Genomic DNA, 60948 nt, shown 5'->3' with positions numbered 1-60948 from the left:
CAGTGCTCTTGTCATCCCTATCAAAACAATATCGTGTGCACAGCTACAATACTTCCTATTGTATTTGATAATCAAAGCAGCAATCCCTACTAGTGGCAAGAGGATGTAATTACAATGTGACGTGTTTCCATGATAACAGTCGTTGCAAGAATGCATATGATAAGGAAAAGGTGGTAACACTAAAAAATAACAAATTTGAGCCAAGAACGTTGCATCAAAATAAAGAAGTTTAATATTTAAATATCTACAGATCATCCTGAACATTTTAATCAACGGTGTAACTAAATGCAATATTGTTCATAACCCAAATACTTCTAACAATCTAACACAGCATGAAAATGGTGCCGTATCAAGAAAGCACATTCTGATCTGGATACAAAGTTAAGCGACTCACATTTTTGTTCATTACTATTCAACCATGTTGGCTGCACACAGTGAGACAATGGGCGCGATTCTCCCCAAACATTTAGAAGTTAATTTGTGGCGGGGTTATCAGAGAGTTTACCGTTGGCTCTGTCGGTGAGTTCCCCACCGCTATTCAATGACACTTAGTCACTTTTTTGGGCCCTAGGGAATTTCTCACCTGTTTAGCCCTCACTTCGAATAAATTTGGCTTTGGGGAGCTGACCTCAAAGATCGGGCCGCCATTTTGAAAGGGTGCCCCGATCTCTAAGTGAGCTAGTGGGTCCCCCACACTCCCCACCCATGAACAATGTCAGCCCCCACACACATGGACACTACACCACATCCTCCAAGTGAGGACACTCCGCTCAGTCCCCCCAATCCCCCTTATAGCACCTCCTGCCTTCTGGGACCCCCACCCAACACCCAACCAACCTACCAGAGACCCCTACCTACCCTGCACCTCCCCACTGTTCAAACCCCCCTCCACCCTCATTTCATGGGAATGTTCTCCCTCACCCCTGGCCTTTGGCAGTGCCACCCTGGCACTCGGACATCCTTGCACTGCCACCCTGGCACCCAGGCAGTACTCCTGCTGACTTGACAGTGCCACCTGGGCACCTTGGCAGTGTCAGGATGGCATTGCCAAGGTGTCAACTGAGCAGTGCCAAGATGCCTTCGTTCCAGGGGGAGGGCCAGGGGGCCACCCTGCACTTACCCTGACCGCCCGGGTGCGGTTCCTCCTGGTCCATGTTTGTGTGGACCAGCACTGATCGGCACCTGGCTGCAGTCTCGCAGGGGAGGCCGAAGAATCGAAGGAGGCTGCTGGATCCCGCGCATGTTGGTCTTAAGTACGTTTAAGACCTACTTCCGCGAGCTTAATTTTGTCCCGCCCATTTGGGGAGGGGTTCTGACTCCGACATCTCGTGTGATTGCAGAGAATCCCGGGAGGCACAGAGCACATTGCGAGGCTCGCTGGAGGCCTTTCTTGCCATTCTCCGGTCGGGTTGCGCTCAAGCGAGAGCCCAACGCAGCCGGAGAATCGCGCCCAATATCTTGGTTATGATGTGTCCACCCAGCAGGACTGGGGAGCACCAGGGATCAGGAATAGTTTCAGCTTGCTGAAAAGGAGAAGGAGAATCTCTGGTTCCAGGTTCCTCTCCGTACATTAAGAAGCAGCATGCCAATGTTTCATTGCCCTCTGTCTGCTGATGATACTCTGCTTGTAAATCGCTGTTTATGCTGATAGAAACAATAAGCTTTTCAGAAATAGAGGGAATGAGTTTTAAAAAAAGCAAATTTATGCTGAACATTTCTAAAGTTCTGGTTAGGTCACAGCTTGAGTATGTGTCCAGTTCTGGGCATTATACTTGAGGAAGATGTGAGGGTCGTGAAAGGATATAGAAGGTGATTTACCAGAGTGGTTGCAAAGATGGCCGCACAGTGGTTAGCACTGCTGCCTCTCAGCGCCAAGGACCCGGGCTCCATTCCAACCTCGGGTGAGTATCGGGAGCTTGGGTGTCTGTGTGGGTTTCCTCCGCACGCTCAGCTTTCTTCCCACAGTCCAAATGTGTGCAGGTTAGTTGCATTGGCCATGCTAAATTGCCCCTGAGTCTCCAAAGGTTGGGGATAAGACAGGGGAGTAAGTCTAGGTGGGGTGCTCTTTCAGAGCATCGGTGCAGACTCGATGGGCAAAATGGCCTCCTTCTGCACTGTAGGAAAGCTATGATTCTATGGGGGATTTTAGCTCCAAGGTTCAGGTTGGAGAAGCTGGGGGCGGTTGGTTTCCTTGGAGTAAAGGAGATTGAGGGGAGATTTGATCAAGGTGGACAAGATGGTGACAGGTTTAGACAAAGCAGACTCAGAAAACCTGTTGTAAGTAGGTGATGGTACAGGAATCGGGGGTGTGGGGGGCACAGATTTAGAATGTTTGGTGAGAGAGGGGATGTGAGGAAGATTGGTTTTACCCAGCGAGTGGTAATGATGTGGAACTCACTGCTCCAAGGGGGTGGAAGCGGAGACAATGAATGATTTCAAAAGGAAATTGGGTGGAGACTTGAGGGAATATGGGGATAGAGCAAAGGGAATAGGACTGACTGGATCGCTCTATAGAGAGATAGCATGGACTCAGTAGGCTGAATGGCCTACCTCTATGCCGGAATGCCTTGGTGACACTAAAATGATTCTAACCAGGACCAGTGACTAGTTTCATTGCAACTTAACCAATATCACACGGTATTTGGCTGCACTGACAGACGAGATTGTTACTGCACAAAGCTTTAAACAGTCTGTCGACTTCCTTTAACTGTTCGTCTCTCGCAGACACAAATCCCAGCGACAGTGATAATGACAACCACAATGAATATCACAGCTCGTATTCCCAGGATCAGGATCACGTCCAGATTCTCTCCTCCACTGACTAGAAAACACACAGAAAGAAATCATCATTGACTCTCTGCTTTCAATCTCTCACTCTGGCTGAACAATCAAATTGAATATCACTGCGACATTTGCTGTAATGTTGATCCATCCACTGGGATTAACTGGATCCTGAATGTTTTCATTGTAAACACTCGAAGAGTGGACAATCTGAACTTTCACCTCAGGGTGGAACATTGGTGAGAATGGATCATTGTCTTATTTGACTCCATGTCCAATGTTTTCCTGCATTGCTGTGCGCAGGATTGTGTATCAGAAAAATCCGGAAACATTTATCGCAGGGTGGAAATCCATCTCGGATGTGTGTGAAAGTTGGGAAGCTTGTGACAGACTGCGCCCCTGTGGACTTACCTGCTCCGTTTAATAAACTGTTCCTATGTTTACCCAGAGAGTTAGGAGAAGGGGTGTGGGGAGAATATGGAACTCACTCCCACAGGGTTTGGGGAAACTATGAGACTCACTACCACAGGAAGTGGGGAGAGTATGAGTCTTGCTCCCACAGGGATTGGGGAGAATGTGGGACTCACTCCAACAGGGAGTGGGGAGGATGTTGGACATCCTTCCACACTGGGAGTGGGGAAACTGTGGAACTCGCTCCCACAGGGAGTGGGGAGAATATGGGACTCACTCCCACGGGAGTGGGGAGAATGTTGGGCTTGCTTCCACACTGGGAGCAGGGAGAATGTGGGACTCACTCCCACAGGGAGTGGGGAGAATGTGGAACTTGCTCCCAAAGAGAACGCGAGAATATGGGACTCATTCCCACAGGGAGTGGGCAGAATGTGGGACGAGCACCCACAGGGAGTGGGGAGAATGTGGATTCACTCCCAGAGGGAGTACGGAGTATGTGGGACTTGCTCCCATGGGGAGTGGGAAGAATGTGTGAGTAATTACCACAGGGAGTGGAGAGAATTTGGGACTCGCTCCCACAGGAAGTGTGGAGAATGTGGGACTCACTCCCATGGGGAGTAGGGAGAATGTGGAACTCGCTCCAACAGAGATTGGGGAGAATGTGGGACTTGCTCCCACAGGGAGTGGTTAAGGTGAATAGTGCTGAAGTATTTAAGGGGAAGCTGGATAAACACATGAGGGAGAGAGGAATAGAAGAATATGGTGTTGGGGGGGGGGGGGGGGGGGGTTGGAAAGGTGCATGGAGGAGGCTCGTGTGGAGCAGAAACACTGGCACAGAGCAGATGGGCTGAATATTCTGTGTCTGTCCTGGAAATACTGTGTAATTCAGGGATAAAATTCCAGAGCCAATAAGAACGAGAAAATGCTCTGGAAATCTTCTCTCCAACACCCTCAGACAATGAAAAACCACTGCAGGAAATCACACAGTCTGTGTATTCCCCATGAATGCATCTCCGTGATGTGACCAAGGGGAGATTTACCAGAAAGATCTCAGGGACTTCAGTTAACATGGAGAGACCGGGAGAAGCTGGGATTGTTCTCCTTCGAGCAGAGAAGGTTAAAGGGGAGATTGAATCAAGGCGTTCAAAATCAGTATGGGTTTGGTTCGAGTAAATGAGAAGAAAGTGTTTCCAGGGCAGGAGGTTTGGTAACCAGAGCGGACACAGATTGATGAGAAATGGTGAAAAAACCTGAGTGGAGGTGAGGAGATTTCTTTTTACACAGCGAGTTGTTGTGATTTTGAAGGTGCTACCTGAAAGGGCAGTGGAAGCAGATTCAACAGGAACTTTCAAAAGGGGCATTGGATAAATACTCAAAGGGGAAATATTTGCAGGACCATGAAGTGTAGCCACCAGGGGCGAAATTCTCCGGAAACGGCGCGATGTCCGCCGACTGGCGACCAAAACGGCGCAAATCAGTCGGGCATCGCGCCGCCCCAAAGGTGCGGAATGCTCCGCATCTTTGGGGGCCGAGCCCCAACCTGAAGGAGCTAGGTCGGCGCCGGACGAGTCTCCGTCCCGCCAGCTGGCGGAAAAGGCCTTTGGTGCCCCGCCAGCTGGCACGGAAATTAAATCTCCGGGCGGCGCATGCGCGGGTGCGTTAGCGGCCGCTGACGGCATTCCCGCACATGCGCAATGGAGGGAGTCTCTTCTGCCTTCGCCATGGTGGAGACCGTGGCGAAGGCGGAAGGGAAAGAGTGCCCCCATGGCACAGGCCCGCCCGCGGATCCGTGGGGGCACCCCCCGGGGCCAGATCGCCCCGCGCACCTCCCAGGACCCCGGAGCCTGCCCACGCCGCCTTGTCCCGCCGGTAAGAGATGTGGTTTAATCTACACCGGCGGGTCAGGCATTTTAGCGGCGGGACTTCGGCCCATCCGGGTCGGAGAATCGTGCGGGGGGGGCCCGCCAACCGTCGCGGCGCGATTCCCGCCCCCGCCGAATATCAAGTGCCGGAGACTTCGGCAACCGCCGGGGACGGGATTCACGCCAGCCCCCGGCGATTCTCCGACCCGGCGGGGGGTCGGAGAAACACGCCCCTGAATTGGCCAACTCCCGATTTAAAATGGCGAACGGCAAAAGCTGAAGGGAAATTCAGCCAACACAGACAGAAACCAGCAGGTGCAGGTTTGCTGTGTATTTAACTCTGCAAAAGCCCTGACAGCATCGATACCAGCGACCGTCAGCATAATAATGTAGCAGCCATCTACATACTAATGAGCAATCCCCGGGAACAACAACAACATTTGGGACACACAAAACTAAGCCAGACTCCCCGGCGCCAGCAGGAGCCAACACAAAAGAGGTTAACGAACACCTCAAGACCGCCCATCGATCAGGGAACCGCTCCAGTATTGGAGAAATCGAACCAAGCGATTGGAACAAAGTCCAATCACCTAGAACCAGGTACAGGGTCCGCCCCGAAAGGCGGAAAGCCCCTGGGGACTATAAAGTTAAGCCCCCAAGTTCAAATCGCCCTCTTCTTCCTGCCCAGGTCACCCAGCAATGCAAACCAACCTTGACCGTGACCGGTGCAGTGACCGCTGAAAGACCGTAAGTCTTAATTCAATGCTCGCTACGAGATAGGCGCTCCTAGCTACCAGTCCGTACCAACTTCGAATCCCGCAGACTCAGAACCCGAACGAAAGGCCATTTGTTTCCCTGACCTGGTGGGCCAGTCCGAAGTTAAGTATAGGCCTGTTAGTTGTAGAAGTAGCTTAGGCGTAGAATTTGTGCATGAGTAGCGATGACGGTGTATAATAAATGTGCTTTGATTTGAATCTTACTAATCGGTGTATTGAGTTATTGATCATGACTTGGACTTAAACCTCGTGGCGGTATCATAAAGATACCTGGCGACTCGAGAGCAAAAGTAATGAAACAGAGCTATTGAACCAACCGAAAAGTAAGCAACATATTATTTGGTGACTCCGCCGGGACCCGAACTAGAAGTGGAAAACCACTCCGACAGAACCCAGAATTTGAATTAGAGATCCAATTGGGAACAGAAAACCACAAGCGTTCAAGCAGTTCTGATCAATGCTCATAATTCGGAAGTGTGTGTATGCATGCGTAACTAACAGAGCTATAAGGTAATACTGATCGATTTTTGTTGCGACAAAACTGTCGGGAGTTTGTATTTCGGAAAGTAGCGAAAGCTATACCCGTATTTACAGCACCGCCTTAATACACCTGTCCCAAATTTGAAGAGCAGCATTCAGATAGGAAAGATGGCAATGCAGGCAATGCAACGCCTGATGAACCCCGAGGAATTTGCGGTCGCAGCGACCAGCAGCAGTAGAGTGGGACAATGTCCCATTTGGGACGAGAAGGTCAGGAAATATCTCAAAGGGAAGGGATGGCCCCTTTGGAGTGAATTCTGTGACAATGCGGAATCAGGCCCCGGGAGTATAGGACATACTTGGTGGGAGACCCTGAGCGAGATCCACAAGAAGAGCTTAGGAAAAGCTCGCAAGCCGATGGCAACCGTGTCCTGCTTGGCACAATTGCGAGGCACAGAGGAGGTCATTAAGACGCTCCGGAAAGAGTTAGAAGGCATACATCGAATGAGTAAGGTCCATGTAAGTGAGGTAGAAAGGGAGAACTTAGAGTTGAGGAGGAAGTTGGCAGCAAAAGACGGAGAGGTGGAGGATGCCAAAAGGGTACACCAGTCTTGTCTGGCGCACTTAAGCAGCTTCCAGTCTCAATACGAAAAGGCCTATCAGGCCACGCAACGTGCAGTCCTGGTACGAGAAGAAACCGAGAAGCAGGTCGAAGCATTGCAGAGGCAGTGTAGTGACCTGAAGGCAGCATTAAGAGCACTCCATGCTGCCACCGCAGAGCAAAGACAAAGCTCACTAGACCACGCAAAATGCCGGAAGCAGATTGCAGAGCTGCAATCGCTGCCTTCAGTCCAAAAAGGATTCCAGGAAACCTTTGGAGCAAAATTAGATAAGGAAGACGGGCCTGATTGGGAAGAATTAAATGAAACAGCGCAGAGATATGTTCAGGGAGCATGTGCGCAGGGAAAGCCACAGAAGAGGATAGCGCCCCAACCCCCCACAGCGCAGGTAGTTCAGGCTCCAAAGAACCCAGTAACCACCCACCGCACAGCCATATTGGAGGATACGGAACTTCTATACTTCACCCCCTTAACAGTGACCCAATTACGGGACGCGTGCGATAAGATCACACCGTTCCTCCCCACCTCAAACCCCCACCATTTCTTTGCCAGAGTAAAGTAGCAGGCAACCATGTACGGCCTGGATGAGCGAGAGCATGTAAAGCTCACAGTTTTGAGTTTGGACCCTTCGGTCGTAGCAGCCCTTCCTGACCCACAGAATGTAGGAGGAGGCACCCTTGCAGAAATGGTCCTAGACGCGATCGGGTATAACCGGGGTGACCCCGTAGATGGCCTCAACAAATGCAGGCAAAAGAAAACCGAGCACCCCACAGCGTTAGCTGGACGCCTGTGGATCCACTTTGCAGCAGGGTTTGGAGATGTAGACCGTGCCCATTTGTCCCCAGACAACATGGCCAAATGGACCCGCACCCTTATCTCCCATGCCACAGAAACAGGACAAAAAGCTTGCGCGAATTATGATCCCTCAGAGGAGGCGCATAATGAAAAATGGGTAGTAAAAAGATTGTCCCGCACCTGGGAGCAATCTGTACTAAACAAACCCGCAGTTAAAAATCCCGAGGAAAAGCAGGCCGCCGCAGAGATACAGGCAGTTACAACACACCAGAACCCCGCATGGTTGAATGAAGGAAAGAACAGCCCCCCACCCAAGTCACAGGAGTGTTACAACTGTGGACAGTTGGGACACTTTGCAAGGGAGTGCAATGCCCCACGAAAGCCACAGAGAGCCCAGCAGACGGGCACCCTGAGTAAGAAGACGACAGAGCCCATTCATAGTGTTAGAGCCTGTTCAAATCAGACGGACCTGACCGGAACGGACTGACAGTGTTCGGGCTCCCCCAGTTGGGTCTGCGACACCCTTTGGGATAGGTCCGGACGACCGGTAGTTGCAGCAAAAATTCGGGGACAGCCCATCGAATTTCTATGGGACACAGGAGGGTCCCGCACCACAATAAATTCCTCCACCCTGTTTCCAAAAGACACGTGGCCCACTACAGCCACCATCTCCCTCAGCGGCTTTACAGGCCACTCACAGCAGGGACACATCACAGCCCCTGCACACATTCAAACCGGCACCATCACCACCAATCACCCCGTGGTTTTAGTTGACCTGCCCCACACAGCAGAACACATTCTAGGAGTAGACTTCATGAGTTCCCACAATCTTTCATTTGATCCAGTCAACAAGTGTGTCTGGAAAATGGCAAGATCCGCAAGAGGCCCCGCAACGCTCAACATAGGTGAATACGTGAACAAAGTTAGCGCAGTAGATGAATTTTGGTTCAACCTGACCACGCTTAGCACGGACAAGCAGGTTAGGGCAGTTCTGCAAAAGAACAGGGCAGCATTCGCGACCCACAAACACGACTGTGGCCGGATGACTGGCTCTGTACAGATCACAGGACCTGACCCTAGACCCCAAAAGCAGTATGGATTTCTCCAAGAGGCAGAGGGAGAAATCGCAAAAGTAATCCAAAGCTTATTAGAGCAGGGTGTACTTAGATCAGTAGCCTCCACTAATAATGCCCCGATTTGGCCAGTGAGGAAGCCCGATGGAGCATGACGACTGATCATCGATGAGATCGAGCAGAAAAGGATTGACTCGATTGCTAAATTGCCCCTTCCCCAGAACGTTTCAGCCCTCCGGTCGTTTTTAGGACTGGTTGGCTACTGCTGAAACCCATTGACGGTTTCGCCAGCAAGGCAGCGCCCCTCTCAGACCTCCTAAAGAAAGGAGCCCCCTGGGAATGGCTTCCGCAGCATACGGATGCTGTGGATGCGTTGAAGCAAGCACTCATAGCAGCCCCCACACTACAAGTTCCAGACCCGCTTTCCCCTTACGCTATAGAGATAGCAACCACAGGGCTCCTCCAGGAACGTCACGAATAGTTAAGGCCCGTGGATTACGCCTCCAGAATTTTAGATGCTGTGGAGTAGGGATTTTCAGCCTGTGAGAGGCACCTGCTCGCAGTATTTTGGGCAGTTCAGTATTTTTCGTACATTACCGGACTAAACCCCATCACAATCTTCACAGAACACACCCCCACCTAACTTTTACTGGACGGACGACTTAAGGACGGTACAGGTTAGTCAGATTAGAGCAGCTAGATGGAACCTTCTCTTGCAGGGACGGGACATCACTGTGAAACGGACAAAGACCCACACTTTTTTAGCCGACAACCTACAGTACCCCGGAACCCCCCATGAATGTGAAATTATCTCTCTACACCACAACACAGGCCCCTTTATTGCTACCCCCCCCCCCCCCCCCACGTTCCCCCCCGCCGAAAGATAGGTAGTTCAACCCAGAGCCCCCAGCAGACAGACAATGCGAACCCATAAAGATAAATGTGGATGGATCTTCCACAATATTGGAAGGGAAGCGCATAACAGATTGCGGTATTTATGTCGAGGATGTGCAGGGACGCGCCCTAGAAGAAATAGCAATAAAACTTCTAGGACACTTAGGCGCGCAGGCAGCAGAACTTGCGGCCATCGCGTATATAGTGGAACACCCAGATTCCTTCCCCAGCCCAGCAGACATATACTCAGACAGCCTCTATGTCTGCAACAGCCTTACGGAATTCCTGCCCCTGTGGAAAGCAAGAGGATTTGTTTCCGCAGACGGACAACCCCTCCCTTCAGCCCCATTGCTCCGTCACATCTTAGAGAGAGCTCAGAACAGGACTTTTGGGATTGTCAAAGTTCAAAGTCACCATCGTTCCTCCCCCCCTGGAAATGTAAAGGCCGACGCACTGGCTAAAGCAGGTTCCAGGCATGGATATTTTTGCACACCCCCCGAAAGCGCGCCAGTGAATGCAGTTCAGGTCTTGCAGGCTAACATCGAGGATCTAGTGTAGGCCCAGAAGCAGGACAGCAATCTCAGGGAGATTGTAAAAGGAAACTATCCAGCACCCTACGAGAGGTTTAAAAATGCTCTGACCACACATGACGGTGTGGTGTTAAAAGACACCCTTTATGTGGTTCCTGAACAGGACAGGAATCAACTGATTTGTTTGTTCCATGACGGTCATGGACATCAGGAAATCAATCCCACTACAGCTCGCCGCAGGCAGCTTTGTTGGTGGCCGAATTTAAAGGACGATGTAAATCACTACATCGAGAATTGTCTTATCTGTGCCCGGAATATTCCGGACAGATATGCCAAAAAGGCTGAGTTTAGCCACACCCGACCCGTTAATGGCCCCTGGACTAACCTCCAGATTGATTTTATAGGACCATTGCCCCTTGCAGGAATGGTTATAAATATGTACTCGTGGTGATAGACACATTTACGAAATGGGTGGAAGCATTCCCATCCAGAACTAACACGGCAAAGACCACAGCCAAGATTTTGACCCACCACATCTTTACAAGATGGGGACTCCCCCGCAGCATTGAATCCGACCAAGGTTCCCATTTTACGGGACGCGTCATGAAGAACGTCCTCACGATATTTGGCATTACCCAAAAATTCCACATTGTATACCACCCACAGTCGAGTGGTATCGTGGAGCGCATGAATCGGACCCTAAAATCCACCCTCAGAAAAATGGTCCAGCAAAACAACACCACTTGGGACTCAGTCCTCCCTTTTGCGCTGATGTTTTTGCGAAATACAGTTTCAACTTCTCCAGGTTACACCCCACACACCCTCATGACCGGACGCCCCATGAAAGGCACAGAATTTTTATTAGGTTTAGATTTGACCAGCTCCGAAGTGACGGCCCTCACACACGAGAACGCAGTCAAACAATTAGTCGAGAATGTTAAAACGGCTCAGCTAGCAGCCGCAGTGAAATTGGGCACAAGAAAGAAACAGAGCAAGGCCTGTTTCGATAAGACAGTGCAAACGACTGAGTTCAGTGTAGGACAGCAAGTCATGCTCTCCGTATACAACCCCAGCACATTCCTGTCACCAAAGTACTCGGGTCCGTACTCCATTGCGGACAAAGTAAGCCCTTCCGTCTACAAAATAAAGTACCCCAATGGAAAGACTGCGTGGTTCCATATCAACCAGCTGAAGGCATATGGAACACAGTCTAGCCACGCACACCACGTCATGCTCGACGCAGCACACCACACCACGCCCACAGCCAACGTAACCCTACCCTCCCCCAACACATCCAGCCCAGCCACGGACTCAACCACGACTCCACCCCCGAAATATACACTCCACCCCGGAACGCCCACAGACCGCAGCAACAGCGACAGCGACGGTGACTCAGACAATAGCCACAACACACCTCCCTACTATCCCCATGCAAAAGGACCCACACCCAGCGAATCTGACCACGATTCGAGTGATCCCTTCATGATCACTTTCCTAAACAAACCCCACCACCGATCACCGACCTACAATGACGACCCCGATTCTGTCCCCACACAACTAGTCACCACCTATTGGCACCGAGATAACTCGTACAGACTCGTCCGGAATGACGAGAGCGATCCGAAATCATACCAAGCAGCCCTATCAGCCCTGATACACTCAAGAGGTTGGCATCCGGGAGACGATGATGACTTTGAGTCTGACTCCCAAAACGAGAACCCCTTTGCGACCCTGTTCGCAACCGATAACTGAGGTGTCCAGATGATGTTTTAAAAGGAACCGCTTGGGAGAAAACGGTGTCCTTTCTGATGGAACCTGCAGCATGTTTGATGTTGTTTGTACTTGCACTGTTAAATGTTGTCTGTCTGAACGGAAAACATTTTTTCCACGGCCCCACGACACCACCCCTCTGACGCCCACTGGCAGTCGAGAAACTAGTTTGTCCCGGACGCTAGTTCAGAGGAACTAGTTTGTCCGCAGAGACTTGTAAATGTACCAGACGCCAGTTCAGCAGAACTCATCTGTCGACAGATACCACCCCCCCATTCATAACTGCCCTTCTGGTTCGAGGGAAGAACCACTACGGCAACCCCCCATGATGACTACATTTCTTGCCCGTTCTTGTTGGTTGCTCAGGCAGTGGAGAAACGGCATTGGGACCCGCCCTGCCTGGGAACCCCCCTCTGGTCATCTACGCTCGGGCAGGGCACACACGGCATTGGTCGCCATCCTACCCGGGGACTCCATCCAACTCTTACCCGTCGCGGTCCACACGCACCTCATTTTGGAAAGTTTTAGTTCAAAAAGTTTTGTTTTGTTTCAGGTAACCATTAGGTTACATCCTCAAACATTTGGATGGTAAATCGCACAGTCTGCGAGACGGCTCGCACTGGTTCATTATTTGTAAGTGTGTCTTGTCGTCAAATTCGGTGTTTGAAAAAAAAATGAGGGAGTCACACATAGTGACCAATTATAAAGGGAATAATTGGCACTAAAGGACAGACAGACTATCGTACGAGATATTAACACAAGATAGTAACAGACACTATGCTTGATCCCACAGAACTCCAGAAGCTCCAGGACCGGAGACGAGAAGAGAAGAGAAGAGAAGTGAAAGAAGAAGAACCATGAGGACACCCCCTGCGTGGTTCATCGTTATAATGGACATTTGGTTGCGCGTGAACGCGAACCCCCTGACCTCAACCCCCCCAGCCGTTAATGATTCACTTCCCCACAGTACCCAGAGCCCAGTCACAAGCGACACCGCACCATCTTGGTGTGACAGGTTTATAACCTGGTACTCCCTGTCCTACTTGATAGAATCCCTATTGGTATTGGCGATACTCTGCTGCATCGTGCAGACTATTCGTCTGAGAAAATGGAGAGGAGAGCCTACCATGCTCGCACCTCGCTTTATAGGATCAGATCCCCTATTTTCGGATACGACCAGACCCCCGACCCCCGCGATCTAAAACAAGAGCATTCGTTTGCGTTTTTGTTGTAAATAAAGAATTGTTCATGAGCAATTGTACGAACCTGAGCTTGACTGCCAAGCCAGGAAAAATATGTATAAACTACTATGATTTTTGTTTGTATGGTTGAGGAAGTTAGAGTGATGAAATGTTTAAGTGAGTGTAGTGTATTTAGGAAAGTTAGAGGTTCCCATTTTCTTGTTTCGTAATGCATGTCCCAGTTTCTCATAGCGGCCCTTACAATTGTTAATTTAAAATTTTTTTTGCACTGTTATGGTCAGTGTAGAGGCCATGAAAGAAGTGCTCACCGGGTCAGGGTATGGAAAGCAATGCAGTTATGTGATCCTTCACGCTTCGCGTTAGGATCACAAGGAGGGCTTGTAGCCACCTGAATTGGCCAACTCCCGATTTAAAATGGCGAACGGCAAAGGCTGAAGGGAAATTCAGCCAACACAGACAGAAACCAGCAGGTGCAGGTTTGCTGTGTATTTAACTCTGCAAAAGCCCAGACAGCATCGATACCAGCGACAATCAGCATAATAATGTAGCAGCTATCTACATACTAATGAGCAATCCCCGGGAACAATAGCAACATTTGGGATACACAAAACTAAGCCAGACTCCCCGGCGCCAGCAGGAGCCAACACAAAAGAGGTTAACGGATACCTCAAGACCGCCCATCGATCAGGGAACCGCTCCAGCATTGGAGAAATCGAACCACGCGATTGGAACAAAGTCCAATCACCTGGAACCAGGTACAGGGTCCGCCCCGAAAGGCGGGAAGGCCCTGGGGACTATAAAGTTAAGCCCCCAAGGTCAAATCGCTCTCTTCTTCCTGCCCGGGTCACCCAGCAACGCGAACCAACCTTGACCGTGACCGGTGCAGTGACAGCCGAAAGACCGGAAGTCTTAATTCAATGCTCGCTACAAGATAGGCGCTCCTAGCTACCAATCCGTATCAACTTCGAATCCCGCAGACTCAGAACCCGAACGAAAGGCCATTTGTTTCCCTGACCTGGTGGGCCAGTCCGAAGTTAAGTATCGGCCTGTTAGTTGTAGATGTAGCTTAGACGTAGAATTTGTGCATGAGTAGCGATTACTGTGTATAATAAATGTGCTTTGATTTGAATCTTACTAATCGGTGTATTGAGTTATTGATCATGACTTGGACTTGAACCTCGTGGCGGTATCATAAAGATACCTGGCGACTCGAGAGCAAAGGTAGTAAAACAGAGCAATTGAACCAACCGAAAGGTTAGCAACATTAGGGATGGAGTCCGTCACAGGGGAACGGAGTTTGGAATGGGGACTGAAAACAATGGCTTCAGTCTTCCCAATATATATTTGGAAGAAATTTATGTTGGGGGAGGCCATGCCGGGGATGGGGTGTCCGTGCCGGGGAGGGGGATGGGGGGTCCGTGCCGGGGAGGAGGTTGGGGTCCGTGCCGGGGAGGAGGTTGGGGTCCGTGCCGGGGAGGAGGATGGGGAGTCCGTGCCGGGGAGGAGGTTGGGGGGGTCCGTGCCGGGGAGGAGGTTGGGGGGAGTCCGTGCCGGGGAGCGGGATGGGGGGTCCGTGCCGGGGAGGAGGTTGGGGGGGGGGTCCGTGCCGGGGAGGGTGATGGGGGGTATGTGCCGGGGAGGAGATTGGGGTCCGTGCCGGGGAGGAGGTTGGGGTCCGTGCCGGGGAGGAGGATGGGGGTTCCGTGCCGGGGAGGAGGATGGGGGGGTCCGTGCCGGGGAGGGGGATGGGTGGTCCGTGCCGGGGAGGAGTTTAGTGGGTCCGTTCCGGAGAGGGGGATGCGAGGGCAAGTGAGTTGGTCCAACTGGCCAGATGCCAGCCTCCAACAGTTGGACCCATGCGGTCCATGCCACCTGGCTGCGGGGAGGAGGGGATATGGGCAATGATGACATGTCGTCGTTCCCCTCCCCCCCACCAGGCCGTCATGTTTTCCGATCATCCAGCGATGTTGGCCGCCGTGGCGGCAGCCGCTAATGTCTATGTTGCCCTGGATGAGGAGGAGGAGGAGGAGGCGGCTACAGACCGCACACCATGGCAACAGCCGACCACCCACACCCCCCACCCATCCACCCACCCAGCACCCTCACCCCCCTCCCCAACCCCACCCACCCCACCCGCATGCACACCACCCCCCCCATTGCCGATCCACCTGCGGCACAACGGGCCGGGCTCACACAGTTGCGGGTGGACGCGTGTCTATTGCAGGCCATGGAGGATGATGACAACCCGCCCTGCGGTGAGGTCCTGGCTCCACATCGTTGGACTATGTCTGACCCATGGCCACAGTACCACCATCCACCCGGACCATCCCTGCATGCGAATGTGACACTGCAGCGCACAGTCCCGTCCTCTGCCCGGGGGGATGTAGATGGCGGCCCAGGGGGAAGGGGGCAGACTCACCTGGGGCTGAGGTAAGACCACCCCTCACACACACACTTGCGCTCAACGTGCATGACACCCCCGCACGCTTTGGACAGAGCACAAAGGCAGCTTCTGGAGGTGTAACATTGACTTTAATAACCAAAGGAGTTCATGCACGTGCCCTAGCCCCTAAAACTCATCTGTGCCCTGCACCCGTGCCAACTTACTCAGTGTCTAATTGTTTGGCCTTACGGGCCCTTTGACTATGTCTACGTGGTTCCCCAGACGGTACAGCAGAACTGGAGGTGGACTCCTGTGATTCCTGCCCTCTGACACTGGATCCCTTTGGCGGCCGTTTCCTGGGGCGTCCTGGCCTAGATGGGTCAGGCTGCGGCCTGGGCGACTGGGATGGCGAGCTGCCAGCCTGTCCTGCCCGTTGCCCACCCGATGCACCTGGGACGGAAGGGGGGGGGAGTCCGAGGTGTCGCGGTGTTCCCGGACCTCCCCTACAGGGGGACCCGGGACGGACCACACCACCTCCTCCTCCCTCGGGGTGCCCGATGGCCCCCAGGCCTCTACATGGGTGGGGGATGCGAACGGACTGGCCATCCGACGCCCCCCGGCATCTGGCGCTGCCAGTCCTGGAGGCCCGTGCTGGTATCGACAGGGGTCTGCAGGTTTGCAGCCATGGAGCCCAGGGGGTTGCAAACCCTGTCTGTGACAGTGCGACACCGGCTCGCACATGGCCACTGGCGCCGATGCCCTCAGCGATGGCCTGCAGAGACTGGGCCATGGCCTGCAGAGACTGGGCCATGGCCTGCTGAGACTGGGCTATGGCCTGCTGAGACTGGGCTATGGTGTTGAGCGCCTCTACCATCTGGCGCTGGCACTGGCTCATGGCCTCCTGTGAGAGGGCAGCCATGTCCTGGGCCTCAGACGCCGCCTGCACGGAAAGCCCCAGGCCTCGCAAACCGTTCCCCATGTCTGACACCGTCGCACCCATTGCCTCCACCGCGGACGCCGCCCGTGCGGTGTCGGCCTGGGTGGCACGTATGACCGGCACCACTTCCAGCTCCTGGACGCGGGTGGACTCCTCCACCTGCGACTGCAGCCGCCGCAAGCCGGCCGTCACCCTCTTCGCTCGTCTCCGGGTCGGTGGTTGCATCGGATCTATGTGTGGGCGTGGTAACTCCAGGAACCTGGGATCCATCTGGGCGGCAGATGTTCGCTTGGGCAGGGCTGCCCTCCGACCGCCCGGCCCCTCTGCTGCTCCTACCTCCACCCGCTGTACCGGGACGGCTGTGTTGTGCGCACCAGTGAGTGTACCAGACGCCTCATCACTAAAGTGCCCAACCGAGGTGAGTGTTTCTGCGATGGTGGAGGGTGTTGGTGACAGCAGTGGCGTTGTGTCGTGCTCTTCGTCCCACTCTGAGTCCATGGCACTTTGGGGTGGGGGTTCGTCTCCACCCATCCACTCTGAGTCACTGTCCGGTATTTTGTCTTTCTGGGTAGTGCTGTTCCGGGTAGGGGTGTCCTGGGCAGTGCTGTCCCGGGTAGTGGTGTCCTGGGTAGTGGTGTCCAGCGTAGTGGTGTCCTGGGTAGTGGTGTCCTGGGTAGTGGTGTCCTGGGTAGTGGTGTCCTGGCTCGGATGTGACGGGGGCCTGTGGCTGCCCCCCTCGTCGCAGGGTGGTCGCTCCCGCGCGTGACGGGAGTGTCGTCTCCCTGTTGCTCCAGGTCTCTCCGTCTCCCGTGGTGTGCGAGGGGCATCCTGCGGGCGTCACATGCTGGAGGGTCCGGGTCTCTCCGTCTCCCGTGGCCTCCGAGGGGCATCCTGCGGGCGTCGCATGCTGGAGGGTCCGGGTCTCTCCGTCTCCCGTGGCCTCCGAGGGGCATCCTGCGGGCGTCGCATGCTGGAGGGTCCGGGTCTCTCCGTCTCCCGTGGCCTCCGAGGGGCATCCTGCGGGCGTCGCATGCTGGAGGGTCCGGGTCTCTCCGTCTCCCGTGGCCTCCGAGGGGCATTGCATGCTGGAGGGTCCGGGTCTCTCCATCTCCCGTGGCCTCCGAGGGGCATCCTGCGGGTGGTCTGCATCTGCGGGGATGGGTGCCTGGACGTTTGGTCCTGCGATACACAATGAAGCATGCATGGTTAGACACGCAGGCAGTGATCAGGTGATATGGGGAGGGGGATATAGGGGAGGGGGGTTATGGGGACGGGCTGTCGGTGGCTCACTTGCTAGTACGCCCCCGACCTCTGCATCAGCAACCTCCCGGTCCTCAGGTTCGCCAGCCAGTTCCAGGGCCTTTTCCTCATGTTCGGTCAGTGGCCTCTCATCAGCGGGGCCTCCTCCAGTCCTCACATGCTCCCTCTTGTTGTGTGCGCGCTTCTCCTGTGGGGGGGGGGTGGGGGGAGGTGGTGGCAGGGGCAAAAGGCAACACTGTTAGGCAGGTATATGAATGCACGCCATCGGTTGCGCGTGCATTGCAGAGGTTAAGGTTAGGGCTGGATTCACTTGGGGATATGGGGGGTATGGGGGAGGGGGGATATGGGGGATATGGGGGAGAGGGGATATGGGGGAGGGGGGATATAGGGGAGGGGGGATATGGGGGAGGGGGGATATGGGGAGGGGGATATGGGGAGGGGGGATATGGGGGAGGGGGGATATGGGGGATATGGGGGAGGGGGGATATGGGGGAGGGGGATATGGGGAGGGGGGATATGGGGGAGGGGGGATATGGGGGAGGGGGATATGGGGGATATGGGGGAGGGGGTATATGGGGGGGATATGGGGGAGGGGGATATGGGGAGGGGGGACATGGGGAGGGGGGATATGGGGGAGGGGGGATATGGGGGAGGGGGATATGGGGGATATGCGGGAGGGGGGATATGGGGAGGGGGATATGGGGAGGGGGATATGGGAGAGGTGGGATAATGGGAGGGGGGATATGGGGAGGGGGATATGGGGGAGCGGGGGATATGGGGGAGGGGGGATATGGGAGATATGGGGGAGGGGGATATGGGGGAGGGGGGATATGGGGGAGGGTGTATATGGGGGAGGGGGGTATGGGGGAGTGGGGATATGGGGGAGGGTGAATATGGGGGATATGGGGGAGGGGGGATATGGGGGAGGGGCGATATGGGGAGGGGGGATATGGGGAAGGGGGGATATGGGGGAGGGGGGATATGGGGGAGGGGGGATATGGGGAGGCTCACCCTGCCTGCTCTGATGAGGTCGTTCACCTTCTTGTGGCACTGGGTGCCTGTCCATGGTGTCAGGGCCGCAGCGGTGACGGCCTCTGCCAGTTCCCTCCACAGACGCCGGCTGTGGCGTGGGGCAACTCTGCGGCTGTGCCCGGGATACAGGGCGTCCCTCCTCTTCTCCACTGCGTCCAGGAGCGCCTCCACATCCCGTGACTCGAACCTCGGGGCTGAGCGGCGGCCAGCCATCCAGTCGGGTGTTCCGGTCGGGTGTTCCGGTCGGGTGGGGAGGAGCAGCGCGTCGTTATGAGCCGTCACGCCGTGCGGCGTGTATGATGCTGTACGGCATCAACCACGTGCGCAAGCGCAGATCCCGTTACGTCGCTGCCAGCCCATTTCGGGCCGGAGACTTTCGACCCATTTTTCCGACCTGACGCAATTCGGATTTGCGCCGTTTTTTGCGCCGATCGGTGGATTTTGCGCCGATAACGGAGAATTTCGCCCCAGATGTGTACAAGTTAAATAACATTAAAGCGCGCAAAGTGGCTCCCATCACGTCCGCTCAAAATGAAGGCCGACACAGGAGCCCCCCCACAGTAGTGGGAGAATAAACATACCAATACGTAGAGGGAAGAGGTCCGGCCGCTGAGTTTAAAAAATACGGCAACCTGGTGGTGACCTATACAGGGGAGGCTGGACTGATTTTGGGAATAACTATAACACCTGTTAGTTACAGGCAGCAGTCTGTCCAACTGCCTTTAATTGTAGTTGAGGGTCAAGAGCCAAGTTTAATGGGATAAGATTGGCTTCAGGGAATAACAAAGGGACATAGATTCAAGATAAATGGCAGAAGGCATGGAAGGGACACGAGGCAGAACTTTTTTACACAGAGGATCGTGGGAGTCTGGAAGTCGGCTTGGAGGCAGAGACCCGAATCTCTTTTAAAAAGTACCTGGATCTAAGGCAGCAATGGTTAGCACTGCTGCCTCACTGCACCGAGGACCCAGGTTTGATCCTGGCTCTGGGTCGCTGTCCGTATGGAGTTTGCATTCTCCCCATGTCTGCGTGGGCCTCACCCCCACAACCCAGAGATGTGCAGGGAAGTTGATTGTCCACTCCAAATTGCCCCTTAATTGGAACAAAAATAATTGTGTTGTCTCATTTTTTTTTAATGCATCTGTGGTCCTGTCCATTCGACTGCATGAAATAGACGTTGTAAATCCCACAGTCTCTTGGAGATACATCTGTTTGCACTGAGAGAGACGTGGCATCTAATACCTTGATGATAAGACCAAAATTACATCCAAGAATGAAATCCCAGTTGGATTAGACATGGCAAGAGGCACGACCACTGACTGAAGTGCAAAAGCATCAGCACAAAGCTGAATAAGGCTCTCGTCCAGTGACTAGTGTGGAGTGTTCCACTCTATCAATGCGGGAGTTGGACAGAGGAGAACAGCTTTTGAAATGTGGGTTTGGAGGAGGATGCTGGGAATCAGATGGATGGACAGAAAGACCCGTGAGTGTCTTAGATCAAAATGAGAAATTCAGGAATTAAAAGGGTTGCTCAGTACAGTCAGAGAGAGAAAGATAGTCAAGTACGAAGGTTTGAAAAGACCCGACAGTCTTGTCCTGACACCAATTGAAGGAGAAACTGAGAGAAAAAACAGAAGAGGAGAAGAAAAATTGGATAGGCGGATAACATTGGGACATGGATTGTGGGAGAATTGAAGAAACAAGACAATGCCAATGGCTCCACTAAGACTGATAATGAATGAATGATTAAGATGATGTGAATGGGTCGCTGGTCATCTGTGTATTTGTCTGTGTATGTATGTGTGTGTGCGATGTTGAGATCTGTGTACACTCACGTTCCACAATGATGGTTATGGACCCCTCCACCACTCCATGTTCATTCTCTGCTGCACACTCATAGTCTCCAGTGTCCCTGGATGTAACATGAGGAATCACCAACCACAGCTCATTGTTGGAACTTGTTCTGTTCATTGTGACATTAAGATGTCGCCACGTCAGGTTAGGAGCTGGGAAGCTCTCGACAGAGCAAATTATCACTGTAGAATTCCCCTCAATTACATTGATCCATGAAGCGTTAATCATATCATGAGAAGACATTGAGAGATTCCGTGGTGAGTCTAAAAACAAAGGAAGAATTTCTCGTGAGCAAGCACTGTCTGATGTCTGTATGTACTTCCATACACCTTTCCTCAATATAGCTTCCTATCTCACATTGAAAATCGACACTGCCTAGGGAAACTGTCATGCTGTAGTTTCAATTTCAACCAGTGGAGATGCTATTCACCTTGAAGTAGCTTCCTTTCATACCCACAGGAGGTCCTTGGGAGTTTGACATCCAATGAATTGTGTTTGAGCAGTGGAGTAATGAGGGGTAAAACTACAATTCTCTGTGCAAGAGGTTTCTTGTCCAATTCAGGTACTTGTTGATCAAAAACACAGAATCAGAGCTTGTGGTGAGCGATTCTCCGCTTCCACGACTAAGTGCCCATGCCGTCGTGAACGCCATTGAGTTCACGACGGCGCGAAACGGCCCCGATCTCGATTAATTCAGGGCCCGAAAATGGGCTAGGATCGGGGCCGTGAGAAACTCGGGGGGCGTGTCGCGAAAGCAACGTTGTCAGCGCGCGCCGGGCATTGGCGCTGCGTAAAAGTGGTGTCGCGTAAATGACACGGCCGGTACCGCATAACTGGCGTACTGGCGTCACCCGCGCATGTGCGGGTTGGCCGGCGCCAGACCCCATTTCAGGCCCCGGCACCCCGCCCCCCCGCCCCCCGGTGAAAGAATCCCCCTCGCCCCCCCCCCCCCAACAGTCCCCCCCCCAGCATTCCCGCGCCGTTCCCGCCGGAAGCAACCAGGTGTGGATGGCGCCGGCGGGAAGCCGTCGTTTTGAGCAGGCCGTTTGGCCCATCCGGGCCGGAGAATAGCAGGTGTAGCGGAGATTCGCCATTTTGGGTGTCCCGGGCGATTCTCTGGCCTGCGCCGCGCAGAACTCGACGGGGCCGTTCTCGCCGCTTGGGTGAATTGCATGAGGGTGTCGGACTGGCGTCGCGGGGAAAAATGACACGCCAGGGGATTCTCCCAACCAGCGCGGGAGCGGAGAATCGCGCCCCATATCAAGACTAAAGTTCATCACTGAGAGAGGATTGGAAATCACGCGTGTGGTTATGTGAGTACGTGTGTTTGTGTGAGCCGTTGAAGTCTGTGTACATTCACAGTGTATTTGTATGTGTGTGTATGTGTGTGTGAGATAAGCATGTGTACACTCACATTCCACAGTGATGGTTATGGACCGCTCCACTGCTCCATGTCCATTCTCTGCCGCACCCTCATAGTCTCCAGTGTCCCTGGATGTAACATGAGGAATCACCAACCACAGCTCATTGTTGGAACTTGTTCTGTTCCTTGGGACATGAAGATGTCTCCACGTCAGGTTAGAAGCTGGGAAGCTCTCGACAGAGCAGATTATCACTGTAGAATTCCCCTCAATTATATTGATCCATAAAACATTAATCATATCAAGAGAAGTCATTAAGAGATTCTGTGGTGAGTCTAAAAACAAAGGAAGAATTTCTTGTGAGCAAGCACTGTTTGCAATAAGACTCTACACTTCACCTCTCTTTATCTGATGTCTGTATGCATTTCCAGACACCGTTCCTCAATATAGGTTCCTATCTCTGCAACATATTTGGGAGGACCAGAAGTAAACCGCAGGCGAACAAGGGATCAGGAGCCAGCCCTGGTTCCATGTATCCCTGGTGCATGCTGAGCACTCATTAATGAGGAAGCGAACAGGCTGGTCATTCAATCATGGGGCGTCATTCTCCGCCGGCGGGAGTCTCCGTTCTGCCGGTGCTCGGGGGTTTCCCGACGGCGTGGGGGTGCCCCACAATGGGAAACCCCATTGACCGGCCGGTGTTACGGAGACTCCCGCCGGCCGGTCGGCGCAGAAATGTGGCGGGGCGGGTAGGAGAATTTCGCCCATGAAAGTGTCCCACCTCTGAAGGGGGCAACAGGATATCAATGAAAGTACAGGACTCGGCTTACACCGTGCACCAAAGAAGCAAAACCCAACCTCTAAGGCTGTCCCTCATAAGAGCCTTCAAAAAGGGACATCCCAAGTCCCATGGGGCAAAAGGATACCAGCCAAAGTACCGGACCTGACCGAGCCCAGCACATCCCGACACATATGAATCAATACCTCAGGACCTCTAGCACACCCCAAAACCTACACCCCAGTCAACCTGCACCTCTTCAACCACATCCTGGGCAGTGCACCGTCCCCACTTACACTAAGTAAAAAGGATGAATACGGCCAGTACCAGCCGAAGTGAGCTAAAGAGATGAAAGATCCTCAAGTCACCCAACAATTAGACACCCTAGGAGGGAAGGCCGATTCCCTCCTCTCCGATACAACCAAGGGAACCTCCCCGAAACCAATGGAACCGACCAGGATAATAAGCAGAACCCTGTTCTCCGAGATGAAGAGAAGTAAAAAAAAACAAAGGGAAACACGCTCGAACTGACCCAAAATAATCAACCACCGCCCAAAATATCCGCCATCACAGATAGGATATAAAAAACAATCCCTCTCTTCAACAGACCAATCACAGATTAACCAACCTCACTTCAGTGTGCGCCATTACTCAAATCCTCTCAGTCTAATAGTTCTAAAGAGAAATAAGAGGCCCCAAGGAAAAGCTACAACCTCAAGCAGAGTCAGAAGGAGCCCAGTCCTCTCCAGAATACACAGTCTGCCTAGGCCATCAAAGGAGAAAGGCACGGATTCTTCAATTTGAAATAACAGAAACATTCAAAATAAAAACTGCATGCGGCGAGCTCTAACTTGGGTTGAGGAGGGAGGAGGGCTATCGTCAATCTCCACTCGGGTTGATTAACACTACCATCCAACTCCACCCCAGCCATCCACCCCACACCGGCCCTGGCTCCACTCATCTTCATTATAAACGAGATAAGGGATGACAAAAAAGCACTCCCCTTCCATAACCACAAGGATTATAACACATTAAGGAAAATGGGGCGCTGTGTTAACAAGGAGTATTTCTAGCCTCCACTCCAGGTATGTGTCAAAGTGCTGAGGGGCCAGTACTTTAGAGTGGGTCAAAATAAAACACCAGGTGAATGGATTCTGGTGGCAGAAGCTTACTCCCAACACTGAGCAGTTGCAACAAATCAGGAGTGGGGCTAAGGGAAGCGAGAGATTCGGCACACAAGCAGCACAAGACATTCACTGCACATGGTTGAATAAGTGAACTCCGTGACTATACTTTGCTTTGTTATTTTCCCCATCTCACTTACTTTCACTGGATTGTTCGAAGGATAGGTATGTATATACATGTACCCGAATCCCCCACACTTCCCTATTTAACAAAGGTGCGGAGTGAGACCCTGAACTCCACAACCCTTCTGACACCCGCTCTCAACCCACATACGGGTCACGACCCGCACTTTGAAAAAGCCTGCACTAGACAAGGAATAGTTCACCCACGTCTGTTTTTCTCAATGACAACGGACAATTTTTGTCTTCAGCACAGTGGTGTTTGTGGGATCTTGCTGAGCACAAACTGGATCATTTCACCTAATGGCGAATGAAGGATGTCTGGACTTACATTGCACAGGTAGTATGAGGGTCCGCTCCGATGAAACAGATGGATATCTCACTCTACAGGTGAGATTTTGTCTGTGATGTTTGGGTGATAGGGTCAGGCTCAGAACAGAAGTATAGGTCAGAGTGACACCATGCTGAGTCACAGTGTTTGAAACTAATCCCGGTATTTCAGTGAGAGTGTCCCAGGTTAAGACAGCTGCTGTTCAGGGCAGCACGGTGGTGCAGTGGTTAGCACTGCTGCCTCACGCCGCCAAGGTCCCAGGTTCAATCACGGCCCTGGGTCACTATCCGTGTGGATTTTGCACATTCTCCCTGTGTTTGCGTGGGTTTCGCCCCCACAACCCAAAGATGTGCAGGTTATGTTGATTGGCCACGCTAAATTTATCCTTAATTGGAAAAAATGAATTGGGTACTCTAAATTTTTTTATAGGGGTGACAAAAGACAGGTGCTGTTCCACTGCACATTGTGTTGAAGGTGCAGCTTATGTCCACACCTTTTCCTGCAATAATTTCAGCAGGGATAATTCCCTGAAATTATCCTGGGTATATCTGTGAAATCTAACACACAGAATAGATCCTTTTAGATAAATATAAAGTGAAGCATCAATTCAAATATAAATCACAGTCCCACAAGAGAAAGCTATTTTAGAAGGGTAATATCAGCATTGAGACATTATTTCCTACGTTCAGACCTGGTGGAGTGTCTGTCAATCAGCTTAATACATTTTCACTCCAATTGACAATCTCGGGTGAGGGAAGAGGAGCTGCTCATAGTTCATGGTGAACTGGCTCATTGTGTTCACAGTCAGTTGACAAATTTTATTTCTATCCTGTCTCCATCTGAACAGAAACAATTTGAAACAATCTGTGAACCAGTACCTAATACCGATTATCAGGCTATTGATCATCTTGCTATTTGTGGGAGCTTGCTGTGCACAAACTGGCTGCTGAAAATGAACATCAAAGCAGGGGCCACATTTCAGAAATTATTTAATTGTCTATGAATCTATTTGGGACATGTTGAGGTGGTGAAAGATGCTATAGAAATGTGAATGTTTATTTTGTTGATATGTAAGAGTTTTAAACAGAGATTGATGGGACTGGATAACCTGATAACATTGATATGCACTGAATACATTTAATCATTGGTATCAAAGTGAGTATTAGAGGTTGTTTTATGTCTCTATTGGAAGCTATTACCAGGTTACTGACACAGTATTATCATAAGCTACGCTTTTTGTTAATATTGTGGAACAAAGTAAAACAATTCTGAATTGAAATCAGGGCAAAGCATTTGGCCATATTCCCCATCATGCTCTGCAATAAACTAAACTGGTCGGAAAAGAGATTCTCTTCCAGAAATGTCAGCCTTTCTGAAATAAACCTGCTGAATTCCCTGAGCTGTGAGACCCAAACAAATGTCATCATTAGAAACAACAAAGACAGCGCAGGCAAGCGAGGAACACTGGTGTTTAAATGTATGACAAAGACGTGGTGCAGTCGAACTTAAATCAGATGGCACAGTGTACCTCCAAAGTGCAAACCTCATTTTTTGGATGGTTGGTTGCAAGGGTCTTCACCTCATGGAAAATTATTGGATAAAGGGAAATAATGATTAGCACGTTTCTGGACAGGTTCAAACTCTATGGGAAAAACAAAGGACTAAAAATGTTATTGGGCACTTTGATTTTAGCATTTTTATATTTATTTCACCAGAGGATGGTCCAGCTTCTCACTATGTTAAAAACCCCCCCTGAAATGTTTAAATGTTTGAATAGAGCGGAAGCCTTTACTTCAAACCCAAGAGACCAGCACTGCTGTCGAAGGAATGGGGAAAATTAACTTGAGTCTCAGAAGTATTAAGCTCCAATCAACAGGAGCTGACCACTTCAGTGATTGAGCGAATGAGGTTCCTGTAACATATTTGATCATTTAAATTCTAGATAATTATTGAGAAATGTACTTTTTTGGAGTAGAGAAACAAAGTAGGTATGTTGTTTTTGTTTTGGATGGTCCCTCTAATCTGTGGATTCTTGGTGAGCGTCTAGGTTTTCGGACAGACTGTCGACATACTCTGGTACTTGCTTAAATCTTATTACAACTGTCTCTACACAGGTTACAGAGTGAGCATGTTGCTCCTGGTAATGTTTCCAACCCCTCTGTCTCGGGAGTCTGACACACGACCGATCGATGCCAGTGATACATCATCATCACCATCATAGATTAGCATGTCCATTCTGTTAACTCTTACACTGCAATTTCCATATTATTATTTTATATTCTCTTCTTTCCCATTCTCAATCAGTAACCATTTTAATTTCCCTGTCATTATTTTAAATCTGTGCTTGCGGTATATCAGTAATCATGTGTACAAATAAATTTATCTTAATCAGCAAACCAGCCTTTTGAATGAGTCATCAATTTGTTCCCTTGTAAATTGTGACTTGGAACAAACTATAAGTTTGAGTTTGAAAACAAGACATGATTACAATTTGTAAACATCACAGTTTGTGTCTTTTTCCCTTGAGTGTTGAATGTGAATTGTTGAGTATTTATAACCCAGCACTTACCAGAAACCTGAAGCCGGGTAACAGGGTGATAACTATGGCTGGGGCCATTGTCAAATTCTATTCTGAAATAATAAGGTCCTGCATCTTCCCGCCTGATATTGTTTATTATCAGGGAACAGTTGCCATCTTTCAGGTCTCCAGATAGCCGGGTCCGATCGCGGAACCGTGACAACGCGTAATTGTCATCCTTGGAGTGAAAGGCGATCGCTGAAGTTCCCGATTCCTCATTAAACCAGACTCCGCCTCTCGATTGGCTTCCCAGACACGATGGATAACTGTAACGACACGGAATCTGTACACACAAACCTGTCTCCGCTGTCACCTGTTGTGGAGTCTCACCTTTCCACTCTTGTGACGGTTCAGCTGGGGAGAGAAATATCAATATTTAACACTGGGTGGTTTGTACATCCGCCAGACTCAAAATTTACAATGGGACTGAATTGTGTGGATAGTCAATACTGAGGAGGGTTGCAAAAAAATCACAGGTGGGAAGAATAGAAAAGCAGAATATTATATAAATGGAGGGAGGGTGCAGGATTTGATACTGAGGGATCTGGGTGTCCTTGAACATGAATCAAAAAAAGTCAGCATGCAGGTACAGCAAATGATTAGGAACACAAATGGAATGTTGACCCATATGGAAAGAGGGATGGAGGGAAGTCTTCCCACAACTGTACAAGGGCATTAGAGAATCACAACAGAGCACTATGTACAGTTCTTGTCTCCTCATTTAAGAAGGGGTATGCTCACATTGGAGGCAGTTCAGAGAGTGTTCACGAAGCTGAATCCTGGGCTGAAAGGTTATCTTATGAGGAAACATTTAGCAGGTTGGCCGTTCGAAGAACGAGAGGTGTTCTCATTGAAACATATATGTTTCTGAGTGAGCGTTACTGGTTGAATACTGTGGTGAATGTATTACTGCTACCATTCACCATTGTATTGCATTACATTATATTGTATTATGTTGATGCCCTTGTGGGCTCCGCCTATGGCTCCGCCCCCTTGTGGAGGTATATAGATCTGCAGCCTGTAGGCGGCACTCAGTACAGAGCAGTCGGAGGCAAGCACAGTTCTAGCTGATTAAAACCACTGTTCACTTCAATTCTTTGTCTCGTGTGAATTGATGGTCGTATCAATTTAATCAGGTACAATATCGCTATGGAAGCAGCCCTCAAACGTGATGAACTGGAACTCGACCCACAGGCAGCTGACGCCAAAGGAATCTTTTTGCACTGGCTCCGCTGTTTTGAGGCCTACCTCGCCGCCTCCTCCTTGCCCGCCATCACTGAGGAACAGAAACTGAGTCTCCTCCATGCCCAGGTGAGCCACCGAAACTCCGTGCTGATCGAGGAAGCGACCACGTACCCAGACGCAATCGCGATCCTGAAAAGACATTATGTGAGGCTGGTGAACGAAGTGTTCGCGTGGCATCTCCTCACCACTCGTCGTCAATGCCCCGGGGAATCGCTGGAGGAATGCCGACGCAACCTGATGGTACTTGCTCGAAACTGCAACTACAAGGACGTCACGGCCTCGCAGCATATGGAACTCGCCATCCGGGTCACCGAAGTGGCTGGAGTACGATCCAACTACGTCAGACAGCGCCTGCTCGAAAAGGGCGCCCTCGACCTAGAAGAGACGGTAAAACTATCCACCTCCTTAGAAGTAGCGTTTCAGAGCCTCAATGCTTACCCCTCCGACCACGCGATCCCCTCGTGGACACCCGACCAGAGGGTGCCTCAGGCCTGTGCCGCGCGGCTGCCCGTCCAACCCGGGGGGCTGCCCTGCTATTTCTGCGGCCAGAACCAGCACCTCAGGCAGCGTTTCCTGGCTCAGAACGCGACCTGTAGCGACTGCGGCAAGAAATTACACTTTGCCAAAGTCTGCCTGGCCAGATCCAAAGCTCCTAATTCGCAGGCCCGATTTACAGACTCACAGGCTCGCAGACCCCGCCGTGTGGTTGCGTGCCTGCCGGTACCGCCTCCTTCGGACGCGTCATCAGCCTCGTGCTATCCGTGGGGGCAGCCATCTTTAACCCTACCCGACACGTGCGACTCATGGGGGCCGCCATATTGGCCGCCATCTTCAACGCCGCCTGATACGTGCGACCGACGGGGGCCGCCATCTTGGGACCACCTCCGACCACGCCGGCTACCCTCGGCGCTGTCACCCTCGACCAGTCACGGCCCAAGCAACTCAGGAACTCGATGATGACTTTCCGGATCAATGGGCACGAAACGCCCTGCCTGTTTGACTCTGGGAGCACGGAGAGCTTCATACATCCAGATACGGTAAGGCGCTGTTCTCTCCAAATTTCCCCCGCATGCCAAACAATCTCCCTTGCTTCCGGATCGCATTCAGTGCAGATCCGGGGGTACTGTGTCGCAAACCTCGCGATACAGGGCGCCGAGTACACCAATTTTAAACTATATGTCTTCCCCCCTCTCTGCGCTCCTCTCCTGTTAGGACTGGACTTCCAGTGCAAACTCAGGAGCCTGACCCTGAAGTTCGGCGGGCCCCTACCCCCTCTCACCGTATGTAGCCTCGCGACCCTTAAGGTCGCCCCTCCCTCACTCTTCGCGAACCTCACCGCCGACTGTAAACCCGTCACCACCAGGAGCAGGCGGTACAGTGCCCAGGACAGGACTTTTATCAAGTCAGAAGTTCAGCGGCTCCTGAAGGGGGGGGTCATCGAGGCCAGTAATAGAACCTGGAGAGCCCAAGTGGTGGTCGTCAGGACCGGGGAAAAGAACCGGATGGTTGTAGACTACAGTCAAACCATAAATCGGTACACGCAACTCGATGCGTGCCCCCTTCCCCGGATAGCGGACATGGTTAATCAGATTGCACACTACCGGGTTTTCTCCATGGTAGGTCTGAAGTCCGCATACCACCAGCTTCCAATCCGCCCGGAAGACCGCCACTACACTGCCTTTGAGGCAGACGGCCGCCTCTTCCACTTCCTCCGGGTCCCCTTCGGCATCACCAATGGGGTCTCGGTCTTCCAAAGAACAATGGACTGAATGATGGGCCAGTACGGGCTGCGGGCCACATTTCCATACTTGGACAACGTTACCATCTGCGGCCATGATCAGCAGGACCACGACGCCAACGTTCAGAAGTTTCTCCAAACCGCCCAAACCCTCAATCTCATCTATAACAAGGAGAAATGCGTTTTCCGCACAACCTGACTGGCCATCCTCGGCTATGTCATGGAAAACGGAGTCCTAGGGCCCGACCCCGACCGCATGCGCCCCCTCCTGCAACTTTCCCTACCCCACTACCCCAAGGCCCTGAAAAGATGCCTCGTGTTCTTTTCATACTGTGCCCAGTGGGTCCCCAACTATGCGGACAAAGCCCGCCCACTTATCAAAGCCACCATCTTATCCCTGACGACTGAGGCCAGCCTGGCCTTCAGCCGCATCAAGGCAGACATCACCAAGGCTGCGATGCACGCGGTGGACGAGTCCATCCCCTTCCAGATGGAGAGCGACGCGTCAGATGTCGCCCTGGCCGCTACCCTTAACCAGGCAGGCAGGCCCGTGGCCTTTTTTTCCCGTACCCTCAACGCCTCTGATATTTGACACTCCTCTGTCGAAAAGGAAGCTCAAGCCATCGTGGAAGCTGTGCGGCACTGGAGGCACTTCCTGGCTGGTAGGAGGTTTACCCTCATCACCGACCAACGGTCGGTAACCTTTATGTTCAACAATACACAGCCGGGCAAGATCAAGAATGATAAAATCCTGAGGTGGAGAATCGAAGTCTCCACCTATAACCACTACATTGTATGTTGTCTGGGGAAGCTCATGAGCCTCCAGATGCCCTGTCCCGCGGCACATGCGCCAGCGCGCAAGATGACCAGCTGCGGGCCATCCACAATGACCTCTGTCACCCAGGGGTCACCGGGCTTCGCCACTTCATCAAGGCCCGCAACCTGCCCTACTCCACCGAGGAGGTCAGGGACATGACCAGGGACTGCCAAGTCTGTGCGGAGTGTAAGCCGCACTTCTATCGAACAGACAAGGCCCACCTGGTGAAGGCATCCCGGCCCTTTGAGCGCCTCAGCATCAATTTCAAAGGGCCCCGCCCCTCCACTGACCACAACGCGTATTTTCTTAACGTTGTTGACGAGTATTCCCGTTTCCCATTTGCCATACCATGCCCCGGCATGACCGCGGCCACTGTAATTAAGGCCCTGAATAGTATCTTCACCCTTTTCGGTTTCCCCACTTACGTCCACAGTGATAGGGGCTCCTCGTTTCTGAGCGACGACCTGAGTCAGTACCTGCTCTGTAAGGACATTGCTTTCAGCAGGACTACCAGCTACAACCCCCGGGGAAACAGACAGATGGAGAGGGAGAACGCGACAGTATGGAAGGCTGTCCTTCTGGCCCTACGGTCTCGGAGTCTCCCAGTTTCCCGCTGGCAGGAGGTCCTCCCCAACGCGCTCCACTCCATTAGGTCATTCCTCTGCACAACCACGAACGAGACCCCTCATGACCGCCTATTTGTCTTCCCCAAGAAATCCACCTCCGGGGTCTCGCTTCCATCCTGGCTGATGACACCGAGGCCTGTCCTCCTCCGAAAGCATGTGAGGAGCCATAAGTCCAACCCACTAGTCGAGAGGGTCCAGCTCATTCACGCCAACCCTCGGTATGCCTACGTGGCGCACCACGACGGCCGACAAGATTCAGTCTCTCTCCGGGACCTGGCACCCGTCCGTTCCCCTGCGACCATCACCTACTCCCCCCCCCCCCCCACCCTATACCGAACACCGCCCCCGCCCCTACATGGTCTACACCCCCCTCCCCCCATTGCCGACCTACAGGGATGAAGCTCCAGAAGACACCCTCCCGGAGTCAACGAGCTCAACACCCAATATGCCCGCAGCAACAAGTTCAACACCCGAAGCCGGAGCTCAGGCAATTGCAGCGAACAATCAAGGCGCCGGCCAAACTCGATCTGTGAGCCCACTTCATCCCTACTGGACTTCAATTTTTAACAGGGGTTTAATGTGATGAATGTATTACTGCTACCATTCACCATTGTATTTCATAACATTGTATTGTATTATGTTGATGCCCTTGTGGGCTCTGCCTATGGCTCCGCCCCCTCAGGGGAGGTATATAGATCTGCAGCCTGCAGGCAGCACTCAGTACAGAGCAGTCACAGGCAGGCACAGTTCTAGCTGATTAAAACCACTGTTCACTTCAACTCTTCGTCTCATGTGAACTGATGGTCACATCAAATACTGAGAGAATGTTTCTCCTTGTCAAAATGTAGGATCAGGGGGCACAGTTTCAAAATAAGGGGTCACTCTTTTAAGACAGAGATGAGCAGAAAGTTCCTTTCTCAAAGGGTGGTTAGTCAGTGGAATTCTCTTCCCCAGAGAGTTGTGGAGACTGTGGGACATTGAATGTATTCAAGGCTGAGTTAGACAGAGTTTTCATCAACAAATATGTCATGGGTTATGGGCGGGGCAGACAGGAAAATGGAGTTGAGACTAGATCAGCCATGATCCAATTGAATGGCGGAGCAGGCTCGAGTCCTTGAAGTACTCAGGTAAATGTGTTCCTCGCGAAACATGTTCAGGAGAGGTTCAGGATTCGGCAGCACCCTCTGCAGCAAACCTCCAACAGCTGGCGCCTCAAACCCCTTTTGCAATTGTGGAATGACAAACAATGCAACAAATTATGAAGGAACTCTGCAGAGTAAACTCAGTAAATGAGGAGATTAATGCTTGGCCTTGGGGATTGGCATTCGCTGAATTAAAATAGAAAACATTATTTGGGAAAGAAAAATAAGGAGGTTGTATATTACCTCAGAAAGAAGACTCGAACTGGGTAGAGGGGAAAAGAACAACAACAACTGATATTTACAGACTAATGTTAACATATTTAAGTATCCCAAGGTGCTGCACAGGAGCATCATAAAACAAAGTGTGACAGCCAGACACAGAGCGAGATATTGGGACAGGTGGTCAAACGCTCAGTCAAAGAGGTAAGTTTTTAAGGAGCATTTAAAAGGAACAGTGTGAGAGAAATAGAAGGAGAAAGAAAGGGAGGTGGAGAGATTTCAGGGGTGGGATTCTCTGACCCCCCGCCGGGTCAGTGAATCCCGCCCCCGCCGGCTGCCGAATTCTCCAGCACCGGAGATTCGGCAGGGTCGGAAATTGCGCCATGCCGATGGGCGGGTCCCCCGCCCCCCCTGGCAATTCTCCGGCCCGCGATGGGCCGAAGTCCCGCTGCTGTTTTGCTGGTCCCACCGCCGTGAATTAGACCACGTCCCTTACCAGCAGGACCAGGGCTCCGTGGTCCTGGGGGGGTCGCGGGGTGATTTGGCCCCGGGTGGTGCTCCCATGATGGCCTGACCCGCAATCAGGGCCCACCGATCTAGGGGCAGGCTTGTGCCGTGGGGGCACTCTTTCCCCCCTGTGTCGGCCATCAGCCTCCGCAATGGCCAACGCGTAGGAGCCCCCCCCCCCCTGCACATGCGCGGGGATGACGTCAGCAACCGTTGACGCTCCCGCGCATGCGATGACTGCCGCCGGCCGGCGGAGTCCCTTCAGCCCCGGCTGGCGTGGCGCCAAAAGCCTTCCACGCCAGCCGGCGTGGCGCCAACCACTCCGGCGTGGACCTAGCCCCTAAAGGTGCGGATTGGACCCTAAAAGTGCAGAAGAATCCGCACCTTTGGGGCGGCCTGACGCTGGAGTGGTTCACGCCACTCCATCCCGCCGGGACCCCCCGCCCCGCCGGGTAGGGGAGAAACCCGCCCCAGCTGTCAATTCCAGAGCTTAGGGCCCCAGGCACAGTCGCGAATGGTGGGAATTTGGGGAATGCTCAAGAGTCCGGAATGGAAGGAGCACAGAGATGTCGGAAGATTGTGGGGTTGGAGGAGATTACAAAGTTGAGGTAATAAGGACGAGAATTTTGAAATTAAGTCTTTGCTTGATCAGGAGCCAGTCAAGGTCAGAGAGCACAGAGGTGAGAGGACAGTGGAATTGGTGCAAGTTAAGACACGGACAGCAGATATTTGGAAGACCTCAAGTTTATGCAGGGTAGAATGTGTGTTGGAATAGTTGAGCGTGGAGAGAATAAGGCATAGATGAGAGTTTCAGCAGCAGACGAACTGATACCGGGTGAAGTCAGACAATGTTATGAAGGTGGAAATAGGCGGCCGTAGGGATTCTGCAGATATGAGTTTGGAAACTCATCGCGGGATCAAATGTGACGCCAAACTTGTCAAAAGATTGGTTTGTCACAGAGACTTGCCAGGGAGAGGGATGGAGTCGGTCACTGGGAACGGAGTTTGGAATGGGGACTGAAAACAATGGCTTCAGTCTTCCCAATATTTATTTGGAAGAAATTTATCCTCTGTAGCACACTGGATAAGAGGTCTGATAATGAAACAACAGTGGAAGAGTCAAGAGAGGTGGGGGTGAGGTAGAGCCGGGTGTCATCAGTATACATGCGATAACAAACATTATTCAGTTGATGTTGCAAAGCTAGGCAAATGATTCGCTGATTATGATTCGATAGAAAGGAATGGAAGCAGGAGAGAATAGTCCCACTGTGGTAACGAACCCTTTTAAGAGCTGGGTTTTGAAGAGTCATGTTCAGCCAATCGGGCTGAAGAGCATGAATCCTGGGGCTGAGTGCAGTCTATCCAGGCAAGCTAAAAACTGGGGTCAATGTCATCGGTAGCATCATTATCCTTCACTGTACATGTGGAAGGGAAATTAATGAGTTGCCAATTTAGAACATTCTGGGAAATGCTTGACTATAGTTATCACTGCTTTTAGCGAAAATAAGTAGGTAAGGTAACATAAACAAAATACTGCTTAATATTTTCGGACTTATTGTGAGAATACATTGTCCTCCGAAGGATAACAAAATGTGCACTCGAGTTGTTTTTAGCCAAGGGCAAGAACATACATCCTACGTATTTCACCTTACGTAGTTTCCAAGGTCTACTAATATAAACATGGCTGTTTACTTCAAACTGTTATTTCAGACTATAAAAAATATGGGGCGAAATTCTCCCCCAACGGCGCGATGTCCGCCGACTGGCGCCCAAAACGGCGCCAATCAGACGGGCATCGCGTAGCCCCAAAGGTGCGGAATGCTCCCCATCTTTGGGGGCCGAGCCCCGACATTGAGGGGCTAGGCCGACGCCGGAGGGATTTCCGCCCCGCCAGCTGGCGGAAACGGTGTTTGTTGCCCCGCCAGCTGGCGTGGAAATGACATCTCCGGGCGGCGCATGCGCGGGAGCGTCAGCGGCCACTGACAGTTTCCCGCGCATGCGCAGTGGGGAGAGTCTCTTCCGCCTCCGCCATGGTGGAGACCGTTGAGGAGGCAGAAGGGAAAGAGTGCCCCCACGGCACAGGCCCGCCCGCGGATCGGTGGGCCCCGATCGCAGGCCAGGCCACCGTGGGGGCACCCCCCGGGGCCAGATCGCCCCGCGCCCCCCCCCAGGAACCCGGAGCCCGCCCGCGCCGCCGGTAAATAGCTACTTTAATTTACGCCGGCGGGACAGGCAATTTCTCGGCGGGACTTTGGCCCATCCGGGCTGGAGAATCGAGCGGGGGGGCACGCCAACCGGCGCGGCCCGATTCCCGCCCCCGCCCAATCTCCGGTACTGGAGACTTCGGCAACCGGCGGTGGCGGGATTCACGGCGGCCAACGGCCATTCTCCGACCCGCTGGGGGGTCGGAGAATGACACCCATGTTTCCTTCAATCGAATCTCAGAGTGCAGTGCAATGGCTTTGCAGATAGAACACTCTCTCTCCGCAAATATTTTTGTGTAATTAAAGTTCCTTAAATCGAACCTCGCGGAATTTGTCTTTATCATGATTTCCACAACAGTACATTATTATTCAGTTAATAAATAATTCTATATTTACTCTGGTGGTTGCCACTCCTTCACAAATATTACATTTGGCAACAAGGATCATCGGAGTGCTTTTCATTAGCCACGGAGACCCCATGGCAAAGCAGACCTCGTGTGCAAGTCATTCGATGCCTGTCTATTCAGTAGTCAGTGAGTTATAACGCCGCGATTAGGAAACCTTGAGCCATTCCACTCTTATTCGGAGGACTGTGTTCGCTACATTGAATGCCTGAGGTATTTCTCCAAAACAAACAAACTGAGGGGGAAGAGCTTGACTTTTCCAGATTCCCCTAACACTATGAACTTCGAAGAACTCATAGAAATAGTAAAACAACATTATCACCCGAAGCCCTTGGTGACTATGCAGAGATCTAAGTTTATTTCAATGACAAGAACCCTCGGGGGCGCGATAGCAGCTTTTGTGGCGAGGTTGAGGCAACGAGTGGAACATTGTGAATTTGGCTCTGCCCTTGATGAGATGTTGAGAGACCGGTTAGAGTGTGGATTGACTAATACTGCGAGACACACGAAACATGGCAGAAACAGAAATAACTTTAAAGAAGTCATTCAAAATTGCCCTTGCTATGGAAAGTGCAGAAAATGGCACAATGGAGCTTCAAAGTGTGCAAGCTGGTGTGGCCCACCAAGTTTGGAGGGTACCTGTAGTTGGGCACAAACTTTAAGAACAAAAAAGTACTCAACCAGATAGTGGATAGGTATTGAACAATCAGTCTACAAATAAAGAATGGTGAAGAACGCTATCGGTGTGGGGAGCCCAGGGACAGGAGAAATGTAGATTTAGGGAAGACGTGTGTTGGTGTTAAGTGCATTTAAGAAGCAAGTGCAAGGTTAAATAGGACCTGCCCGGCGCTCGAGAAAAAATAATTCCGGCTCCAGTGCACAGTGTAGAGCATAGTTCTGAAGAAGGATCAGATGTGCACAAGTTAAATAACATTAAAGCGCGCAAAGTGGCTCCCATCACGTTCGCTCAAAATGGAGGCCGACTCAGGAACCCCCCCCCCCTCAATATGGGAGAATAAACATACCAATACGTAGAGGGAAGAGGTCCGCCCCCTGAGTTTAAAAAATACGGCAACCTGGTGGTGACCTAGACAGGAGAGGCTATACGGATTTTGGGAATAACTATAACACCTGTTAGTTACAGGCAGCAGTCTGTCCAACTGCCTTTAATTGTAGTTGAGGGTCAAGAGCCAAGTTTAATGGGATAAGATTGGCTTCAGGGAATAACAAAGGGACATAGCTTCAAGATAAATGGCAGAAGGCGTGGAAGGGACATGAGGAAGAACCTTTTTACACAGAGGATCGTGGGAGTCTGGAAGTTGGGTTGGAGGCAGAGACCCGAATCTCTTTTAAAAAGTACCTGGATCTAAGGCAGCAGTGGTCAGCACTGCTGCCTCACAGCACCGAGGACCCAGGTTTGATCCCTGCTCTGGGTCACTGTCCATGTGGAGTTTGCACATTCTCCCCATGTTTGTGTGGGAATTACCCCCACAACCCAAAGATGTGCAGGTTATGTGGAATGGCCACCTTAATTGGAAAAAATTAATTGGGTACTCTAAATTTATTTTTTAAGAAGTACCTGGATCTGCATCTTAAGTGCCGTAATTACAGGACTACAGGCCGGGTGTAGGAAAGTGGGATTAGAAGGAGTATCAAGTGCACTTAAGTCCTCGCAGACTTGGCACCACATGGACGAGGAGGTCAGCTGCTCCCGTTGGCCATCAAGGTCATCGTAGTTCTGAGCTTAAACACCTCTGGATCATTCCAGGGCTCGAGCTGGAACTCACAGACCACAGCCCATATGCACATCCGGCAGGTCACGGATGCCCTGTTTGCCCAAGCAGAAAACTACATCAACCTTGACATGGATAGAGAGAAGGGTTTCAGCGGCAGATGAGCTGATACAGGGTGAAGTCGAACAATGTTACGGAGGTGGAAATAGGGGGCCTCAGTGATGGCATGGAAATGAGTTTGGAAACTGTTCTCAGGATGAAATGTGACACCAAGGTTGTGAACAGATTGGCTTAATCACAGAGAGATTCCAGGGAGGAGTCAGATGGAGTTTGATGCTGGAAAACGGAGTTTGTAACGGGGACTGGAATCAATTAATTCGGTCTCCCCAACTTTTATCGGAGCCACTTTCTTCTCTGCAGGACTTTGGATAAGATAATTAAACAACAGTGGAGGAATCAAAGTGTTGTCAGTGTGCATGTGAAAACTAACACTGTTTATTTAGATGATGTAGCAAAGCCATTACAAGTGATTTTCTGCTATGATTAGATAGGAATGGAACCAGGTGAGTGCACCCAGCTGGCGAACATTGTGCAGAAGCATTGGAGGAAGATGGTGTGGTCAACCATGTCAGAGGCTGCAGAAAGGACGAGGATGGAAAGTTTCCCTTTGTCACAGTCAAACAGGATGTGACTTTAATCAATGACGTTAATAAGAGCTGTTTCATTGCAGTCACCAGAGCAGAAACCTGAGCAGAGGGATTAAAATATGGAATTCCAAGAGAGATGGGAACAGATTTGGGTGATGAAAAGAAGTTCAAGGATTTTGGAGAGGAAAGAGAGGTTGGACCACTGGGTCGGAGAATTGCGGGGGGGGCGACGTGAATCCCGCCCCGCCGCTCCGACTCCGGCTGTCGAATTCTCCGGCGCCGGTTTTCGGGTGGGGGCGGGGATCGCGCCGCGCCAGTCGGGGGCCGTTGGCAGAGGCCCCCCAGCAATTCTCTGGCCCCGATGGGCCGAGCAGCCATCCGTGTTCAGCCAGTCCCGCTGGCGTGAAATGAACATGGTCCATCCTGGCAGGACCTGGCTTGTCGGCCGTTTAGCGGGCTCCTCGGAGATCCGGCCCGGGGTGGGCCCACACGGTGGCGTGGTCCACAATCGGGTCCCACCCATCTGTGGGCGGGCCTGTGCCATGGGGGCACTCTTACCCTCTGAGCCGGCCTTTGTAAGGTTCTGCCATGGCCGGGGCAGAGAAGAAACCCCCTGCGCATGCGCAGGAAACATGCCAGCGGTTCTGCGCTCTGCGCCAGAATGTGCTGGCAGTCCTGCGCATGTGCCAACTCGCACCAGACAGCGGTGGCCCTTCACCGCCGGTTGGTGCGACGCCAACCCCTCCAGCGCCGGCCTAGCCCCTGGAAGTACATCGGATTCCGAACCTCCGGGCGGCCCGACGCCGGAGTGGTTCGCGCCGCTCTTGGCACCGGTACGGGCCGCCCCGCCAATTGCAGGAGAATCCCGCCCAATATTTTCATTGGATCTGGGAGTAGAAATAGAAAATCATTAAAAACAGTGATGCTGGTTAACACGGCCACAAAACAAGCAAAACAAATACTAGGATGTGTTATTTCCCATTGAGTATTGAATGTGAATTGTTGAGGAATTATATAACACAGCACTTACCAGAAACCTGAAGCCGTGTTCCAGGTTTGTAGTTGTATTTATTCTTCTTATCGAATTTTATTCTGAAATAATATCTTCCTGCATCTTGTCGTCTGATGTTGTTTATTATCAGGGAACAGTTGTCATCGTTCAGGTCTCCAGACAGCCGGGTCCGATGGTGGAACGTTGGTGATATAACATTCTGATCCTTGGAATGAAAGGCTGTAGTCACTGTTCCACTTTTATTGTAACGCCAGCTTCCAACACATGGTTGGTTTGTCAAGCGCAATGGGTAACTGTAATTACATGCGATCTGTACACAGGAACCTTTCTCTGCTGTGACCTCTTCTGGAGTGTAGGCTTTCCACTCTTGTGACAGTCCAACCGTAGAGAGAAATACCAATATTTAACACTGGATAGTTTGTAGATCCACTAGTCTCGATATCTATCCCCTCCATCGCTGGTGCACACATCTGCAGTGTGGAATCTGCAGGACATAAAAGGAACTCCCCAAGGTTTTACAATGGATGGAAGACAATCCTGAATACAGGAGTGGACATGGGTATTCTACATTGGCCAGTCTTCCACCCAGGGGCTGGTTTAGCACAGTGGGCTAAGACAACTGGCTTGTAATGCAGAACAATGCCAGCAGCATGGGTTCAATTCCCGTACCGCCCTGTCCGAACAGGCGACGGAATATGGCGACTAGGGGCTTTTCACAGTAACTACGTTGAAACCTTCCTGTGACAATAAGCTATTATTAGTATTCACCCTTCTCAGCACCTCACACCACAACCCCTCCTCCAGCGCCAACTCCAGCTCCTCCTCTCACCTGGCCTTGACCGGCTCAAAAGACACTCTATCCTCCTCCAACGTCCTCCCATAAATCGCCGAGATGTCCACCCCGTTACTGCCAACATCCCTTCCAACAACAAAGAAGGCGGCACCATCTGAAACATCAGGAAAACTTTCACATGGAATTTCAGTATTCCCGTGAGTAGTCCGAGACATTCCTCTACTAACTTTGCACATTTGCACTCTGTTGCAGTCATAGCCCTGGAAGCTTATGCAACTGGAACCCAATCAGATTGAGCGTTCTGTTGTAGAAGAATTGCGTCTATCCCATCCTGACTGGCATCACTGGAGATCTTGGTAGTCCTAGTTGGGTCAAAAAAGGTAAGAATTGGTGCAGTCATCAGTTGATATTTGAGATCCACCCATTCATTTTGGTGACATTGTGTCCATTCAAAATCAATGGTCTTCCTTATCAGACTGCAAAAAGCTGACGCCCTCATGGACAGATTCGAGATAAACATGCCCAATAAATTTACAAAGCCCAGAAATCTTAACACAGCTTTTTTAATCATGTGGCGTTTTCATATTCTGGATCGCAGAGATTTTTGCATCATCTGGTCTGACACCTTGAGGTGATATTGTATCTCCCAAGAATTTTAAAGATGTTTGTGCAAGTGTGCACTTTGAGTGGTTGAGTTTCAATCCATATTGATGGATTCTTTGAAACATCTTCTTCAAACGACAAAATGTTATGGACCATATAATTATGTCGTCAACATAAACTCTTACACCATCGATGCCCTCAGTCATCTGCTCCATTATCCTATGGAAAATCTATGAAGCGGAGATTATTCCAAAAGGCATGCGGTTAAAGCAGAAACATCCAAATAGAGTATTGAATGTGCACAACAATCTGCTCGAGGCGTCAAGTTCCATCTGCCAGAATCCCTGCGAAGCATCGAGTTTAGTGAAGATGCGAGCATTCGCCATCTCGCATGTGATCTCTTCATGCTTGGGGATAGGGTAATGTTTCCTACAAATGTTTTTGTTGAGTAATCCTTTGGATCTAACAGATTCGAAGATCTCCAGATGGTTTCTTAACACATACTAGAGGACTGACCCAGTCAGTCGGCTGCGTGTGTCGAGAGATGATTCCTTATGACTGCAGCATTTCAAGTGCTAATTTCATCCTCTCTCGCAAAGGAGCTGGAACTTTCCGAGGCGGATGAATTACATGTGTTGCATATTTTTTTCGCAAAATCTTGTACTGGTCAGGTAAAGTGCCCATAACTTTAAATACGTCAGGGTATTCTTGATGCATCTGCTGGATTACATCTTCCATGCGTGATGTATCCTGAGTATTCATAAAAATCTGTTGAACAAGCCACAAATCTTTGCAAGCCTGAGCGCCAAACAGTGATGATTTGTCGTTTTCCACGAATTAAGGTTTTTGACTTGAAGATGGCACAATCCCATTAATGTGATCTGATTACCATTGTAGTCTTTCAGCCTACATGTAGCAGATATCATCTCATGTTCTCCTGGAATAGAGTGGAGATCTTTGCTTGTCAGCAGGTTGCCTGAAGCCCTTGTGTCAAGCTTGAACAGTATTGGAAAATGGTTAACTTGCACTGATGAAGTCCATTCATTGCTCGAGTCGATCATATTGACCGATTGAGGAGTGCTGGTCGTTGCTTTAAGTTCCTCACTATTTTCAATTGTTCCCACGGAAGGCGTGTTTTCCAATGAGAAATTGTCCTCTTCTGAAGAATAATTGTATTTGGATTTTTTGTGCTCCGATGAATCCACACTGCGAACGTTGATATTCCTTTGTTTTGGTTTTGGAGTTTTAAATTGCACTGCATTGTGAGGCATAGTGATTGAGTTTTTCACACTTTAAACATTGTTTGCCTTGAGCCAGACATAGCCCTTTTAAGTGGGCATTGTCACATCGGTGGCACGTCATGATGTCGTCTCTCTGACGCATTAGACAGCAGATGTCTTTTCTTCAGTTTTGCATTTTTGTGCGAAGTGCGCATGTCCCGGGCTGGAGTGTGCACGCACAGGATAGACCATTTGAAGTGCGCTTCTTGGCTGCCTGCGACACCATTTTAACAGCCTTAACCTCGTGGTGGACTTGTGGGCCCTTTTCATGGTCGTAAAACTCATTATATTGGTTTTCACTTTGTTCTTGAGATTAACACGTTTGAATTGAGATTTTCAGCGTTAAATCTTGCTGTTTTAACAATGATTCTCGGAGGCCCTCATCACACAATCCATGTACAATCTGGGGCGGGATTCTTTGAAAACCGGCAGAGCGGGCAGCTCCTTCATGAAGGAGTGGCGTGAACCACTCTGGCGTCGGACCGCCCCGAAGGTGTGGAATCCTACACACTTTCAGGGGCTAGGCCGGCGCTGGAGTGGTTTGCGCCGCATCGGCCGGCGGGGAAGGGCTTGGCGCCATGCCAACCGGTGCCGAAGGGCCGCTGCCAGTCGGTGGGAGTTGCCGCATGCGCAGGAGCGCCAGCATGTGCTGGCATCATCCCAGCGCACGCGCAGGGGGGTTCATCTCCGCGTCGGTCATCGCGGACTGTTACAGCGGCCGATGCAGAGGAATAGAGTGCCCCCACGGCACAGGCCCACCCGCAGATCGATGGACTCCGATCGCGGGCCAGGCCACCATGGGGGCACCCCCTGGGGCCAGATCCCCCAACCCCCACCCACCCTGAGGACCCCTGAGGCCGCCTGCGGAGCCAGGTCCCTCCAGTAAGTACCTGTCGTAACATATGCTGGCGGGACTGGCCAAAAACGGGCGGCCACTCGACCCTTCGCGGGCCGGAGAATCGCCGGGGGGGCCAACGATAGATAATAAGAATTATCTATGATTAACTACACCTGCACTGGGACGTCCAGGTGCGGCGATGACCAGCTAAGCCGCACGTTTCGGCAGCTCCCGGTGGAACGGACTTTTGGGCTCTTAATAAGAGCCCCAACGGCAATTTTAACGGCTAAAAGCACTGTGCGGTAAACCAGAAGGGAATCCCCCCTGGATACGGATGGAAAAAGGAGAGGAAAGTGGCCGGATTGCGGTGGATCCTTTAGAGCAGCGGCAAGGAAGGCAAGCAAAAACCAAGATGGCGTCGGAAGGTGGCAGTTTAATATGGGCCCCTGAACAACACGAGTTTTTGAAACGCTGCGTGGAAGAGCTTAAAAATGAGATGAAGAAGGAGCTGTTGGCCCCGATATTACAGGCGATTGAAGTGCTAAAAGTACCCAGGAGCGGGAGCTTCGGGTCGTGAAAGCAAAGGCTGCCGAGAACGAGGACGATATACAGGGCCTGGTGGTGAAGACGGAGATGCACGAGGCACACCATAAACGATGTGTGGAAAGGCTGGAGGTGCTGGAGAATAATGCGAGGAGGAAGAATTTAAGGATTCTTGGTCTTCCTGAAGGTGCAGAAGGGGCGGACGTCGGGGCATATGTGAGCACGATGCTGCACTCGTTGATGGGATCAGAGGCCCCGACGGGTCCGCTGGAGGTGGAGGGAGCCTATCGAGTTATGGCGCGAAGACCGAGGGCTGGAGAAATTCCTCGAGCCATAGTGGTGAGATTCCTCCGTTTTAAGGACAGAGAGATGGTCCTAAGATGGGCAAAGAAAACTCGGAGCAGTAGATGGGAGAACGCGGTGATCCGCGTATATCAAGACTGGAGTGCGGAGGTGGCGAGAAGGAGGGCGAGCTTTAATCGGGCCAAGGCGGTGCTTCATAAAAAGAAGATCAAATTTGGAATGCTGCAGCCAGCAAGACTGTGGGTCAAGGGAAGCACCACTACTTTGAAACGGCGGATGAGGCGTGGACATTTATTGTTGAAGAGAAATTGGAATAAGCGGGTTATTAAAAAAGAACGTTTGAGACAAAGTGGTGGGGCGAATATGGGGGGCGAAGAGGGGGGAAAAAGGGGGGAGAGATGTTTTTATGTTGTTAATCCTGCGACCCGGTAACTTTTCTCTCTTCCACAGGTTGTGTGGGAGGGAGGAAGGGAGGTGGAGGAGTTGGGGGCGTTGGCCATTGGGGGCGGGGCCAAAAGGGAAGCGCGGGCTTTGTTCCCGCGCTGTGATAATTATGGCGGGAATAGGGAAGCAGGAAGGAGGGGGCGTCGCACGGTGCGAGCCGAGGTTACGGGGGGAAGCCGAGGTCGGCCAGAGTTTGCTGACTTCTGGGAGCAACATGGGGGGTGTAACTACGCTAGTGGGGGATCTAGCGGGGGGGGTGGGAGGGGGGGATTTACTGGGTTGCTGCTGCTGGGGAGAAGGGGGAGCTGGTATGGGGTGGGGTGGGCGGGGCGGGGGGGCACCGCCTGGGGGGGACACAGCTGCGTGGGAACCGGGTGAGGAGCTGGGTAAAAGGGGATGGCTAATCGACAAGGGGGGGGGGGGGTAAAGAGCCCTCCAACCCGGCTGATCACGTGGAATGTGAGAGGGCTGAACTGGCCGATAAAGAGGGCACGGGTACTCGCACACCTAAAGAAACTTAAGGCAGATGTGGTTATGTTACAGGAGACGCATTTGAAACTGATAGACCAGGTTAGACTACGCAAAGGATGGGTGGGGCAGGTGTTTCATTCGGGGCTAGATGCAAAAAACAGGGGGGTGGCTATATTAGTGGGGAAGCGGGTAATGTTTGAGGCAAAGACCATAGTGGCGGATAGTGGGGGCAGATACGTGATGGTGAGTGGCAAATTACAGGGGGAGGCGGTGGTCTTAGTGAACGTATATGCCCCGAACTGGGATGATGCCAACTTTATGAGGCGTATGTTAGGACGTATCCCGGACCTAGAGGTGGGGAAGTTGGTAATGGGTGGAGATTTTAACACGGTGCTGGAACCAGGACTGGACAGATCGAGGTCCAGGACTGGAAGGAGGCCGGCAGCAGCCAAGGTGCTTAAAGACTTTATGGAGCAGATGGGAGGAGTAGACCCATGGAGATTTAGTAGACCTAGGAGCAAGGAGTTTTCGTTTTTCTCCCATGTCCACAAAATTTATTCGCGAATAGACTTTTTTGTTTTGGGAAGGGCGTTGATCCCGAAGGTGAGGGGGACGGAGTATGCGGCTATAGCTATTTCAGATCATGCTCCACATTGGGTGGACTTGGAGATAGGGGAGGAAAAAGAACGGCGTCCACCCTGGAGAATGGACATGGGACTAATGTCGGATGAGGGTGTGTGTCTAAGGGTGAGGGGGTGTATTGAAACGTACGTGGAACTCAATGATAATGGGGAGGTCCAGGTGGGAGTGGTCTGGGAGGCGCTGAAGGCAGTGGTTAGAGGGGAGCTGATATCAATCAGGGCACATAAAGGAAAGCAGGAGAGTAGGGAACGGGAGCAGTTGCTGCAAGAACTTCTGAGGGTGGACAGGCAATATGCGGAGGCACCGGAGGAGGGACTGTACAGGGAAAGGCAAAGGCTACATGTAGAATTTGGTTTGCTGACTACGGGTACTGCAGAGGCACAGTGGAGGAAAGCACAGGGTGTACAGTACGAATATGGGGAGAAGGCGAGCAGGTTGCTGGCCCACCAATTGAGCAAAAGGGGAGCAGCGATGGAAATAGGGGGAGTGAGGGATGAGGAGGGAGAGATGGAGCGGGGAGCGGAGAGAGTGAATGGAGTGTTCAAGGCATTCTATGAAAGATTATATGAAGCTCAGCCCCAGGATGGGAAGGAGAGAATGATGTGTTTTCGGGAACAGCTGGAATTTCCTAAGGTGGAGGAGCAGGAGAGGGTGGGACTGGGAGCACAGATCGAAATGGAGGAAGTAGTGAAAGGAATTAGGAGCATGCAGGCGGGGAAGGCTCCGGTACCGGATGGATTCCCAGTTAAATTTTACAGGAAATATGTGGACTTGTTCGCCCCGTTACTGATGAGAACCTTTAATGAGGCGAGGGAAAGGGGACAGCTGCCCCCGACTATGTCAGAGGCAACGATATCGCTTCTCCTAAAGAAAGAAAAAGACCCGCTGCAATGCGGGTCCTATAGGCCTATTTCCCTCCTGAATGTAGACGCTAAGATTCTGGCCAAGGTAATGGCAATGAGGATAGAGGATTGTGTCCCGGGGGTGGTCCATGAGGACCAAATTGGGTTTGTGAAGGGGAGACAGCTGAATACGAATATACGGATGCTGCTAGGGGTAATGATGATGCCCCCACCAGAGGGGGAAGCGGAGATAGTGGTGGCGATGGATGCCGAGAAAGCATTTGATAGAGTGGAGTGGGATTATTTGTGGGAGGTGTTGAGGAGATTTGGCTTTGGAGATGAGTATATTAGATGGGTACAGCTGCTGTATAGGGCCCCGATGGCGAGCGTGGTCACGAATGGACGGGGGGTCTGCATATTTTCGGCTCCATAGAGGGACGAGGCAGGGATGTCCTCTGTCCCCATTATTGTTTGCACTGGCGATTGAGCCCCTGGCAATGGCATTGAGGGGTTCCAGGAAGTGGAGGGGAGTACTCAGGGGAGGAGAAGAACACCGGGTATCTCTGTATGCGGACGATTTGTTGTTGTATGTGGCGGACCCGGCGGAGGGGATGCCAGAGATAATGCGGATACTTGGGGAGTTTGGAGAATTTTCAGGATATAAACTGAACATGGGGAAAAGTGAGTTGTTTGTGGTGCATCCAGGGGGCAGAGCAGAGAAATAGAGGACTTACCGCTGAGGAAGGTAACAAGGGACTTTCGCTACTTGGGGATCCAGATAGCCAAGAATTGGGGTACATAGCATAGGTTAAATTTAAAGCGGTTGGTGGAACAGATGGAGGAGGACTTCAAGAGATGGGACATGGTATCCCTGTCACTGGCAGGGAGGGTGCAGGCGGTTAAAATGGTGGTCCTCCCGAGATTCCTTTTTTGTTTCAGTGCCTCCCGGTGGTGATCACGAAGGCTTTTTTCAAAAGGATTGAGAAGAATATCATGAGTTTTGTGTGGGCCGGGAAGACCCCGAGAGTGAGGAGGGGATTTTTGCAGCGTAGTAGGGATAGGAGGGGGCTGGCACTACCGAGCCTAAGTGAGTACTACTGGGCCGCCAATATCTCAATGGTATGTAAGTGGATGGGAGAAGAGGAGGGAGCGGCGTGGAAGAGATTGGAGAGGGCGTCCTGCAGTGGGACTAGCCTACAAGCTATGGTGACGGCGCCGTTGCCGTTCTCACCGAAGAAATACACCACAAGCCCGGTGGTGGTGGCTGCTCTGAAAATCTGGGGGCAGTGGAGACGGCATAGGGGTAAGACGGGAGCCTCGGTGTGGTCCCCGATAAGAAATAACCATAGGTTTGCTCCGGGGAGAATGGATGGGGGATTTGGAACATGGCAAAGAGCAGGAGTAACACAATTGAGAGATCTGTTTGTAGATGGGATGTTTGCAAGTCTGGGAGTGCTGACCGAAAAATACGGGTTGCCCCAAGGGAATGCATTTCGGTATATGCAACTGAGGGCTTTTGCGAGGCAACAGGTGAGGGAATTCCCGCAGCTCCCGACGCAGGAGGTGCAGGACAGAGTGATCTCAAAGACATGGGTGGGGGACGGTAAGGTATCAGACATATATAGGGAAATGAGGGACGAGGGGGAGATTATGGTAGACGAGCTGAAAGGGAAATGGGAAGAGGAGCTGGGGGAGGAGATTGAGGAGGGGCTGTGGGCTGATGCCCTAAGTAGGGTAAACTCATCGTCCTCGTGTGCCAGGCTAAGCCTGATACAATATAAGGTGTTACACAGGGCGCATATGACTGGAGCACGGCTCAGTAAATTTTTTGGAGTAGAGGATAGGTGTGCGAGATGCTCGAGAAGCCCAGCGAATCACACCCACATGTTCTGGTCATGTCCGGCACTACAGGGGTTTTGGGTGGGGGTGACAAAGGTGCTTTCGAAGGTGGTGGGGGTCCAGGTCGAACCAAGCTGGGGGTTGGCTATATTCGGGGTTGCAGAGGAGCCGGGAGTGCAGGAGGCGAAAGAGGCTGATGTTTTGGCCTTTGCGTCCCTAGTAGCCCGGCGCAGGACACTGTTGATGTGGAAGGAAGCCAAGCCCCCGGGTGTGGCGACCTGGATAAATGACATGGCAGGGTTTATAAAGTTGGAACGGATTAAGTTCGTCCTAAGGGATCGGCTCAAGGGTTCACCAGGCGGTGGCAACCGTTCGTCGAATACCTCACAGAAAGATAGAGGGAATGGAAAAGAAGAAGACAGCAGCAGCAGCCCAGCGGGGGGGTGGGGGGGGGGGGGGAGGAACCAGAAGGACTCTCAGGGATGTTAGTGTATATGTACAATATGTATAGGTTGTTGTTATAGGTAATTGTATATTGGACTGCTGAATTGTATTTTTGGGGAGTATTTATTTGGGACAAGGCAGTTGCCATTTACTTTTGTCTTGTTTTTTGTTTTGTTTTTTAATTTTGATGTTGTTTATATATATTATTTATTTCTTGCTTAAAACTGGCCATTGTTATTTATATTGTTATATTACTGTGTAAAGGATACACAATGTACTGTCATGGTTGGCCAAAAATTTTGAATAAAATATATTTAAAAAAATAAAAAAAACTACCCCTGCACTGAGCTGTCTCTCCCTACCTCTGGTCACTAGTCACTGTCCTTACGAAGAGACGGATCTTGGCTTGAGGCTGTCTTTTATACCCATCTCTAGTGCTGCCCTCCAGTGATTACTTAGCTGTTATGCCTATATATTAACCCCTTGTACACATAAGATATACAGATCACTACACTGTCAACATCCCTTCCAACAACGAAGAACATCAGGAAAACTTTCTTTCCAAATTCCCATAGCTGCACATACCGAAAGGCCTCCCCCGCGGAATTCCAACCTTCTCCATCAATTCCTCCATACTCGCGAATCGTCCTTCTAAAAATAAGTCCTTCATCTCCCCGGCTCATCCCATCCCTGAAACGTCGCACCCTGCCTCTCCGGCTCAAAAACATGATTCCCTCAGATCAACACCCACCCCGCCATGAACCTAAAGTGCTGCCGAAATTGCCTCCATATCTTCAGTGTGGCTACCACCATCGGACTCCCGAATACTTTCCTGGGACGAACGGGAGCGATACTGTTACCAGCGCCCGCAACTCCGACCCCTTAAAGAGCCTGTTTCCATCTTCACCAGAGCCTCCGCCTCCTTACCCGAACCCTGCAACTTCTTGGCAGTCACTGCACAATAATAATACAACAGGTTCGGAAGGGCCAGGCTCTCTGACTGCTGTCCTCACTGAAACACCCTCTTCCCAATCGTTGCTACCTTACCTGCCCAAACAAATGACAAGACTAACCGTTCCACCTTCATAAAAAATGTTTTGGGCTAAAAGGCCGACAGGCACTCAAATAATAAAAACCGGGGCAAAATATTCAACTTCACTGCCTGCATCCGGCCTGCCAATGATAGGGAAGGTTATTCCTCCTCAATAAATCCGCCCCAACCCTACCCACCAGGCTCATGAAATTCAATTTATGAAACCGGGCCCAATCGCAATCTGCACTCCCAGGTACTTTGGGCGGGATTCTGCACTCCCGCGCCGAAGTGCCCACGCCGTCGTGAACGCCGTCGAGGTTCATGACGGCGCGAAACCACGCGCATGCATGGTTGCCGTCCTCTCTGAGTCCGCCCCGCAAGAAGATGGCGGACGGATCTTGTGGGCTCGCGGAAGGAAGGAGGTCTTCCTTCAGAGAGGACAGCCCGACGATCGGTGGGCACCGATCATGGGCCATGCCACATTTGAGGTACGCCCCGGTGCAGGATCCACCCTCCCCCCCCCTCGCAGGCCGCCCCCCCAGCGTTCCCGCGCTGTTCCCGACGGCAGCGACCAGGTGCGGACGGCGCCGGGGGGAACCCGCCGTTTGGCCTGGCCGCTCGGCCCATCCGGCCTGAGAATAGCAGGGGTGCTGGAGAATCATCATTTTGGGTGTCTCTGGCGATTCTCTGGCCTGCGGCCCGCGGAACTCGACGGGGCCGTTCCTGCCGCTTGGGAGAATCGCGGGAGGGCGTCGGACCGGCGTCACGGGAAATTGTGGCGGCCCAGGCGATTCTCCCAACCGGCGCGGGAGTGGAGAATCTCGCCCTTAAAGTGGGTAGTTGCCACCATAAATGGCAACCACCCCACCCCCCAACACTGTCTCCTGCTCCCGGAGAAGATACCAGAAAACACTACTTTCCAAATTCAATTTATAACCTGAAAACACCCCAAATCTCCTGAGCAGCTCCATTATATCCCCACTGCAGAACACGGGTTGGAGATGTACAACAACAAATCATCGGGATACAGAGACACTCGGGCGGGATTCTCCACTCCCGCGCCAAAGTGGCCAGGTTCACGACGGCGCGAAACCGCCCCTATCCCGACTGATTCAGGCCCCGACAATGGTCTAGGATCGGGGCCGCGTCATCTACACGCGCCAGGCCTTGTCGGCGCATAAAGGCGGCGTTGCATAGATGACATGGCCGGCGCCGCATAACTGGCGTCACCCGCGCGTGCGTGGTTGCCGTCCTCTCTGAGTCCGCCCCGCAAGAAGATGGCGGGCGGATCTTGCGGGGCCGCGGAAGGAAGGAGGTCCTCCTTCAGAGAGGACAACCCGACGATCGGTGGGCACCAATCGCGGGCCATGCCACATTTGAGGTACCCCCCGGTGCAGGATCCCCCCTCCCCGCCCCCCCCCCCGCAGGCCGCCCCCCCAGCATTCCCGCGCTGTTCCCGACGGCAGCGACCAGGTGTGGAAGGCGCCGGGGGGAACCCGCCGTTTTGGCCTGGCCACTTGGCCCATCCGGGCCTAGCAGGGGTGCCGGAGAATCACCATTTTGTGTGTCTCCCGCGATTCTCCGGCCTGCGGCCCGCGGAACTCGACGGGGCAATTCCCGCCGCTTGGGAGAATCGCGGGAGGGCATCGGACCGGCGTCCCGGGAAATTTTGGCGGCCCAGGCAATTCTCCCAACCGGTGCGGGAGTTCAGAATCTCGCCCCCTGTGCTCCATGAACCTTCCCCCCCCACCCCCACCATCCTCTTCTGCTTATCTGTGCACCTCAGCGCAATGACCAAGAGCTCTATCACCAGAGCAGACAGGGTGGGGGGCATGGGCACCCCTACCGTATTCCCCTATGTAACTTAAAGTGTCCCGAATTCACCTTGTTCATGCACACACTCGCCTTCGGTTCCCGATATAACAACTTGACACAGGCCACAAACTTCGGCCCAATCCCAAATCTCCCCAAAATTGCAAACAAATAGCTCCATCCTACAAGGTCAAATGCCTTCTCCATGTCCAGCTACCACCTCCTCCGGCTCCCTCCTCTCTGATGGGGAGAGCACCACGTTTAACAAATGGTGCATGTTTAAAGACACCTGCCTATCCTTTACGAACCTCGTCTGATTGTCTCCAATCACCTGCAGAAGGCACTCTTCCAACCTCACCGGCAACACCTTTTTTTTCTTTCTTTTTAATTTTTTTTAACCAATTAAGGGGCAATTTAGTGTGGCCAATCTACCTAACCTGCACATCTTTGGGTTGTAGAGGTGAAACCCACACAGACATGGGGAGAATGTGCAAACTCCACACGGACAGTTACCCAGGGCTGGGATTCAAACCAGGGTCCTCAGCGCTGCAGTCACAGTGCTAACCACTGCACCACATGCTGTCCCCTGACCGCCAACACCTTGGCCAGAATCTTTGCATCCACGTTTGATGGAGTTATTGGCCTACACGACCTACACTCTACCGGTTCCTTATCCTTTTTAACTACAACAAAATGGATGCCTGTCCTATCGTCTCCGGGACTACCCCCTTAATCACAACATCTTCGAACATCTCCACCAACAGCAGCACCAACTTATCCAAAGACTTCAGATAAAATTCCACTGCGAACCCATCCGGCCCCAGTGTCTTGCCTGTTTGCATCGTCCCAATCGCCGCCAAACCTCCTCCATCCCCACTGGCTCTTCCAGCCCTGCCCCCTCCTACGCTGCTACCATAGGACACTCCAACCCCTACAAAAAATTCCTTGGGCGGGATTCTCCGGCCCCATGCCGGGTCGGAGAATCGCCGGGGGTCGGTGTGAATCCCGCCCCCGCCGGCCGCCGAATTCTCCGGCAGCGGATATTCGGCGGGGGTGTAATCGCGCCATGCCGGTCGGCGCCCCCCCCCCCCAGCGTTTCTCCGGCCCGCTGCTGTAATGCTAGTCCCGCCGGCGTGAATTGAACCACGTCCCTCACCGGCGGGACCAGGCGGTGCGGACGGGCTCCGGGGTCCTGGGGGAGGGGGGCGCGGGGTGATCTGGCCCCAGGGGGTGCCCCCACGGTGGCTTGGCCCATGATCGGGGCCCACCGATCCGCGGGTGGGCCTGTGCCATGGGAGCACTCTTTCCCCTCCGCGTCAGCCGTCAGCCTCCGTGATGCCCGACGCGGAAGTGACCCCCCCCCCCGCGCATGTGCGGGCTTCCGCTGGCCGGCGGAGTCGCTTCGGCCCCGGCTGGCGTGGCGCCAAAGACCTTTCCCGCCGGCCGGCGGCATGCCAACCTCTCTGGCAAGGGCCTAGCCCCTAAAGGCGAAGGCTTGGCCCCTAAAGGTGCGGAGGAATCCGCACCTTTGGGGCGGCCCGACGCCGGAGTGGTTCACGCCACTCCATCCCACTGGGACCCCCCGCCCCGCCGAGTAGGGGAGAATCCCGCCCGAGTCTGACTTGACCACTGGGGGCTCCGAGCTATACAACGTTTTATAAAACTCCTCAAATGCCTTGTCCATCTGCTCAGGTGCCACCACCATCCCAGACCCGTACAATCTCTCGTGCAGCCGCCTGCCGGCCGAGCTGGCCTGCCAGCAAACGGCTGGCCTTCTCCCCATATTCATACACTACCCCTTCAGCCGCCTTAACAGCAGAAACACCTTCCCTGTGGACAGAAGTTCAAACCGTGTGCAATTCCTTCCTCCTCAACAGGACTTCTGGAGTGAGATCCTCTGCATACTTCCCATCCACTTCCAAAATGTCCTCTGCCAGCCGCTGCTGTTTGCCTCTTGCCTACCTGTCCACCTGAGCTTCTAACGAGATGATCTTCCTAACAAGGTCCCTAACCTGCAGATACTTGCACCTGTTCCCCTTTAGTAACTGGTACATGTCTTCTCTTCCAGCTGCTCCCGGTCTGCCAACTTCCCTCGCACGAACAAATTCCAAAAACATTTTATCCCTACCTGTCGCCACCTCCGGATCCTCGCATTCAATTCCACTGGCACAAACTTATGATTGTCGCAAATCGGTGCCCACAGTGACTTACCTTCCAATCTAAAGTCCTCCGACATTAGTTCCAAACCCTCAATGCTGATACCACCACCAGACTCGTGGAGTATGTGACCGGCGAGAACGGAAGGGGCGTCAACATCAGTGACCTCAAGTTGATCCCCTTACACGAGGCCGCCTCCATTCGCCCCTAAACCGACCCACCCTCACCCGTTGATCCCTCTCCAAGAATACCCTCCTAACCCCCGGAGCCTTCCCGGCCCACAGAAACCTCAAAATAATAGAATCTCACAGAATCTCAGCAGTGCAGAAGGAGGTCATTCGGCCCATCGAGTCTGCACTGACCCTTCGAAAGACCACCCTAACTAGGCCCAATTTCCCACCCAATTTCTGCAACCCCACACTAAGATGCAATTTAGCATGACCAATCCACCTAACTTGCACAGCTGGGTAAACTGCTCACTGAAGTGGAGAGTATGGTCGTAGTACGAAATCAGTACTTTACTTCTGTCCTTACCAAATTAGAAGATGATGACAATGGCCAAATTGAAAATGTGGGTGTTGAGCAACTGAGCAGTATAGTGATAGATAAAGAAGAGGTGCTAAAAATGCTGACAGCACTTCAGGTCATCACATCCCATGCCATTCGCCTTCCGAAGAAAGGACTTATGAACAAAACTTGGAGGTTCTGGAATATAAACAAAATCTTTGGCAGCACCGTCATCTTCACTGCCTGTATTTGACCTAACAAAGAAATTCGCAGCACATCCTACCTCTTAAAATCCACCAGCCGCACCAAGTTCAGCTTGTGCAGCTGGGCCCAACTCCACGCCACCTGTATCCCAAGGAAGCGAAAACTCGCCCCCATCAACCAAAGTTGCAATTCCCCAGCCTCCTCTCCTGTCCCCATGCATTAATTAATATGGGTGGCATGGTAGCACGGTGGTTAGCACAGTTGCTTCACAGCTCCAGGGTCCCGGGTTCGATTCCCAGCTTGGGTCACTGTCTGTGCGGAGTCCGCACGTTCTCCCCGTGTCTGCATGGGTTTCCTCCGGTTTCCTCCCACAAATCCCAAAAGACGTGCTGTTAGGTAATTTGGACATTCTGAATTCTCCCTCTGTGTACCCGAACAGGTGTCGGAATGTGGCTCGGGGCTTTTCACAGTGACTTCATTGCAGTGTTAATGTAAGCCTATTTGTGACAATAAAGATTATAAATTAAATAAACAGTATATGGTTAACTTGGAATGACACAAGTTTACATATTGTAATTATTCAACACTATGTATTAACTAAAACATATGTAGGGAGTGGTGTAGAAGGTCACATTATAAACTGTGATCAATGCCAGAAATTTATGTTATGAATTCACTCTGTATAACCTTTAAAAATGTTAATCTGGGATATCAGGGGCAAAATTCTCCCCCAACGGCGGGATGCCCGCCGACTGGCGCCAAAGCCGGCGCCAATCAGACGGGCATCGCGCCGGCCCAAAGGTGCGGAAGTCTCCGCATCTTTGGCGTCCTAGCCCCAACATTGAGGGGCTAGGCCGACGCTGGAGGGATTTCCGCCCCGCCAGCTGGCGGAAATGGCGTTTGTTGCCCCGCCAGCTGGCGCGGAAATGCGGCGCATGCGCGGGAGCGTCAGCGGCCGCTGTCAGTTTCCCAGCGCATGCGCGGGAGCGTCAGCGGCCGCTGTCAGTTTCCCGCGCATGCGCAGTGGGGAGAGTCTCTTCCGCCTCCGCCATGGTGGAGGCCGTAGCGGAGGCGGAAGGGAAAGAGTGCCCCCACGGCACAGGCCCGCCCGCGGATCGGTGGGCCCCGATCGCGGGCCAGGCCACCGTGGGGGCACCCCCCGGGGTCAGATCGCCCCGCGCCCCCCCCCAGGACCCTGGAGCCCGCCCACGCCGCCTGGTCCCGCCGGTAAATACCAGGTTTGATTTACGTCGGCGGGACAGGCAATTCCTGGGCGGGACTTCGGCCCATCCGGGCCGGAGAATCCAGCTGGGGGTCCCGCCAACCGGCGCGGCCGGATTCCCGCCCCCGCCCAATCTCCGGGAGCGGAGACTTCGGCGGGGGCGGGGGCGGGATTCACGGCGGCCAACGGCCATTCTCCGACCCAGCGGGGAGTCGGAGAATGACGCCCATGGTTATATTAAGGACACACCTTGTCTGACCTTAAGTATAATTTGTATTCCATCAAGCATTAAAAAATATGATGTGAACTAGGAGTGATGACCATATTATCCTTTGTATTAAAGTAAAAAGACCTGGTACAGTTTCAAAGCTGCTGTGAAACTGGCTGGAGTCTCATGGTGAGCTAACTAATAAGGACAGGAATACAGGCTGCCGGTGCTAGCTTGTTACAGGGGGGTAGCAGTCACCAATTGATCATCTGTTGGATGAAGGAGTCTCAGGCTAACAAATGTCTGGGGTCATGGCCTGTTATCAATTCTAAAGGTCATGGGAAATTACTCGGATATGAAGAATAATAGTGTTACCATGGAGATCTTGAGAGTTTTGAATAAACAATACTTGTGAGGGAAGGGCTCGCTACAGAATAGTGGGAGGAGCAAAGAGGACTGTTTAAAAATGTATATAACTTATACCCTCGTGTCTGTAAGTCGAGATGATTTCTGTCTGACTTCTTTCCTGGAGTTAAGGCAGACCTGCTCTCCTGGCTGTTTTACCATCTTTACTCAATCATATGAACCAAATTCAATGCTTGATCCTTGTCTACTTTTTCAAGCCTAATAATACCATGCTACAAAAACTGTAGAAAAGCATAATCGAAAATGGTCTGATTCAATTCAGCATGTCCATGTTTGTGTGAGTCCTTTTTGGTCTTAGTCAAATTAGTTAGGCATTTGCCGGAATTACCTTGAGTCATCATCAAGTATGAAGCATGTCACAAGCATAAGCCAAGGTACCATTGAATTCACATAAAGTTCCAACACACCCATCGTCCAAAATTAGATCCCATCTCTTTTATGTCCATGCTTCTGACTTCATTGCCAACATCGACTTGTTTACCAAATACCCCTTTATTCGACAACTGCACAATCCGTCACGCACAACTGTCATGTTATTTTCAGTTTATTTGATGTGCCCCGATAAATTATTGGTAAGTCAATTCAGGATTTGAGTGAGAAGTAGAATATCGATCACACTACTTCTCTTCATTACCCTAGATCTAACAGCCTAGCTGAATGAATAATTTGCGTGGTGAAACCCTTAATTCTCCAATGCAGAGCAAGCAAGATCTGCGCATTGCAATGTTACATCTCAGAGCGACATCTTTGAGTGCAGCTATTTCATGACCAACAGAGCTAATGTTTGGCAGGCCAGTGCAGATCTGGGTGTACTGGCCAATTGCCTGAGCACTTTAGAGACTCAGAGGTTCATTAGCTCGACACACCTCTGTCATGGTAACTAAAGATGAACAAGACACCAAAAACTCTCCTTCCCAAACACCCATGACTTCAGCAGAAATCTGAAGAGTTGCAGATATGAGTCTTTATTATCGGATTATAGAATGATACAGCACTGAATTCAACATTATGATTGTGCTGGATCTTTGAAAGATCTATCCAATTTGTCCCACTCTACCGCCGGCTCTTTTCCCCAAAGTTCTGTAAATTTATCCCCTTCAAGCATTTATCCAATTTCCCCACTTTGGAAGTTCCTCTTCAATCTGCTTCCAGTGCCCTCTCAGCCAATGAGTCAATGGTGTCCATCTGAGCTGCAAAGTTCAGAGATTCTGTGAAATTTAAACTTTGCAGCAGATCAGAGACAATCATGAGAAGTAGAAACATTTCACACCTTTATCCACTGACTGTTTTATCTTCCTTCTCTCTCTCAGTTATCTTGCACCATTATCAAAGTTTCTAGCATGGTGAGTATGGACAGTGTCATGTGAGAGTACTTTTAAGAAATGGGTGTTTATAAATGGGTGTGTATATAAATGTCTGTAGTGAGAGTACCTTTAGGAAATGGGTGTTTACTATTGCAGTGATGTCAGAGAGTGGGTGGAGCTGGGCTGTCTGTCAGCTTTTTACTTTCGTTTTTGAGCAGGCTGCAGGGTGTGTTTTAGTTTCATTTTCAGTGTTGGAGCTGAAGCCAGACAGAGCAGCTGTACTGCTGTTCTCTCTGCCATGAAAAGACTATCTCTTGATCATTTGGTGAATTCAGAATTATAAATGTTCTCAGTAGTTAAGTTAACCCTGATGTCTTTCTGTCTTGAAGGTTTTTTAAGTCTTATGGATGTTAAAATGACAGCTTAATCATTATTGAGAGTTGTATTTTTTGGGGGTTGTACTTGAATTAATGGTTGCTAAGATGTTCACTGTATGTTTTAAAAAGGTTAACTTGAGTTCATAGAATAAACATTGTTTTGCTTTTAAAAAATACTTTTCCATTCTGCTGTCCCACACCTGAAGAGTGGGCCGTGTGCTCCCCATACCACAATCTATTAAAAGTTGTGGGTCAGGTGAACTCCATGATACACTTTGGGGTTCTCTAAACCCTGGCCCATAACAATAGGAAGTGTGACGCTGAACAGCCCGTCTATTCCAGGAGCTGATGTGTTGTCCTCATGGGAAATTCTGACTAAAATCACCAAATTTCAGGCCATTGCGATTCGAGTCCCGGCATCAGGATAGAATTCATTCCCCCAGTTGTTATCCTTGGTTCTCTGCTCAAACCATCACTCCCTTGTTCACTCACTTTGGCTTCCAGTGCAGCAAAGACTCGGTTTTAAAACTCTTATCTGCAATTTCCAAATCGTCCATCTCCCCTCCCACCCTCTCTGTATCTTAGTCCATTTCTCCAATTCATTATTTTAAATTTCGAGTATCCAATTCTTTTTTTCCAATTAAGGAACAGTTTAACGTGGTCAATTCACCGACCCTGCACATCTTTGGGTTGTGGGGGTGAGACCCACGCAGATACGGGGAGAATGTGCAAACTCCATATGGATAGTGACCCGGGGCCAGGTTTGAACCCGGGTCCTCAGCGCTGTGAGGCTGCAGTGCTAACCACTGCGCCACCGTGCCTCCCCACATCTCTAATTCTGCTGTCAGACAGAGTCAGTATATATCATTGAGGCTGGTGGGTGAGTGGAACTTGAGTGAGTTTGTCCACTGGGTCACTGCTGAATTGGTTCCCAATTATAAACACTATTTATCATATATAGGTACAAGCTGACGATGGTGTTACCTTGGAGAAGTGACAGGAGGAAGTAAGATTTCCCGATCATTGTCCACTCCCAAATATTTCACCAGTTTCACAATCTCAAGCTCTGAAAGAGAAAGGAGTTAATGAGATCTCGGTGGGATTCTTATAATTTTTATTGTCTCAAGTAGGCTTACATTAATACTGCAATGAAGTTACTGTGACAATTCCCGAGTCGCCACACTCCGGCGCCTGTTCGAGGGAGAATTCAGAATGTCCAATTCACCTAACAGCATGTTTTTCGGGACTTGTGCGAGGAAACCAGAGGATCCGGAGGAAACCTACGCAGACACAGGGAGAGCGTGCAGACTCCGCACAGACGGTGACCCAAGCCGGGAATTGAACCTGGGATGCTGCGCTGTGAACGACAGAGCTAAGCACTGTGCTACCAGCATTTTCCCAGGCGGCGCATCCTAGCCCGCAGCGGAATCCTCCATTCCAGCAGCCGGCCCATGGGATTTCCCATTGTAGCCACCCCACACCGCCGAGAAACCCATGGACGTGGGTGTGCTGCTGGCAGAGCGGAGGATCCCATAGACGGAGAATCCCACTGCTCACCTATTGGGCGTCATTCTCCGACCCCCCAGCGGGTCGGAGAATGGCCGTTGGCCGCCGTGAATCCCGCCCCCGCCGGTTGCCGAAGTCTCCGAAGGGAGAAAAGTCGGCGGGGCGTTAATGTCGCCGCTGCCGTCGGAGAATGGCACGGGTCTGCGCAAGGCAGCCGATTTTCGGCCTGCCGATATTCTCCCTTCCGGATGGGCCGAAGTCCCGTCGACGTGATGTCCGTTCACGTCGACGTAAATTAAACCTCCTTTTCATCAGCGTGACCCGGTGCTCCAGGTTCACGCCGACCAGCGTGGAGGTGAGTGACGGCCTGGGGGGTTGGCTCTGGGCAGGCGATGGCGTGGCCGCAGTCTGAATGTGTGAGGAGAGGTGTGTCTCGGGTTGTGTGTGTGTGTGTGCGGCGGGGGAGGGGGGGGGGGGGTGGGGGGTGGGGGGGGGGGGTGGTTAGAGTGGGCTGGGCTCCGGGGGAGTGCCGGGAGGGGGGTCCGTGCCGGGGAGGGGGATGGGGGGTCCGTGCGGGTAGGTTGGGGTCCGTGCCGGGGAGGAGGTTGGGGGGGGTCCGTGCCGGGGAGGGGGATGGGGGGTCCGTGCCGGGGTGGAGGTTGGGGGGAGGTCCGTGCCGGGGAGGGGGATGAGGGGTCCGTGCCGGGGAGGAGGCTGGGGTCCGTGCCGGGGAGGAGTTGGGGGGGGTCCGTGCCGGGGAGGAGGTTGGGGGGTCCGTGCCGGGGTGAATGTTGGGGGGGGGTCCGTGCTGGGGAGGGGGATGCGAGGGCAAGTGAGTTGGTCCACCTGGCCAGGTGCCAGCCTCCAACAGTTGGACCCATGCGGTCCATGCCACCTGGCTGGGGGGAGGAGGGGATATGGGCAATGATGACATGTCATCGTTCCCCTCCCCCCCACCAGGCCGTCATGTTTTCCGATCATCCAGCGATGTTGGCCGCCGTGGCGGCAGCCGCTAATGTCTATGTTGCCCTGGATGAGGAGGAGGAGGAGGAGGAGGAGCGTGCCAGAGAGGCCGCGCAGGCTGCCGCAGAGGGACAGGCGGCGGCCGCCCAGGCTGGAGGGACACCTGACCGACAGGACGAGGAGGGGGAGGAGGACGTCGCAGCCCCACGGGAACGGAGGCACCCGAGGGCGCCCCGTGTGTACCGGCCCCGGCAGTCATACCAGGACCTCATGGACCGGGAATGCAGGAGGAGACTCCGGATGAGGCGGGAAACCGTGGCACACATCTGCCACCTGCTGGCACACCTGTCACCGCGTGGCACTGGCGGGGGACACCCTCTCCCCGTGTCCGTCAAGGTTACCGTGGCCCTGAACTTTTATGCAACGGGGTCATTCCAGGCACCGAGTGGGGACCTGTCCGGCATATCGCAGACATCGGTGCATCGGTGCATCCGGGCAGTGACAGATACCCTATAATATGCCATGGTGCACCGCTACATCCGCTTCCCCGTGGACCGGGCCAGCCAAGATGCCCGGGCCGTGGGCTTCTCTGCCGTGGCCGGGTTCCCCATGGTCCAGGGCACGATTGATGGGATGCACGTCGCCGTGCGGCCACCTGCAGATAACAGGGCCGTGTTCACCAATAGGAAGGGGACCTATTCGATGAACATACAGGTGGTCTGCGACCACCGCATGATGATCCTGCACGTCTGCGCCCGTTACCCAGGCAGTGTACACGACTCATACATGTTGTCGTGGTCATCCATCCCCGGCATGTACGAGGGACGCCATCCCCGGCTGAGGGGCTGGTTGCTGGGCGACAGGGGCTACCCATTGCAATC

At 52.1% G+C, this 60948-nt stretch overlaps 1 protein-coding gene across 1 annotated transcript; it reads right to left on the bottom strand.

Moving 5' to 3' along the window:
* Positions 1-876: 876 nt before the first annotated feature.
* Positions 877-41973, bottom strand: LOC140387069 (sialic acid-binding Ig-like lectin 12). The gene is made up of 7 exons (XM_072470079.1): positions 41592-41973; positions 40136-40253; positions 39325-39701; positions 27004-27366; positions 22075-22356; positions 20642-20923; positions 877-2821 (listed from the first exon to the last, which is right to left on the bottom strand). Exons 1-7 carry the CDS (start codon positions 41971-41973, stop codon positions 2682-2684), a joined length of 1944 nt encoding a protein of 647 aa, XP_072326180.1. The 3' UTR covers positions 877-2681.
* Between the last annotated feature and the right edge of the window lie 18975 nt (positions 41974-60948).

Source organism: Scyliorhinus torazame, chromosome 12, assembly GCF_047496885.1.
Source record: "Scyliorhinus torazame isolate Kashiwa2021f chromosome 12, sScyTor2.1, whole genome shotgun sequence".
Lineage (NCBI taxonomy): Eukaryota > Metazoa > Chordata > Chondrichthyes > Carcharhiniformes > Scyliorhinidae > Scyliorhinus > Scyliorhinus torazame.
This window is presented reverse-complemented; position numbering and strand designations above follow the sequence as displayed.

Excerpts from the sequence above, each read along its gene's own strand:
- LOC140387069 (XM_072470079.1), bottom strand. The coding sequence starts at position 41,973 with ATGCCTCACAATGCAGTGCAATTTAAAACTCCAAAACCAAAACAAAGG. Across the intron at positions 39,702-40,135 it reads TTTGAGCCGGTCAAGGCCAG|ATTTCTCTCTACGGTTGGAC; the intron begins GTGAGAGGAGGA and ends TTAAATATTGGT. Across the intron at positions 22,357-27,003 it reads TACCCGGCTTCAGGTTTCTG|ACTCACCACAGAATCTCTTA; the intron begins GTAAGTGCTGGG and ends CTTTGTTTTTAG.